The sequence below is a fragment of the Nuphar pumila genome, unplaced genomic scaffold (genome assembly GCF_984573655.1).
Source record: "Nuphar pumila unplaced genomic scaffold, dmNupPumi1.hap1.1 HAP1_SCAFFOLD_270, whole genome shotgun sequence".
Lineage (NCBI taxonomy): Eukaryota > Viridiplantae > Streptophyta > Magnoliopsida > Nymphaeales > Nymphaeaceae > Nuphar > Nuphar pumila.
In genome coordinates, this window is record NW_028323251.1 from 1 (window position 1) to 70,820 (window position 70,820).

Sequence of the window (70,820 nt, forward strand, 5' to 3'; positions counted from 1 at the left end):
CAGTACCTCGCCAGAATGGGTTTCGACCCCCGATTTCGTCCCGAAACTTCATGCATTTTCAGGCATCTGGACGGGGTAACAGACAGGGTCTGGCAAACACTGGTATGATCGAAACTAGAAGTGCCCCGGTTTCCCTACGAGTGGACACCAGAGGTGCTGAACCACCTTGTCATGGTCCAGCGCAGTTTCCCTCAGTGACCCAGCTGTTGGCCAGCTCAGCGAGTTCAGGTGTTATGCGCTCGCGAAGCCAATTACTCGAAGTCGCTGTAGGTATGCCCCCCACTACCTGTGTCATCTTCTGAGGATGCAGACAAGCAAAGACATGTAACATGTGATGTACGTGGCTTTGCCACTTTTTGTTCGTGGCACACGTGGCTCTGCTGAGCTATCCAAACTCCGTCAGTGTCCATACCCAAGACGGCATGACATGGCGCGGAGCAGCAAAGAGGACCTACACGCACAAAAGGAACACCTAGCTGAGTGTCAGACCCCTACGAAACTGATGTGCAGTGGCTGATGCTGGCCACAAGCAACAGCGGTACACACCAGGGGGTGGCTGAGGGGCGTCGCTCTCAACCAGCAGCGCATTGATATCCACCTGAGTGTCTGCCTCGCCTTCAATCCCGTTGTACGAGGTCGGTCGGCTCGCCGGTTCCATGGCATCCGAGGCCTGAGTGCCTGTCCCAACCGGCTGATCGTCGAATTGAGGCTGTATGGTCGCAGTCCGATGGGGTTGGGGTGCGTCTGCCGGGGGGAGAGAGTCGCCAGAGGCGTCTACAGCGGCGCCCGGCGCCTTTTTGTTCAGCACGCGGTTGAAAATCTGGTCCGGGTCGTTCGCCTTGCGGGGGCTTGGGTCCCCCCCCAACGCAACGCTCTCCCCGCTGCCCGCAGCTTGTCGATGTCCATCTTGAGCGACTTGGCCTCGTCAAAGTCCTCGCGGTCCACAGCCGCCTGGAAACGGGAGTATACGATGCATGATTGGCGTTTCAACAACACATATCGGTTTAACAAGTCCATAGATGTCAAGATGCAGCTTGACTGGTGCCAATGCTTTGATGTCTCGAGGCATGACTGTTGCAATTCTGCAAGTTTTACAAACCATGACGCACCACTTTTGATGTCCCAATGAGCATTCGCATTTCTACAGCCGCATTCATTTCTACGAAGTGCATGTGCAGGTGCTCAATCATCAGCAGAGCATCGTCTGACCATGTGAAAGCATTGTTTCGAGCAGCTCTGAAGGCCTAGCACTCGAACCCTGAGAAAGGTGCCTTCAAGCAGCGCAAATGAAGGGAGAAGATATGTGTACCAGCTTGCGAGCTTCGAGTTGTGCGATTTTCTGACCCAGCTGTTTCAGACGCTCAATGCATCCCTTCAGGTGTTTGGCCTCGTCGTAGTTCTCCTGTCTAACAGCATCTTCCTTTTGTAGATGCAACTGCCGGATGCGGGTGGCTGTTTTAGGGTCCACGTGCAGGTCCAGCTGCAAATCCGCCATGGCAGCTTGGGCCATACGAGACTGATGCTGATAAGGGTCATTTGCTGCTTCTCCGCTAGCCAGATAGCCATAACTGTTGGGCAGCATACGTGCATCAGGCTCACCTGCAGGCTGAACTGCCTGAAAGGGTGTTCAAACTATTGTGAAAACCGAAATGAAGCAGCCAAACGTGGCCGTGCCGTTGTGTGGATGTAAAACGTGATGTAGAGCGTATGTGTCGTGAAAAGGTGTTGTTAACGAAATACTTTGGAAATTTGAAAAAGCAATACCCCAGTACATCTTGGAGGGGCCCAACGCAACAAGAACTACGGAAATGCCTCCACAACAAGCCAGCCCATCCGCACGATTATCGCGCAGTCTTGAGCCTGGTGGTATTGGCCGACCCTGACGCATGGCAGCGTATGAGTTGGCACGCACCAATCAAGTTCAGCGCCACCAATCCCGCTTGACTATAGATGTTGAGCTTGTTGACGTGGCAACGGTGAAGCACCAGCCGCACGAGAACGGCGGGATTGTTCTGAAGCGCAACACTTTTGAGTTCTCGCGCCTGGTGCCCAGACCGCTCGTTGCTGTCAAATGACAAGTACCCCAGCCTTGTCTCGATTGCCTTCCTGACATCCGTCTCACCAATAGGAAGAGCCGAGATGAATATTTCTACTCTCTGCGCTATTTTATACTCGTGCGAGAGGAGTTGTATCTGCTGCAAGCGCGACTGATGCTCCAGGTGAAGTATGATCTCCTGAGGGTAAGTGCAGAATCGAGGAGTCTGCCATCCCCGGCTATCGGGCGCGTGTAGCAGAAGTTGTCGTGCAGGGTGGTCTGGGTCCTCTCCTGAGCAGCTGTAGATGCTAAACTTGAGCTTCTGTGGCCCAGCCCCGAACACCATCGCGACGCGCAAAACGATGGTCAGTATCTAGCTACTTCCAGATCAAATTAATTCCACTCGTTACAGATAATGATGCTGTCCATCTTGCAGTTCGCAAGTTCTCGTGTCTTTCGATGCATTCGAGCTAAATGCGCAGCTGCATTTCTGTGACGGATGAACAGCATGCAGCAGCTCAGAGGCTTATTAGCATTCCATACAAGGAGTCCTCTCTCGTAAAGACCCGTGCGCATGAAACTGCTGATTTAAGGTGTGCAGCCTGTGTCACACGCTGTGCATGTTCCAACCCTGTCGCACTGTCACTGTCAGTGTTCTCGAGTGTGCGATAGCTGCATGACTCAGCAGTGCATTTCCCCGCCAAGGCTTGGGCTAAGGTGGCTTGCCCTTATGACAAACTTGAAGACATGTTGAAGGCGTGTGCGTGCGGTGTTTCCTCAGAGCAGCACAACTCTGCTACCAACGGCGCACGTGCAAGCGCTGGCCAGAACAGCAAAGGCATTCACTGTACAATCGCATTTTCTCGTCATGATATACGCATTTCGGTCCATCATCAAAACTGTCGCCAATCCGGTGGTTGTGCGGCAGGCCTCGACTGTCGCTCGTCGCTGCCATGTCTTTGGCACACCAGCTGCGCTGCCACAGGTGTGAATGCTTCTTCCTGACGGCCATATGTGTTTGCATACATAGTTCGTCTTCAGCAGCGTGGACGTCGATGTGCTGCATTTCTTGGTGTGGTGCAGCCTAGTTTGACAATCATTCCGCGATGGTGTGTCCTGCCGGCGGTATCACCTTTGAACTTCGCAGAGACTGGCTCCGCAGCTGCATGTGCTTCTGACATCAGTTGTGATGTTATACTTATTTCCGTGTGTTCAGGTCCAACGGTCTCAGAAACGCGCAGTTGTTGTGCGAGCTGCGCCAGTAGCCTCAGCATCCGAACCACTTCAGGTAAGCTATGATTTCGGCCGGATTTGCAGTCAGGAACTGTTTATGTCCAACAGATACAGCAGTTTGCCTTTCATGTTGGCACACTGGGTGCCTTACTGTCGAAAGGTGATTGAGAGTGCGCCGCATTGATGTTGCATTGCCTCTCGTCAGCATCTTGAGGCCACCAAGAGAGATAACATTGTATGTTTTATTTCAAATGCTTGTAAGATGCAAGTGTTACGGTCGCTGGCATCTTCTTCCCGCACGTCGTGTATGTCCACACTGGCTCTGGCCATTGTGTTCAGCGAGAGGAACTACGCCGACATTTCAAGTGATATGGAAATCTTGAACGCAACACACGTCATTACGTATTCGCTGCGCGCTTTTCTGGCTCGTCTAGCCTTGCGGAAGTCGAATTTCCTCCGTATAACACGCAGATGAAAAGGCATAAATCCACCCGCATGGATCCTACAAAGGTTACACACGCTTGTATGTATGACATGAAGCATTGAGCATCTCACAATAGTCGTAAAGCTATTTAACAAGTTTCACTTGTACTTCAGCTGAGCTTCAGGGTTCCTGTGCGTCCTGGGATCCTGAAGTTGCGGGCTTTGGCACAGAATGTTTGAAAACCAGTTGCAGGCGAGACATCGGATGTTATATGTTGATACGTGTTCATAGAATACCTAAATGCAAAGTGCTGGTGCCCACATGCTCCGGTCAGACGATGTGCAACCCTACGGGCATGTGCAGGTGGAAGAGGAATCGGACGATCAATTTGTGCGATTGACAGTAACTGTTCCTAAAAAGCGCGTTCGAGAGGCATGCGACTCCGTGATTCGCCACCTCCGCAAGGACTACAATATCCCTGGCTTCAGGGACAACACCAAGGTTCCTGTTGACATGATCGTCAAGGCTGCAGGGGGGGAGGACCAGGTGCAGCCGCATATATAGAAGCGTGCTTGACAGCAACAATGGAAGAGGTATGCAGCTTCGCCAAACTGCAACCCATTGACACCACACACAAAAAAGGAATCTGTTTGTGGTTGGACCAGGGGACCCTCTTTCGCCAGTGCAAAAACATATGTCTAGTACAGAAACTGGTTGCCTTATTGTGTAGGTGCTGAACCAAGAAACGGATCCAAACATCATTTTTTGGCACCCTTCTTCAGCATGATTTATCCACAGGAGCAGGTCTGAGCACACGCGTGCGCACATCGCTAGCGACGCTCAAATGTAGTCCAAAGGGCAATTGTCCATGGCTGTTAAGCACTGCAGCCAGTGCTTTGTCGCAATGGGGTACAACCCTCATGTCTGCCCCAAAAAGTCATGCACGTTCAGGCTGGAAACCTGTCAGGTGAAACGCTCACTGCAGCGAGTCATTCGATGCATGTATGCCCTGACCAGCAGCACATCGGACTGCCGCAGCCAACGGAAGGAATGGTCGATTCCTTGGTGGAATGTACCAGAACATGCCATCCTATCACACACGGCCTCGACCGCTATGCGGTCTCAGCTCTCGCAGTATCCTTTTGCTTAGTTTGGCTGGACCACAGCCTGTGAGCTCACTACGTGCCTGTGCCTACATTTTATTACATGCAGGCTTTCGAAGGACGGGCAGAGAAGCTGGTGGACGGCTCGCAAAAGGTGGAGAGCGATCTTGAGTCGCTGATGAAGAGCTTCAGCAAGGACAAGCCTTTCACGTACACGGTGTCTGCTGAGAAGGGCGAGATGGGCGTTGACTTCACCGGGCCCTACACGGGCCTGCAGATCACAGTCGATGAGGTGCTCAGCGAAGAGGGCGAGCGCGAAAAGGTCGAGAGCAGTATCGCACAGTGCGTTTCTCAGCCCCTTGCCAGAACGAGCGATTTTGCGGGTCCGGTTGCCCAAAACTGCATGGGTTTTTTGGGGCAGAAGTGGGGTCGAAAGCCATTTTGGCGAAGCACTGGTATTCCTCCCAGCGGCCTCTCTCAATACGTGATTCGCGACAGACGCAGCGTTTGCACTCACATCAGCGTTTTTTGTGTCAGAGGTCAGGGATGTGGGTTCCAGTCCATGGGCGATAGCTATCATCAGTCCCCTGCATATACAAAAAATGATTGCTGCATATAAATATGCTGGTCATAGCTTGCGTACGCAAGCGTGTCATCCTGTGACCGCCAGGGTCGCCGCTGCACGCACCAAGCGTTCTTGGTATGTGTGCTGTGGCACGAGCCATTGCTGCACGACACTGGCGCTTCGTTTGAACTCCTCATCGCCGACTAACAATGAGCTCTGTTGTGCAATGTTCGACCACCATACACATCCTCAAAACTGCTTGCCTTTCGGGCATCTACAACCACAAGATAAAACATGTGGTCCTCTGATGCAATGCCGAGCAAACGGACGGCGAATATGATTGGCCTGGGCTGTGAAGCGTTTGCGATGACTGGCAGTCATGGTGTGTTGTTGCTGATGCAGGTTCTTGAAGGACAACGGTGGGCAAATGACAGTGGTAACAGACCGAGGCGTGGCCCTTGGAGACATGCTAGTTGCTGAGGTCACCGGTCGCGTCATCGAAACTGACGAGCCGCTCGAGGGCATGCAGGGAACCTCCATGCAGATCGACTGCTCAGACACCGAGAGCTATTTTCCAGGTGCGCTGGTTTGCCGTGAATTGTCATCCAAATTGAAGCTGCAAGGGCGTTGTTGACGGTCGGACTTGGCATAGCGCGTTTGCCCGAAATGGCGGGCATAGAACTGACATCATGGTTGCTTGCTGTGGTTGTTGGAATGGGCACTGTTTCAAAGCTCATCCATCAAGCAGCAGGTAGTTGGGTTGCATAATGGAGTGTGGTGGAGGGGGGGACGGAGAGGCGCGCAATAAGTTTTATTAGGGCTGACTGTTTCGGCATGCCCTACAACCATTAAGATTCCCCTCATAGTTGCCAATGTCCATGTGGATGCGGTTGTGTTGTAAAAAGATACATCATCATAGCCCCACTTCAGACGCTGGCTGAGGGCTGGATTGCAGCACCTGTTGCACTACTGCGTGCGCCACATGAAGGGCTCTCTGCTCACCCTGCGCAAGTTGCATCTGGTACTACCTAAGTACGAAAGGGAATGTTCAGATACTCGAGCCGATCAAAAATTTCAAATTTTAAGGCTCTAACCTTTAGGGCTGTACAGTGGTTTAGGTGTTCTGGGATGAAGCCATGGTGGAGGTGTGATGATGGGGTTTTACGCTTCTTGGTGTGTTTGACATGTTTGCTTGCATGATTCTGGATCCTGGGTGTGGTTGTTCACGCGGTGTGCCAATCGCTTGGGCCGTCAAAACAATGATTCGTCCTTTCCAAGGCAGCCGCTACATGACAGGAGGCAGTACTGCCCACCACGCCGATATTGTGGCGTGCCGGGAATGAAATGTCCACAACATAATACGCTTGCCCTTGCAAAAAATCTATTCGCTCTGAAAGACAAGAAGCCACAACTTGCGTCCATCGTCGTTTGACCCATGCGTTCAGGACGCGAAGCAGTCCAGCGGCAGTTGTGCCGCTGTTCCTGTACCTGACATTGTGTGCGAGCTCTATCCATCCTTGGCAGCCTTTCCCTGTACTCAGGATGATGATGTATGTTTTTAAAACATCACCGCATCCACATGGACATCGGCACCTCCAAGAGCGACTTAATCATCAGTGCTACCGTTAACGTCACCCGTACCAGGATGGTGTTTGCATTTCTGCAGAAGGCTTTCGGTGTTCGCACTCACATGTCCTCCTCTTCTAAAATCACTGAAAGGAAGGAGCTCTCTACGATTGAACCGGGTTGTTCCGTGAGATACTGAGTAGTGTTCTACAAACGCTGTAAACCGAGGTGCTCCTCGAGGGAAGGAGAGCAGAATCGATGACGGTGGTGCTGTCCTTGCAGGGGTCATTGAGAAGCTAGTAGGCATGAAGCTCGGGGAGGAGAGGGTTGCACAGTTCACATTCCCAGCAGTGTGGCAGCCGGAGCACCTGGCGGGCGCAGAGGCAGAGGTAAGGATCAAGGCAAAGGAGATTTTTGATTGGCAGCTGCCCATGCTGACGCTGGAAATCGTTCAGAAGGTTTTTCCAGAGATCGAGAGCCTGGATGAGCTGCGAGAGAAGTTGCGAGAAGCTATCCGATACAGCGCACAGGTGCAGATGATGGTACGGCCGCCTTTCGCCACAATTGGATTCAAATGCCTGAAAATGTGCTTTGCTTTAGGATAGCATTCGGGGTCTCACCTAACAGAACACGTTTTGCAGAATTGTATGATTCCCAAGCAGTTCATGGAGTTGCCAATGTCCATTTGGAAGCGGTAGTGTTGTAAAACGATACTTCATCATATGGCATGGCTCCGGCTGGAGTCAGGAAAGCATAATCAACATCTCACACGGATGTGAGATGGCCCATCTCAGATTTGTGTGCGCACAGGTGTGAGATGAGCAACATCTCACGTCGCATCGTGTGAGACGGTACACCACATTATCATCGAGGAGATGACAGGTCGATGAGATTTGGTCGATTACGCTGATTTGCATCAACGTGAATGTGCAGCTGTTGACCCAACAACTGTGCACCACATGCAACATTCCATTGCACGTCTTCATTCTTCTTGAGTCTGAGAGGTGTAGTTCTAGAGGCACATTTCTGTCAATTTCTACCTATCGAACAAATCTGTCTGCTGCGATTTTTGGTGTGAAGGACAAACACATGTTTGATGTCATCTGCAGGACTCGATACACAACGAGATTGCGGTGAAGCTGCTGGAGATCACGACCCTCAAGATGGTGCCGCAGTCGACGTTCAGGGAGTTCTCTCTGGAGGAGTACGCCAAGCAGCTGCGAGCCGCAATCAACGACGGTGGCCTCGAGCAGGAGCAGCTCGAGATGCTCACAACAGAGGAGTCGGCTAACGCCTGGGTGCAGGGCATGCAGGAGACACTCCTGCAGAAGTTCAATGTGGTGCGGCTCCAAATCAGCGTGGTCCCAGAATATTCTATCAACTTTATTCTATTTCTTCTTGAATCTGGGAATCGAATTCATTCTATTTCTAAAGTAGTACTTGCAGTTGCCAATGCCCGTGTGGGTGCGGTGATGCTGTAAACAGACACATCGTCATCAGCACTATCTATGTCAACGTGCCGGTCTGCCTTTGTACTGGACGTCATCGTGGCTTCAACATCGCGTTTCTCTTCACCTCTCTGCCGAACCCTGCTGACCCAAGACATGACTGCTATTTGGCGCAGTTCAAGGCGTTGAGCATGTGCTATGCGCCAACAAGAAGCTCGGTCTTCAGATGCGACATCCCAGAACATAGCACCCCCCTTTGCTTTTGCTGAATATCGTCCGTCCTTGCTGGCGAAGTCACATGCGATGTTTAGTATCATCGCCTTGGAGGGTCCGAAACATTAAGCAGTTAGTAGCTGCTTGTAGTGGTCAAGGGCATTGCAACCTGACTGGCATATCGGAACGCATGATGACGATACGGGCTAACATGCAACATAACATGGCTCGGAGCCGACACACCGACATGGGAAGCAGCAGTCGCAGCTGAATTTTTTACGGTTGGAGATAGTGACATGTGGTGATGTGCTGGCTTGGAATTTTGTAGGTCATGGCTCTGGAGGAGATTTTCCGTCGGGAAGGGCTGGAGGTGGATGAGGAGATGCTCAGTTCCGCGTTGACTGAAGTGCTGGAGGATGCGCAACAGAACCAGCAAGAAGTGGACGTGGATGCAGTCGAGTCGCAATTGCGAGAGCAGGCAAAGACCCATGCTGCTCTGGCGTTCTTGCAGGAGAATGCGACTGTCACCGTCGTACCAGCTTCGGAGCAAACATCGGAGTAGCTCGACACAGAATGTTTCTGTTTGCACAAAACTCTGCAACCGCTGAATCGAGGGGATTGACAACACTGGTGCCGAAGTCACGGCCGTTTATGTAGCGGAGATGTGTCTGATAGCAATTTTGTCTCGCGTGCATCTCTGAGTGTTCCCTTCAGTTGCGTTGCTACGCCGGTAACTTGGTGTGAGTGTAAATAAATGAATTAATCGGTCATCATGCCATGCCCCCTTGTCGTTGACGAGGGGGGCGTTCCAAGGGGGTTTCGGCCTCATGCCCAGGGATAACCCGTGGAACAGGCGGCAAGTGCTGCTCAAGCGAAACCCATGTCAATGGAGTAGGGTCCTCCTTGCCTGAATGCAGGTGACAGCCGTTGTCATGACGTGTGCACCCCAGCTAGTGGCAAGCACAAGCTGCTAGATGGCGAGGCCGTGATGATGCGGCCCAGGCAACAGCAGACGGCCTGCGTTTCCAGGTGCGAGATCGGCTCTGGCTGTCGCCCAGAAATTGTTCTGTTCGATATGTGAGTGAATACACGAGAGAATCAATTGCATTCAACAAACACACTCCATTCTTCAGGACATCTCCCCCACGATAATGCATTCTTGCTATTAGCATGTTGAACAATCCGCCTTTTGGGGCTGGCGAATTCACTTCATTTTAGCGCATCGCCTGCTTTTCGCGGATGAGCCAGCTGTCAGTTGGTAGCTCATGTGTCGCTGATTGATGCTCCATTGCGCGCAACTGACCAGTCGTGCGCAATGCGGGCAGGTGCAAAGTTGCGACAGCTGCCAGCGAACGGCTTCGAGCGACGAAAGGATACTGCTGTCCGCGCTCAACTTGCGTGTCATACATGCGAATCTGTGACAGCTGTCGGCGGACGGCTCGCGTTTTGCGGAAGGACGAGGCGTTCCCACCGCTGTCAGCGTCTTGTGTCCGTATCAGTTCTACGTGGCCATTTCATATTGCGCATGTGAACAGGAAAATCATGCAGATAGGCAGCTGGTGCACCCGTGCTCCATGCCAGCTCACAAACACGACGTGAATGATTGCTTGAGATGTATTGATCACATGCGTGTTCATGGCTTGAGACTGTGTAAGTTGGGAAATGGCTTGGCAGCATTCGCTCTAGCTGCTTCAGCCAGGTTGAACCAAAGACTCTGGCACAGTTGTACTGACACATGAAATTCACGATGGTGCAGCTCATTGCAAGATAATACCTTGTACAGCACTTGACGAGTGTATCAACGTATGCCTCGTTGATTGCCAGTGGCGTTAATTGCCAGTGGCGACGCGAGCAACACGAGAGAGGCGCATGACCCTATCCAGCCAATCAGTCGCAAATCAGTTGTACACTTGCCTATGAGCGTCCGATCTGTTATGCCTCACAAGGGCCTTTGCGAACGGTGAACGAGTGCACAGTTGGCGGGTATGGATGTCCGAGTCAGGGCGTTCAAAATTCAAACCAGTGTACACGAATTCAAAATCCACGTGGATTCTATCTCAAGTGTTGCCAATACCAATGCCATTGGCAATGGCGCTGTCCCATAAACTTGCGTTGCTCCACACGAATATCATTTGCGGTTGCATGTGAAGGTCATGTGTATCCTTCCGTGAGTGTAAGTGTACCCTGTCAGGCATAATTCCAGAGCGTATTGGTGGAGCGTTCAGCATCGCCGCATCAGTGTGGAACTTATCATCGCATCACTTATCACTGCTTGCAGCTGAGTTTTTCCGAACAACACTTGCGAGGACGATTGAAAATGGTGCGCACACCCGTTGCCCAGGCATTCATTGTCTGTGACACAAACGAGATCGCCATCTTAATTCAAATGATATCATGCAAGTCGAATATGGTTCCTGGGTCATGGTTCTGCGGTACATTAGCCCTGTGCAATGTGTGTGCATTTGAACGCAATTTGAACAGTCAGGTCGCCAATCATCAGTACATCTTTACGACCGCAACTGACTGTTACGAAATTTGCAGCTATCATCCAACATCGTTATTTCAACGTTATGCATGTGTTTCCAGGACCGTGACGAGCTCCCAGATTATGGGCCAGATGCAGACGGCAGGGACGGTGACCTCGAAGATGAGGGAAGCGGAGAGAGCTGTTCGGGGATGACATGGCCCAGTACGTTCTCGAGATGATTCATATGCAGATATCGGTGTATGAAAGAGCAAGGTGTTGGGTATGGCCATTTCTCATCAGGGATGTCATGCACCAACTTCGCAGCACGGACCTCAACCCTTGGTAATTCCGATATGGCATGGTATCTCTGACGCACCAAATATAACCAAGCATCGACTTGCGTAACATTCCTCGGGCTCGTGAGTTTTATGACGACACCGTCTTTGTCAGGGTGCTTTTTGAACCCTGCGACAAATTTGAAGCGCTGCAGTCACCAGCATGGGTTAGGACGTACATGATGGGACACAAACTCCAATGACTTGACAGAAAGTTGTAGCTGGCATCAACCATTCGAGAGACAAGTTGTGGGAGGTCATTGACATCTGCATGCAGGGACTACCGTGCAATGCCCCATTTGGATCGATTCGAGGAGGAGGGCTTGATGAGGAGCCAGAGGAGGGCTCCTTTGGTGAGGAGGCGGATGCTCGAATGGCTGCTGAGCGTGCGCTTGACAAGCGTGACAGGAGGTTGGCCGGGGCCCTACCCGGAGCATTTGACGGTGTGACCCACTCCTGGACAAATCCCCACAATGCATAGGCGCAGCCTCACAATACTGTACAATAGTATGAGAGATAGAAGAGCATCTTCACAATCGCCATCCCAGACCTGGCTATCAGCCCAAATTATCCATCTTGGAGTTGTCTGCTAGTGACGCAATGTGGATTAGCCAGACTTGTTGCACCGAGTCTTGCCAGGCTTGGCCCTAATTTGGGCTCCAGATGCCCGGAATTGCACGAGTTATTAGTACAGAATAAACGGTGCAACCCGATACTGGTGAAACGGTGATGTTACAGCACCTCCCAAAGGTGTTAAGAGGAATCCTTGATGGACTTGATGGGCCAGGTCGACAATCGGAACCATGGGTAACAAGTGTCCAGCAAGACACTTCTCGAGGTGCCAGTGACACCGCTTGTGAAGGTGCTGCACATTATGAACCTGTAAAAAACACAGCACAGCACAGCACAGCACAAGAAGCCATACTTCAACTGGCAATGCTGTCCGGATGATGCAAGAAGGAGGTTGTGCCAAGGGGGTCACTGTGTAACCAGAAATCGGTATGTAGCAATGTGGCAACGATGTGTGTAACATGATGATCAATGTATCCTTTTGCTACACTACCGCATCCACGTGGACATTGGCAACTCCAAGAACTACTTGGAATCAGTGCTAACCGTTACCATCACGTGAGGCAAACATACCTGGCCCAGCCTGACTTACCATAGCCTGACAGAGGTAATTAGGTACTTTGACGGTCTACATAGCTGTGACAATTGATACTATGGCGCGCTCCGTGGCAATGACGACCGCCCATGTGTGTTTCAGACGATGACTCACAGGCGGTGAGTCACGAAGCGGCGAGGAAGCGGCGCATCGAGGCAGCACAGGCTGGCGGCCATGGCGAGCTCTCCTCCTTCGCCACCGGAACAGAGGACGCTGTCCCGATCACGCTGGATGCCGCCAACGTCAAGGGCCCCCTCACCGAGTGGGTGATGCAGGATGCAGTCCGCATCCAGATCGCCCGCTACTTCCGTGCATTCCTTGAGACGTGCGTCGCCTTCTTGTCCTTGGCCTTCTCCTTAACCCCCAACCCCCCCTGATGATGATGTACCTTTTCACATACTACCGCATTCACATGGACATTCGTGTGTCCAATCAGTGCTCTCGTCCGTTATCCTTCAACTGCCGCCCTCCCCCTCTTCCATTCACCCCCCTCTTGTGTTCATCAATCGATGTCTCCTCCTGCAACGTGCCACGCAGTGCGGAGCCGTTTGTCGCCACCAGCGACTATGAGCAGCTCGTACCTTGAAACATGAACTCGTTTTTTGCGCTGTGACTGTGTGGAAAGACTGAAGATCGAAGGCAGTGTCTCTGTTGCGTGGCTATCGTTGGCATGATTACAGCTGCTGTGGTTGTCGCGATCGAAGGTGAGCATGGACCACCTGCAAGCACACCAGGCTTGACATGACATGACCTCGCAATCGCGCACGATTTGTGCCATCCATTGTGCCATCAAGAAACACAGTCACACTCACAGCCGCAGCCAATCAACGCCTGACTCCAACCTCTTCTATCCTCTAAATTTCAATGTCAGGAGGTATCAAGACTGATTCAGACAACATCCAGGAGCGCTTTGCTGTTTCAAAGCGTGCCGAGGTAACAGCACCAAGAGCTGGGCTTGTCCAATAGCAAATTCCAGAACAGGATCTTTCTTCAAGTCTGTGTCACAAAGTGTGACAGCACATGGACATAGACGCAATCATGAAGGTAGGTTTTCTGACTGACCGAAGCATTTCTGTATGCAACATCATCCTCATGTACGATGGGTTTATGCGTCCACATATGTTGACTGAAGTGACAGACGACTGCCTGTCTGAGTTGTCTTCCATGTTCTGCCGAATACGGGCTGCTCCGTGCGGTTGATTGGAAGCCAATGGACTCAGTTCTGGCCCTGAGTGGACTGGAAGCTATGCAGATACGTGGACGAGGGCTCGCACGAGCCGGTCTACCAAAATCGCATCATGGAGATGGTTCGAGCAAACAAGCAGAGCCTGGAAGTGGACTTCATCCAGCTCTCCCGCCACCAGACAGCGCTTGCCATCTGGTGCGTGGATGCGCCCTACGCGATGCTAGACATCTTCAACGAGGAGGCCACCAAGGCCGTTGAGAGCAAGTTCCCCGCGTACATCGCCAATGTGCACGCTCAGATCTTTGTGCGCATGAACGAGCTGCCCGTCATCGAAGAGCTGCGCGACATCAGGTGTGTCCCCTAACATCGTGCTTGCATGCACGCTGCTCATGCTTCATTCCCCCACAAGAACTCCCTGCAGGGATCGGGACGCATTCCCGGGAGGAGACCCCTTCTCCCCCTGTGCCATGCTGTATCAGGTGCATAGTGTCGGAAGTCATCACTTGGTTATATCCGATCGATGCTGCCAAGTCTGGTATGTCAGCTTCGCTGCATCGATAACCACATCGGATACATCCAAGTGGTTATTTCCGACAAAAGATTGGGCATCATGAAGAAACTCACCAAAGCATTATACATGCAGGCAGGCGCACCTCAACACGCTTGTTAAGGTACACGGCGTGGTGACGAGGCGCACGGGCGTCTTCCCGCAGCTTTCGCTCGTCATGTTCAGCTGCGGCGCGTGCGGTGCCAAGATCGGCCCGTACACGCAGACCGGCGAGAAGGAGGTCAAGCCGCTGTCGTGCCCCAGCTGCGAGGCCTCCGGCCCCTTCTTCATGGACATGGAGCAGACGATTTACAGAAACTACCAGAAGATCACGCTGCAAGAGGCCCCTGGCCGTGTCCCCGCCGGCCGCCTCCCCCGCTCCAAGAACGTCATCCTGCTGCACGACCTGATCGACGTGGCGCGCCCGGGTGAGGAGGTCGAGGTGACAGGTGTCTACGTGCACGGCTACGACGCCGCGCTCAACGCACAGGTGTGCACACTGCGCACATCGCTCTCCCACCATGACTCCTCGCGTAGTCGTGTAGACTTCCGCATCAGATAACCATTTCGTATCACAGGCACTGCTCCGCAGGTCTCCTGCCGTGAACTTCCATAATCATGATTCATTCATTTACCATAATCAATGCATGTTTGATGATCATTGAGAGATGATCTTGATGGATCACTGGTTGACCAAGCATGAGCACGCGCATGCGAAACGCTGCAGAGAGTGATGATGGGCTTGTCTGTCCGAACCCCCCCCGGCTGCACTCCCAAAATGCCACCACCGGGCTGGTCTGACAAGTGATGTGCACTTGAGGGGACTCTCTGGACATGCGACTCAAGCAAATACCGATTGTAAGATGAGTTTTTCAAGATCACTCACAGCTGACAGGAGTGTCAGCAGGCCTCCGTGACACGTATGACGTCTCCACGATTCTGTCGTGTCTGCGAGAACATTCCTCTGCATTGAGAAACATTCCCAGTTGAGGTAGCGACACACTTAGCAAGACAGCCGTTACAATCGACTCAGGGATTCTAGCCAGAGCTGTCCACATATATGGCCTCTATCAGAGCCCAAGCACACAAGGTTCGGCACACACAATGAAACTGTCTATCTCAGGATAGCTGGTTTCCAACACTCTGCACCCCACGTTCAGCCCCCTCAGATCGGGTGTGGTTCAGTCGGGCTTCCGGTGTTCAACACGTACTTCGAGGCGAACCTCGTCACGTGCAAGGCCGACGAGTTCTCGCTCGACAAGCTCACCGAGGAGGACGTCTCAGCGATTCGCAACCTCGCGTCGCTGCCCGACATCGGCGACCGCATCATCGACAACATCGCTCCCAGCATCTACGGCCACCGCGACATCAAGGCTTGCATCGCTCTCGCACTCTTCGGCGGTCAGGCCAAGTTTGTCGGCAGCCACCGCCTCAGGTGCGCCCAACTTCACGCTGCGCACGTCTCACCTCACGTCTGACTGCAGGTTTGACTGCGAGTCTGACTGCGACTTTGACTGCAAGTTCCCGTGCCTCACATTGGCTTCTGTGCCACCGATGCAGCTCTGCGGCGATGAGGCCGGGCCAGCACTTGAGGCGGCATCGCACCGTTCCTAGCATCTTGTATCGTAATAAACATGCTATTATGATGATGATGATGATGCATATTTTTACAACACTACCGCATCCACATGGACATTGGCAACTCCAAGAACTACTTGGGAACCAGTGCTACCGTTGCAAGCCTATATACGCTATGACAAGCATATACAAATTATATAGTTGTGCAAACACGCTATGCCGCTCCTGCCGCTGCCATTCACGCCACGTTTGCCGGGCGGTGACTCAAACATGCTTTCCCCCGCGCTCTGCTGCTCACCGTGCTTTCGTCACGTGCAGGGGAGACATCAACGTTCTGCTCATGGGCGACCCCGGAACCGCAAAGTCGCAGTTCCTCAAGTACGTCGAGAAGACGTCCACGCGCGCCGTATACACCACCGGCAAGGGCGCGTCCGCTGTCGGTCTCACGGCGTCGGTGACGAAGGACGCCGTCACCGGTGAGTGGACGCTCGAGGGTGGCGCGCTTGTCCTCGCCGACCGCGGCATTTGCCTCATCGATGAGTTCGACAAAATGAATGAAAACGTATGCCCCCCCCTCCCACCCGCCCTTCCTGATTCATGAGCTCACGACCTCCGCCACCGTGCCTACCGCACGCCTGTTCCTTCTGCAATGCTACCTCCTCTGCTTGTTCCTTGATCGCTAAGGTTCCTGTCAGCATGTTCCCTCGTCTCGGATGTTGCCATTTAGTTAGTTATTAGTTAGTTATTAAAGCTGGTGCACCAGCTTTGTGTTGGCAACACACCACTTCAGGAACACAGTGCCAAGTCATGTCTCACCATGCTTGATTGATTGGCAACAGATTGTCGTTCGTCTCAATTCAATGTTTCAACGTCAGAGGTGCCAACAACTGACAGGGGCATGGAGCTTGTGGGCAGACTCAAGACCGCTCACACGCTTGTTTCTGGCAAGGAGATCGTCGTGTAGAATCGTATCTGACTGTGTCTTGCTTGTGCCCACGTCCTTGCAAGCACATGCAAACCCACACGAACATATCAGTAAGCCAGCTAGATATCTCAAGATGGTCTTGAAGCGTTTGTGATCACCACTCTTCACACGCCGACCCTCTGCACGTTCCGCTGACAATGACGTTTCACATTGGCAGGACCGAGTCTCCATTCACGAAGCCATGGAACAGCAGAGCATCAGCATCAGCAAGGCTGGCATCGTCACCTCCCTGCAAGCGCGGTGCTCCGTCATCGCCGCAGCAAACCCTGACGCCGGCCGCTACGATCCCTCGCGCACGTTTGCCGAAAACGTCCGCACGCTCACCGACCCCATCATCTCGCGCTTCGACTGCCTGTGCGTCGTGAAGGACCAGGCCGACCCGCAACTGGATGAGAGACTGGCTCGGTTCGTCGTGAACTCGCACGCCTGTAGCCACCCAGACCTCGCTGGCGACGAGCTCGACGCGGCGATGGACGAAGCCACTGGAGACGTCTCCGAACAACGGCCCGACACATTCATTGACCAAACCCTCCTGAAGAAGTACATCGCGTACGCGAAGCGAAACTGCCACCCCAAACTGCAGGTGCGTGCCTCCTTCCATGGCAACTAAGCCTGTATGTCTGGTACCAGTAATGTTGTTTTCCTATATCTAACTGTGGATGTGTTTATCCATAAATTGTGCATCCAGCATATGTGTTTGTACAGCCCTAGTGGCATCCGGTCAATGCACCAATGCGGTGCTCTTCTGTACTTGCATCGAACCTTCAAAACATTGAGCTCGGTGTCATGATGCAACTGGTGTGCCCTGGAGGACGCAATATGGGAGGTGCACATACACATGTGGTATCACCGATGAACGTACTATGACGAGTAGAGCTGGTGGCACTCTGGTAACCTTGGGCTCTCCCAGCTTCGTCGTGCGCTTGTGAGGAGAGTTCAGGGCAGGACCGCTGAGGATTTGGCCACCAGAATGTTTTCGACATATAGCAGGAAATCATGCATATATGATGAGGGTCTTTCAAATCAGGGTCAGGCTACAGTATCTTGAGATAAGGCAGGCTGATGAAATCTGCCGGAATCCGTGCCTTGCAAATGCATACCTCAAGTGATGGTCACCAGACATCGTGCAAGTTCTAAAGTTCCCCTCCACTTGCCAGTATTCTTGCAGAGGCGTTGTATCCTAGCAAGGCTAGGGACGAAGCCGTTCAGCAGGTAGTCTGCTCTAAGAGGAAACTGAAAATCTCATTGCATTCTTTGCACCATTTTTTAGTTCCAGTGAAGGCGCTTGGCAAAGCGAGCGCAGGGCAGCTGTTGGACGCTGAATCATGGCCGTCGATTTTAGGCTGGCGCCTTTTCGTTTTCGCTCACGCTGAGTCGTAGGTGAGACGGGTTGTTGCAATTCGCAGGACGCAGATGCGGAGAAGCTGGTGGCTATGTACACAGAGCTGCGACGAGAGGCCGCTGTAACGCATGCCATGCCGGTGGCGGTGCGGCACTTAGAGAGTATGATTCGCATGTCCGAGGCTCACGCTTCCATGCACCTGAGAGATCATGTCAACGACTCCGACATCGACATGGCCATTCGACTCATGCTCGAGTCCTTCCTGCAGGTGCCCTCTCGCGCATACAAATGCTCAATGCTCTATGATGATGTATTCTCACAAATACAACACTTGCGTAAAAATGCAACTCTCTTCTGCATCCACACGGACATTGGCAAATTCAAGAAGTACTCGTGTATGGACGATGATGATGTGCGAGCGGCAGCACGCTCAAGGCAGGCTTGCCTGTCCCGACTGCTGACGTTCATTGAGCTGTTCTGGTTTGAATCTACGTGCTTGGTTGCTTTCCGCCTATGATGACTAGTTCCTGCTCTTATCTGTGTGATGCAGCGATGATGTTGTATCTTCTTACAGCAGTACCTTATCCACAAGGACAAGTACGCTGGCAACTCAAAGTGCTGCTTGGATATCGGGGCTACCATTACCAAGCCGCACAAGCGGAAGGTGGCGCAGCAGCTGCACGGGATCAGCTGAAGCGGGCAAAGTACCAATCCGCTGACCCCAATGGCTACGCCTTCAGCCCGCTGTCGCACGAGACGTTTGACCGCATGGGCGAGCCGGCGGAAATGCTATGTGTATGCTTTGTGACAGTGGCAGGAGCGAGCGCGGGGAGGAGAGCACATCACGGCTATTCATGTCGTTGTTCTACGTACACTGCTGACCGAACAAAGCATTTGTAGTCTGGACACAGATTCCGTTTAGCAATTGGTTGCCGTCCGAAGAGCTCCTTGAGCAAGGGCGGAAGCGGTCACGGTAGCTCGGTGTAAAGACACTCTTTCCCACCCTTTTACATGACATATTCGGCACAGTTGATGGTAATAATCACGCGATTTGCTGAAAAGGGAAGCCTGGGCGTGCAGGCGCAGAAGTACAGCATCCAAAAGCAGCTGCGGCGCAAGTTCCAGCGCTACCTCGCCACGCGTGGGGATTACAACCAGCTGCTGCTGTCGCTCCTGCGAGGCCTGGCGCGCGAGGTGGACCGCATTGCAGGCTTCCGCAACGGCGAGGCTCATGGCGAGAGCGCTTCCATCCTCATCAACAAGTGCGCACCCACCTCCCACCTGACGTGTTGCACGAGACTCTTGAGGTATATGATACCGATGGTGGCCCGACCGCTGACGTTCAATGAGCTGAATTGCTTCGAACAAGGATACTTGGTTGCTCTCGGCCTGAGCTAAGGTTCCTGTTCGTATCGATTATGATCGGCATGCGCTGTCGTTCATGCTCCCGTCTGTGTGATGTATTGATGATGGCAACTCCAAGAACTCCAAGTAGCTCAAGAAATAAATAGATATGGTACGCCGCCACCAGGCCTGTGACAGACTCCAAGGTACCCCACCTAAGATGCCGCTTGAGACCTTGACACGGTGAGCATCAGCCGCACGTTACGGTGCGAGGTTTTCATCCGCTGTATGCACAAGAAAAGGGGGCGGGGACAAGAACGTTCATCAAGAAACGGGCCTCCCATGCATGAGAGTAGGTGTGCTCAGAGCTCTTTAAACCATTGGCCACCCCACCAGGTAAGCGGCACTGCGCAAGGCCAAGCTAGTTGTGTGCGAGGGTAAGCTTGGAGTTGGAGTGATACATGCCAGTGGGATGTCTTCTCTGCACGTGTGCATTCAACAGCCGGACCGAAACGTCGATGGCGTGTGCTTGGTCGCTGCTGACGATGTGCGTACTTGCAGGAAGGTGTTTGAGGACCGAGCAAAGGAGTACAACATACCCGATGTGTCGGCATTCTACGGAAGCCGCAGCTTCACAGACAACCGCTTCTCCATGGACGCCGACGGACACCACATCGCTATGGCGCGGTAAGCAACAAAGAGCTGAACAGCTCAAACAAGCTCGTTGCCCTCGAGGAGGGTGGTATCTAATGATGGAGGCTCATTGCACTGCCACCTCGAGTCACGTCGAGTCACTCGACGAGTGTCTTGCGCACTGGTGGGTGGTGGGTGTGGCCGTGGAGCCCCTGATATCGACAAGTTCTACGATGGTGGTGGTCAGTGTTTCGCCAGGCAGAGTGATTTTTGGGACCAGATGCCTGCAACTACATGAATTTTGGGGACAGAAATGGGGTTTAATTCCGTTCTGTCGAACCACTGGTTGCAGTCAGACCCATGCTCTGAAAGGCTCCTGCTTACTTCAAGGCTTGTAGTGTACACGTGCGCTGCATGCATTCTTGCATCTGCCTGGAGACATCTTGCCGTTCTTGTATTCCTTACCCCCTGCAAATTCGTTGACTGGGCCATCCTTAGCGCCATCCATGTTTTGACTATTAAATGAGTGATCAGCGCATTAATGTGGGACGTGTTTGATATGCTCAGCCTATGGGAATTGCAGCATGTGTCCAGAGCTTATTGGATCTGGCAATAAGCAGTAACTATTGTTCTCGGTATGCTGTCAAGGCATGGCATGTCGTCCGATGTTGGTGACATATGGATGCAACATTCTTTGTGGCTATGTCCTTGCCAACGACCTCGGCCCACACAGGTGTTGGTTCGTGTACACATCTGAGGGCACTGGCTGGTTGAGAACATGCAGCAGTACTCTGTACCCCGATTCTGCAAAGCCAAAGCGTGCACAATTCTCGTCCTCCGGTTCAATCCGTTTTACATGTTGTCGAACAATATCAACAGGAGTCAAAGTCTTGGGGCTGTGAAATCAGTTTTGGGTCATCACATATTGTACCTGAAATACCTATATGTGTGTTCCTGAAAGATTGGCATCTTTTCTCTATCAAACTTGGCGGCGAGTCCAAAAGCGTGAAACTGATTGCCCCTTTGTTGAACTGGTTACGGTATTTGAATGGCTTGCCTCGCCGGACATGCCTTGTTGCAAATGATGTCGCACGTCACGTTGGGGTCACTGGCACCGTCTGCACCAGCATCTAGCCTTCACATCACGAAACGGAGGAGATATCAGAGGCAAGCAGGTCCACTGACCCGCAGGCTAATGACGCAAAATCAGGATCTGGAGGGGCACCACATTCACAATCACCAAGCATACCTCTCCCCAGAACGTGCTGAAGTCCGTCATGATGATTTTCTTTCGTGTGTTCTTGAATTGAGTCGTCCGCAGTTTATTTCTGCTTTGCTTTCCCGCTTCGTTGTAACACAAGCTGAAGTCCGTCAGGCATAAAGTCATGAAGTCATGAAGGCACCTTCACTGCCGTGCACTGCAACAACACAGAACAGCTGCTTCCTGGCCAACGAAGCCGTTTTGTGTCTTTCTTTCTGGTAGCCGCAGTAAACAGAGCAGCATTCTGCAGAGGTTGGATCAGGGCTCTTGTGCCTGAACCTTCAAAAACACAAGTAACTACCACCAGGCCATTCTGTTGTCTCCTCCGTTGTGCGCCTGACCCTGAATGTTACGCATGGCCTCGTTGTTCAGCGTCGTGAGCTTGACGGCCGCCTCATTAATCCGGCGTTGCATAAGCCTCCGTGGTTGCGTCCTTTTGTAAGGGATGCTGCATCCCTCCATTTATCGGCGCGATATCAGCTCTGGCTGTCAACGCCGCCTTTTTGGGCTGCCGTACTTGTTTTGTTTCGTTTAACTGTCACCAGAACATTATCATGGGTAGCCAATAGTCCTATTTGGAATCGTGTGCCCTAGGACATAGTTTTGCTGTGCGTTTTGAAAGCCTCGTGTAATTTGCCGAACGGCATTTCCTTCAATGAAGTTGCTGCGCCCCCAGTATTCCTTCCTGCTCGTCTTTTGGCAGTGTACCTCGCGGTTCGCCCCTTTATCGCAGCATCAAGCTGCATTCATCACACAGGCGCTGGCTTCCGCTTCTCTGACGTCATGAAAACAGGATTCTTCTACTTTGCGCCGTTGTGTCTCATCAACCTCCTGATGCTCATCTGCGTCTGCGCCGGCCTTCTCTTCTTCATGCTACCCGTCTGGTGCCTTTTTTTATCTGACTCGTTTTTGGCAGCGTCTGCATAGAGCACCATCACGAGACAGGCATCTTCAAAGTTGACCGTCTGCCATCTCATTCAGAGGCGCAACAGCCTCTTGTGTGACAGATATGCTTCTTCTGTGCCTGGCGTCCGCCCGCATCCTGTTGTTGGTGTGCGTTGTAATGTATTACAAGCGACAGGCCGGCAAATCTAGGAAAGGCTACCGAAAGACGAACAAAAGCAAAGAAAAAGGAAGACAAAGCACACAGCGACACAAACAAACAACGAAGCAAGTCAGACCTCAACCGGGCCCTCTGCAGGCTCATCACATCCTTTGTAATGTAATCCCTGTTGTGGGTTGCGGTGTTTCATCAGTCGTCCGGCATGGACAGTTTGATGGCTGGGAGTGTGCGATTTCCTGGCAGATGTCAATATAGAAGCCGCCTTCTCTAGGCTGGCGTATCTCTTTTCTGTTGTTACAAGCGACAGGGCTGGCAAAACAGGAAAAAACACAGAAACTAACACTCTGGGCTGGCGTATCTCTTTTCTGTTATTTTCAACATAGAAGTAAATGTTGTAACACATCGCTGGTCACAGGCACCGTCGAACGCCACAGCATCTCCTGCCCGTAGGCCCTACCGTACCCTACGGCCCTTGAAGATTCGCCAACAGCCCTTTCGTTCAAGGCCTCTTGTGTCCTCATGTGATGTCGGAATGCCGCCCAGATTGTGCAATGAGTTGCCCAGCATTGAGAGCTGTCAGGCACATCTGCTCATGCTCCTCTGTCTCTCAGAACTAGCACCAAAGGGAAAACCAAAGCATTTAGCGATGGCGAAAACATAGCGGTCTTACGGTACTGAAGCAGTGATATGGATATCTGCTGAGACAGCGTGATTATAATTGGGGATAAGTGACCCAAATGTTAATAGAGAAATTCGGATGAAACCTACCTATAGGTGTCCCGAACTTGCCTAGTGTGACGCATGACCACTGATTCAGTATGGTAGGTAGGCTTTGCCTTCAAATCCCGTAGGCATGGAGATGGTTCGGCGCAAATAGGTCAGCAAGTCCCATGAGCGAACGCTACAACATTTGGACATTCGCAACAACAGTCAAGCAGCCCCACTGGAAAGTGCGGCAGTCCATCCGCAGGTGCAACGTGGTGAATTGCTTGCATGAAACTGCCCATCATGATCACATAGCAAGCAAACCAGTTACATTTTGGAATCACCCAATATACATGGACGCAATGTGCTCACGGGGCCTGGTGCAGTGTTACAGGGGGATCACAGGGTGTGTATATGCCCGGGAAATTCGGCACACACAAACAACAACACACTTGCATAAGAACATGTGTCGTGGTTATGATGTCGCATTCCGAGACACGTCGCAGGCAATTCAGATCATTGCAAGAGACTGAATATGCATGGCACATATGACCTGCCGTGCTAGACAACACAAAGGCTCCAGCGCACTGGCCTGTGCTGGCCATTTTCTGATGGTCTTCCGCGAGAGCGAAAGCTCTTAGTGCTTCGCTAGGGATCGTGACCCTTAGCTTCTGGATACACACGTACACGCTAACATCTGTGACAAGGTCAATTTGCTAGGAAATCGTCATTGGAACTTACCAAGTTCAAGCCCTCGGCCATGAGTTCTGTGCAGTCAATATTTAAATAAATCTGTGCAGATTAAATAATATCTGTGAAGGGATGAAATGTCCCTGAAAGGGTCCAGCATGACTGATGCAAATGTTGAATCATCTCTGACAAGGAGTAATGTCAAAGTTGGCACCTCAGCTCAAAGCATTCTTCAGTATAGACGTATCTTACGAGTGCTCCGCAGGCATTGGTGAGTGCGAATCACCCTCAATGCACGAGCACCTGAATCCCAAGCACCGGAAAACCAGATGCCTAGCAGCAGCACACCACGCGCTTAGGACAGCCATCGAACTGTTCATTCATGCCAAACACCTGGTGGAAAGCAGCAGCCCAGACGAGCAACATAACAGGGAGAGCCACAAGCAAACCGATACCAACACAAAGAGCACCCAGAATCAGGATGCCAACGGAAGCCAGGTACAGGAGAAGCACGTCACATAAGACGCTGTTGGTGCCCTTGAACGAGATGTGCAGGCTGTCCAAGATGCCTATGTCCTTATGGTACTCGATGTAGACGCTCACCGAGAACGAGAGGGTGATTGCAAGGTACCATCCAGGCACGAGGAAGAAGAGAAGGCCAACACCAACGAGGATGATCGTCAGGAGGTTGATGAGGCACATGGGACCAAAGTAGAAGAAACCTGTCTGGACCAGATCCAGGAAGCGGAAGCCAGGGCCTCCGTGACGCATGCAGTTCGATGCTGCGATGAAGGGGCCAACCGAGAGGAACCCTACGACGACACACACAAGCAGGAATGCCACCCCGGCTGCATCTTTCCACATGGCTGCGACGAGCGCGGCGGCAACGTAGGGCAGCACGATGACGATGAAACTCCATGCGAGATAGGCCCATGGGTGATCGGTGAATAAGCGCCACCCCGCGCTGAGAGCCTCCCCCACGTTCAGCCTTCGTTCGCTTGGCGGGTTCAGCAGGCGATCCTTCACTTTCATTTCTCCGAGATCCTGAAACTCCAGAGAGAAGTCGTCGGACCTGCAGCACAAGGCAATCAATCTCCACGCTTGCCAGAAACCTCCAATGGTGTCAAACTTTGCCACGATTCCCTGATACATGTACGGCGCAGTTGGGACGTTGTCTTGGGGAATGGCTCATAGCCCTGTGGCTTGAACAAGGGATGCCGCGGCATGTTGGATTGCTGGTCCCACAGCTATCAGGCCTCATAATGCCTCATGCAGACGGAGAACTAATCCGTTCTGCTTGTCTCAGGCAAACCATCTTTAAACATCCCTCTTAATCTGCGGTAGTGGTGTAAAACGATACATCATCATCACATCACACCAAGGAAGGGGAAGTGGCCAAGGCCAATCGAGAAATCTATGATGGAATCCGTTGCGTGGAATACAAGTTGGTGAAGTATCCCCTCGAGACAATGGCCACTCCTGCTCCCTCAAGAGAAGCATGAGCATCCGGACTCGGGATACTGATAAAAACCAACGTGGATTGCTTTTACCTGTCCACGTCCATTTTGTCCATGTCCTCAGCCGCAGGTGCGAATTTCGCCATCCTTCAGGAGTTGTTCCTGCACGTGCGATGCCCTGAGAATCCCTGGGAATGCCTGGCAGCCTTAAAAGCGTGCACTTTACTTCGATTGATGGCTTCGGAATATGGGCACACTCACAAGGAAAGTTGCCCAGCGTCATGGAACAGACCTTTTTCTCATATCAAGTGTCACCTAGGAAAGATGCACGTAAATGAACGCTTATCTGGCTTAGACTTTCCTGATTGAGTGGCATTATCTCAATCTTGAACCTCGACATGCATCACCGTGGTTCGAGATGCGTCAGGTAAGTTCCGTGGTTCGACCCCTCCAACAGGATATTCCAACGCAAAAAGCCACGAGGAACGTGCGAGGTGGTGCAATGTAGCAGTAGTGTCCGTCGCTTTCAGGATATATATCTCCATTGACTACATGCTACTACTGTTCATGCAGGTTTGAACTTCCCGTTGCTAGAGAGCATTCGGCTCGTGTCTCGTAGAGCTAGATGCATCCAGGTTTTTGTAGGTGAAATCGCATATTATGACATCTCCGTGCAAGTGCACTGCGTTCACAGTGACAAAAGTGACGAAGACAGATGATTGTGAGATTCCTGTCGTATTGCCACATACTGTTCAGTGGTATTGTTGAGCAGAAATGTAATCGAATGACATCTGATTCACTTTGGAGTTCACTCACTGCACCTGACTTTAAAAACATCGCAACTTGGGTCTACACTCTTTCAAACATAGGATGGCTGCATACCTTCTCTTGATTGATTGGTTTCAGCAATAGCTTCTTTCCGGAAGCTAGGTCGACTGCCCAAACCCCAAGGCTGTGCTAGTATTGCCACAACACGAGCCTTCTCGCCAAGTACACAACAAAGATTTCCACAAGAGTTGGGATGTAACTACCAATGTTCAACACTGCTGTCAGCAGAATACACAAATGATTCAGATCGGGTTAACGTTCCGACTTGAGTCCCGCGAGCTCTCGGAACGATCCACCAACGGCATTACTATACTTCCTTTCTGCACATAGCACTTGTATCTCCGAAGAACCTGATGTCTTCTTGCAGATGCCGAAACGTGCGATGCCTCTACGTTGATGAAAGGTCCCGGTCTATTCAGTCTGTTTTCAGCATGCTGTCAATGCCTTGTCTGATGCACCCACCTGCTCCGATCAGATTTTCAGCTACGTGACAATCTCGAGAGATGAGGGGGGCATTTATTTTCTCAGTGAGATGAGGTTCCTGAGTGCCTTGGCATGACCAGGCAAAGTACACGCACAGGGCACTATTTCATGGAGATAATTGGAGATGATCACTTGAGCCGTTCCAGCAAAAGTGCATAGCCCAGAACCCACCCACCTGACGCCAGATCGTGTGCAGGTGATTCCACCGAACTGTTGATTATGCCTAAAACTGGAGCTCATGGACATGCTCTGGCAAATGGTGGCAAACAATGGTGCTCATTTGTGCCACCATCACATGTACGATGCATTCCATTGTGAGTACCGCGTGGTGACAGGCTGACATGCCACCATGAGTCACGAATTGAAGAGCCGCACAAATGCCAGTCCAGCGCACGTGTCAACTTTGATGTGACGTGCAGGGGGTAGACATGTGGGGTGCTCTACATGCAAGGGCAGTACCGGTGCTGGCCGAAGCGGCTCGGGGGTTTACCTATCGCATGCGCCCCACGCAGGGAAAGAGCATCATCATACATACGCCTGCCACTCACCTACCGTAGTACATGTACATCGAATATATTTGATGGTTGGTGGCAGTGCTGGACAGCTTGACAGTTATAATTCGGGATAACTGACCCGTACATCAGGGTGTCACTCCACTATGATGATGATGAGGCAGCCACTGCGCGTGACAGTGTAGGGGGGCATGAAACCCCTAAGCCTCGGACCTGACCCTGGTCGGCCAGGTGCTCGGCTTTGGGCCTACGAGAGGCGGATACACACGTCCCGTCCGAGACGCAAGCTCTACAGTAGGAACGCCAAATCCCCCGTACGTACCACGTCAGAGAGAGAAAAAAATCTCTGAGGGGTACTGGGCGGAGATGCGCTGCGATCAACACAACTGCTACCTCACTACGCACCGAATGCATACGTAGCAAGTGTTGCGTTGCACGCAAAGACCATGGCTCGTGACTGCCCACAGATGAGCGCGTTGTCATGTCACGTCATACCGGCGAGTTAAAGGTAGTCAGAACTCGAGCAAAATATTAGATACTATATTCTGATTAAATATACCTTTAGGTACCCCAAACTTGCCTAACGTGACGCGTGACCAACCCACCATCACAACTACTACGTTCAGCAGGTTTGTTGGGAAGCGAGAACGCTTGGGGCTGGTGAGGTGAAGCGAGGTGCGGGTTCTGTTTGGGCCAAGTGCAGCCAAAATGGGCGTGCACAACAAGTAGATTCTGGCCGTACATGCTGCACAACCTGCTTTTGACTGGCCACCATTTACCATGGGACACTGACAGCAGCGCTCACAGGATTCTGAGCCATATCCTCACATGTTCAGGCGTTGCATGTGCCATCCACGGGACCCTGTCAAGCTAGGGCTGGTGGCGAGGCTTCCGCAAGCACGCGGCTCGATCCAATTGACATGTACGTAGGCTCTTAGAGTTCCCCTCAAATTCAGCGAGAAGATCACCACCACGTGACACTATGACAGCCCTCACATGGCCACGTCTCGCCCTCCAAAATGGCGTCAAAATGTCTCGAAGCGACTTCAAGAAGCTATGGCGCACCCCTTGCGCAGCGGAGCCATGAGCCTGCTTGAGCCCATGCTGCGAAAGGAATTGTGAGCAGCTGATAATTCAAGAAAGACTAACGTAAGCTCGGACGTGCATGATTTGGTGTTGTGTTGACTTCGTATGGGCGGCTCACACTTGTTTGGGTACTAATGGGTGACAATACCGTTCGAGGCATGCCAGCGTACTCACTGGCGTTTCATTCAAACATTCGCGTAGAGCAAGTGCGAGATGGGACAACGCGAGCCTACCACAGCAGCCAAGCGTGGATCTAGAGCGCCTAGATGACCTTAACATGAACAACTCAAAAACGCACCACAAGCCTTCATTGTGAACACAAATGTGTGGTGTGCTGTCAGCGTGCTGTCCGTTACGCGCAGTTTGTCAACATCTCTCGGTCGCAATTGAAGTCGCAAATGTCCTTGTGGATGCAGCAATGCTTTACACAAAAAACCACATCGTGAGCAACGTCGAAAACCGCAACGAAGGAGTGGCTCACAGGCTCAAGGCCGCTTGCCACCACGCTTGGGTCCACGGCCTGCGCTGCTGGTGCGTGGGGCGCTCCAGCATCGTCCCCTTTTGCCTTGGGGGGGGGGGCACTGAAAGTAATCGGCGTTGGTTTCGACCGCCTGGCCTCCCGCTCACCCTGCGTCTCGCTCGAGGGCAGGTGCCCTTGCGCAGCCTCCCCCCCCTCTTGCTCAGCGCCGTGAGCGGCCGCCCCCGGCACATCCTCGTCATCGTTCCCCTCCACGTCGTCCGGAATCTGGCCTTCCTCATCGCTCACCGCCGCGTTTTCGGCTGCTGCCATCGCGGCGCTGCCGCCCACGCCCTTCCCTGCAGCGCCCTCCTCAGGGTCGGCATCATGCACCTGGTCGTCCACGTCTTCGTACGTCAGGTCCTCGTCAGTGTGGCCGTCGTCGTCTATGGTGGTCACGCCCGCCTCGTCATCGTTGCCCTCCGCGGGCCCTGCGTCCTCGACGCCTTCCATGTCGATCTGCTCCTCCTCTCCGCCGCCGATGAGGTCATCCTCGTCGCCTTCCTGCACATCGCGCGTTTCAATGAGTTGGTGGCAAGGTGTGAGTGATAGGGGAATTTGTCTGGACAGTAACTGGGGGTGTGTACCACAGGGGGGAGGTACCGAACCTGTCTGGACTGTGCCTGGGGTGCGGTGTGAGGGCACAAACACCCCTCCCTCACATCCCAGGTGCAACAGAAACATGGCTTCTCAAAAGATTGACGCACCATTGCGACCTTCCCCTTGGAATGGCGCGTGCCTCATCACGGTGTTTGGAGGAATGTGCCGGGCTGCCGTCTAAGATGCCAGCGAGATTGCGAACAACGCCATGCCAGGCAACCTGTAGTCAAGCATGCAAGGATGTCTGCATTTGACAGCCCTCCTCAGGCACAGCAGCAACAGGGCAGTTTATATCAGAGTTGCGTACCATTGGAACCTCCTCAACCTCCTCCTCTTTCATCGCCTCGTCGCCGTCATCAGCCTCCATCTCCTTGTCATCCTCAACAACAATCACGCTGGAAACGACAGCCGCAGGTGCCTCCGCTGCCGGCTCAATGTCTCCCTCCACCGAGGCCCCTGTATCGCCGTGGGCTGGACTGACAGCCCCTTGCTCCAGCCCCACCATGTGCTGCAAGTGTGGCGGTAGACCTCGGTCCTCTGCCTCTGGGGGCTCGGTGATGATGGGTGCAACCGGGGTCGGGGTGGAAGGGGCCTGCTGAGGCGCCTCTGTTGGGGCCGGCGCAGCGTCTGCGGTGGCCTGGTCTTCAGGCTCTTCTATGATTGGCGTGGGCGTGGGCGCCGGCGCCGGGGCGGAGGCCTGGAGGGTAGGCTCTGGAGAGGGGGGGGTGGTGCGAGCTCGTTTGGCGGGGACCGTCGCGTCCGCGTCTGGGGAGCGCTTGAGGGTGGAGGCGGGCTGCTCGGCAGCGTGCGATGGAGGGGCGGCGCGGGGGGGCAGCGACGTCGGTGCCTCAGCGCTTGCCGCCGTCTCAAGGGCGGCCTCGCCGGAGAGCGCAGGCTCGGCGAGGTCGGGTTGTGCCGGAGCGATGCCTTGCTCCTGCTCGAGTTGCGCGACTCTGGCTTTCAGTTCGCGAATCTCTTCCGCGTTTTTAGCCACCTTCCCTTTGGCCTTCTCGACAAAGTTCAAGGCATTCTTTAGCTTTACATCCTGCAAAGGTTATGGCGCTCTTTAGCTTTATGTCCTGCAACATAGGTTTACGGAATCCAACCACATCAGCACTTCCGCAAGTCAACACCTGCTGCAGAGCAGACATCCAAACATGCTGGCATCCAGCTAAGACAGGCTTACGCAGAACCTCTCGAAAGCGGTCCTATATGAGGGTGTTGCACGATGCTGTGCATCATCTGTCCTCTGGTCAGCCTTATCTTGCGACTGAGAACCTCAGAGAGACTAAAAGCAGATCCTGCAGAAGCCAGCTCATTCCAATGACATACCATGCAAAACGAATTGCAAGGTCGATCATGTGAGGAGAACTGCCGCTGCCGCTGATGATGACGTGTTGATGATGATGTGAACATCATCAACACATCATCATTTGTATGTTGATTGCTCTCGCTATTGCTATGGCCTATGTGGGGTCAATGCTGTCATGTACCGGCGCTCTCTTCAGGTTTTAGCTCGTGCGAGCGGCTGCGCGTTCATGACAGGCTTGCTTGTTCCGACCGCTGATGTTCAATGAGCTTTACCACTTCGAATGTGCTGTCTTGGTTGCTTGTTGACTTTGTCCTGCCATTATCAATGTCATGTAATGATATATTGCTCTAGAACAGTACCACATCCACATGGACATTGGCAACTCCAAGTGCACAGCTGCCGTCAACAAAACTTCAAAGGCTGTGTAACACACCTTCTCAGCAACGTCCTTCCGCTCCGCCAGCTGCTCCGCCTTGACCTTGGCGACGGCGGATTGAGCGCTCGACAGCTCAGCTGTGAGATTAGCCATCGCGGCCTGGGATGCGGAGAGGTCCGAGGAGAGGTTGGCGATCTCGGCATTGGCAGCCACCAGCTTGCCTGCGACTCTGCCAGTCCTTCTGCAGTTTGGCCATCTTCTTCTCTCGGAGCTCCTCCTGCAGCGCCTTGGTCGCTCCTTCCTGGAAGGAGCCGCTGCGGGCGCTGCCACGGCCTTCAGCGCCGCCAGCTCCGCGCTCTCCTGCACCAAGAACGAAGCTTTACTTCTCCAGCAAAACAAAGCAGGGCAACACACCTCAGAGCTACACACACCTCGTTTGGTACAGCCTAGTACACGTAACATTTGCTACAACGGAATGGTTGGTGGCACAGAGGTTGTCCGGTGAATGCTTCTGTCTGTTGTAATGAGTGCTTGATGACTGAAAAGTTCAAAACGGTGGCGATTCCGACACCATATGATCCGTTCGTCCAGTGTATTGCACTCCGTTGTAACAAATGTTACCTGTATGCATCCCGCTGACAGGGCTCCAGACAAGCGGGAAATGAGTGTGCATGGTACCGCATCAGTGCAGGTGACCACGGAATACAGACGCCACTTGAGATGGGGACGAGGGCAGTGGCGATTCCAGGAATGGGCAGGGGCAACACATGCAGCAACTGTCTGCTTCGTAAACCGAAGAACACCATCTTTGCTACTGATCGCCTACGAAACCCTCCCTAGAGAGCAAAGCCTATTTAGCGCTCTCTTCTGGGTTGCTTCCTGTCAGGTGTTGGGCTGCTTTGGGGGCCGATGGCAAGGGCAGTCAGGGCACCACTCATGGGGAGCCAAACCCTGTTGGCGGCGCTGAATCAGCCTCACATCAGCGGGAGTAACTCACATGGGACTCAATCACACTCATGGGGAGCCAATGCCTATCAGCGGGCCCTGAATCAGCCTCAAAACAGGCGAACTAACTCACATGGGACCGAGTCACACCTTTTCAAGAGCCTTGATCTTCAGCGACAGCGAAGATGCAAACCGAGAGGGCAGCTTCACCTCGGCGGGTTTCCAGCCTAGCTGGAGCAGAGCCTTTCTGAACACATCACAGTTCTTTGTGATAACTGCCAGCTTCTTCTCAAGGTCAGCATGGGCGCTCTGCTCCTTAGAGCGGTCCTGCGCAGCCTCCAAGGCAGCCGCCTTGGCATTGAGCTCTACAACCAGTGCTGCGCGCGCCTCGGTGGCCTGTTTCAGCTCCTCCTGCGACTCCTGCGGCATCACCGTGGACGTCAATCCATTGCCCAGGACCGTACAGAGCGTGTTCTCTTCATAGTAATTCTTGTTCTGTCATCAGAATTGATCCGCGCTCGCGACCCTAATCTTTGAAAACCTTGAGCGCACATTTGGTTAGATGTTAAATTTGTAGGGCTGGGCAGGGATGATTTGAGGTTTGTTGGGGTCGCTTGTGCCTCAATCACTGCAACCCAGTCCGGCGCATTGGCAAGGCATATGCCGAGCAGTTTGCACGCGCTTGCAAACTGTAAACGGGTCCTGTCCATAACCCTGTCATCCCTTATTACACCTGTTCTGTGCGCTTAAGGCCTTCTGTGCGTTTGATGTCAAGTGGGCTTTCTGCACAATGCATGCTATGCGCTCTTGCCCCTGACCCCGCAATCCGCGAGACGTAAGTGCTGTATCAAATGATGATCGTGCTGAGTATTATTTCGAACGTGTTCACTTAATTGCTTGGTGACTGTACCACGCCAGTATCCATGTGATGCAATGATGATGTATCAATGAGCTGTATTGTTTCGAACATATCTGCTTGAATGCTTGGCGACTACTTTCTGCCATTGTCAATGTGATGCAATGATGGCGTATCGTTTTGCAACACTACCGCATCCCCCGCATCAAATAAGAGAAAGGATTCCATCAGCCAGGGGACGAGACCTGCAGAACTTGTGAATGACGCACCTTGAGCTTGCGGGTGAGTGTGGCGACCTCAGAGGCGGAACGAGCAGCTTTCTGCTTGGCGGCCTCCAGCTGCTGAACAGCCTCCTGGTGGGTGTCCTTGTCCACGGTCCCGTACTTGTTAATGTACTCCGACGCCTGCTTGCGCCAGCGCTCGGCCGAGGACGTCTGCGCCTCGAGCTGCTGCTGGAGGGTGGAGATCTGGGACTGCAGCACTGCGAAGCGGCGGGAGAGGGAGGAATGCTCGAGGGCGGCTGTCTGCGCGCGCTCCTTCAGGGTTTTACACTCCTGCTCTAGCTGCTTGTTCTCGGCCTGCAAGCCGACGTTGGCGGCACGCACCAGGTTCATCTCCTCGATACCTGCCATCCTTGCCCTGCACCGACGTTGCCAGTGAGGTTATGCTGATGGGTTCTGTCAGCGTGAGGCATGCAATCCAGGGCGTTAGCGACATTAGGGTGCACAATGTCCGGGTGAATGCAGCAATGTTGTAACGTGAGCAGCCTCAAAAGCGAGAACGACAATCAAAGGACGCTTGACCACAGCGGCGATGGCCTGGCACAGCCTGATGGAAACCTGTCTATCACCAGATAGTACTAGGGTTGTCCACAACTGAATGATGCGAGAAACAAGCACATGTATAGGACGGTATGTAAAGAAAGGCTCCACCTTTGCGGTAATGACAAATCTCGTACTACAGTCAGGGCGTGGCTATGCGGCGGTCAGGGCATGGTGATACTGAGGGCAGGGGATGCGGGGGGAGATCGTGCCTGTGCTCTCCCTCAGACATGAGCGAGTCAGCATGCTGCTTCTGGAAAGTGTCGAGGCGAGCGCGGTACTCCGCGGCGGTGGCACGGTACTCGTCGCTTTGGCGCTCGGCTCGCTCGGCCCGGATGGCAGCTACCTGTAGCTGGCTCTCCAGCTTCTGTAGCTCCGTAGCCCGCAGGCTGAGCAGCCGCTTGCACGTCGCCATGTCTGTGCCTGATGCCTCTGCACACATGCACTCCCCTCCACGTCGAATTCTTTCCACGGCAGGTGAGGTCATCATTGCCTCGCAAGCGGGCATCCCTTGGCCTTGATGGACGTGAAGCCGCAGTAGTGGAATGATAGAACCGATCTCATGAGGTGCAGGCGGAACAGAGCTCAGATGTGAAATAGATGAATCACTTTGTCTAATGTGATTCATCTATTTCACGGATAGATGAATCACATCTATCGATGTTGACAATGTTTGGGAGACGCAGTTGCAGGGATGGCGTGAAGACTGGGGGCTAGCGTGATGAGAGACCTTGCTACCAGAAAACCCCACATCATTGCTGCCCATCCCTGGAACGTCCCATAAATTTGCCCTGGATGGCTTGGTGTCGCTGCCAGAGTAAGCAAACATGCATGCCTAGTCATCTGGAAAGTGCAGCAACAAGAACCTATCATAGGCATGGCCACAGGGCCGGGGTCCTTGGGTGACGAGAGCCCAACCGCGCAAGATCAGAGAGGTGCCTTATCCAGGTGACTATCTGCTTTATTCAGTTCCCTAGGGTGATGAGGCTTAGCCCCTGGGGGGAAGGCTAGTAAGGAGCCTTATTCAGGGACTATCTCCCGAGCTACAGTGGAACGATCTATTGATTTGCAACCTATGTAACAAGACCGTTGGCGCACCGGACGTAGACGAGGTGGAGGGGTCCATGAGGCGTTGCTCCAGCTGCCGTTGCAGCTCCTCCTTCTGCTCCTTCATCTCAATGTTGGCAGCGTGCGCCTGGCGCAGATTGTCCAGCGCCTTGGTCATCTCCCGGGTTCGCACGCTGTTGTCTTCCTGCACAGCCCGCTGGAGATCCGCCAGCTCCTTCTCGCGCTGCACGGCACAATATACCATACATCAGCCATGTGGATCTTGGTGTTGCCAATGTCCATGTCGATGCGGTTGTGTCGTAAAAGCATGCATCATCATCACCAGCCAAATACGACCCGTCCAGCAGCCAGATAGTTGGCGGTGGAGGTTTCTTGAGAATCGTCAAGCCCACCGGCTTTGGACCAATCGACCTAAAAGACACTGTCCTCAACACAAACGTCATACTGGCTTACACAAGATGCATGCATGGGTTCCGCTTTGGACCAGTCCACCTAAACAACACCGTTCCAACATAAATGTGATACTTACACAAGATGCATGCATGGAATTATGCATCAAATTCCACAATGACACAGAGTGAGTCAAGCTAAACACAAGCTCTATGTTCACGGAGGCGGCGGGAGACAAACACCATGACATCGTGCAAGCAGTGCTGTCAGCACGCTTAGAAAACAATGGGTGGTCACCATGTCGCAAAGCGCAACAGAACAGTGCTCGCAGTGAAATCTGCTGCTAGTTTGGGAACGTACTTGGCCCAGGGCCTGGTTGGATTCCTCCAGCTTGATGGTCAGCTCCTGAATCCGCTTCACTCGGTCGCCTTGCTGGATGGTGAGCGTGTCCACGTCAACTTGCAGAGCTCTGCACCGCAAGAGCTCTAAGAGAGGAGACAGATATGTGCTGCATTTTAAGGAATTTTGAAAGGAATAAAAAGAAAAACTGTCCATCTAGAATGCCGTGGTGTGTGCGTTCTGTGATAGCATTACCAGACCAAGTTCCCCAAGATAGGCGTAGCCGGGAAGCTGTTGAGGCGGGGAGGGAGCCATCGAGGCTGGCTTTGCCACTAATAGGGTGGAGGGGCATGCCTAGGGTGTACATGTGCAAGGATAGCAAATGACACACGCGAATAACGCGCTCATTGGCAGATTGGTTGAGCAATCGGTTGGTTTTTGTTGCTTTGGTGATGTCACAAGGTGCAGAAGGTCGCTGAGGGATCCCTTTCCAAGAGATTCATCTGGACGACGCATGTGCAGTGTGAGAACGGACAGGCAATGACAATTTGCAAGGTAAACGATGTCTCAACCACACAAGATGTGCCGTGCACATACGGCTGTCCATTGCAGGCAACAACATAAAGTCCCGCATCCATATTCCATCCAACCCCCTGAACACGCCGTGAACCACAACAACACACACTTGACAAATCCAAACGGCAACAGAAAGCACACCTAGCCTCAGCGGTAGCGCGGGCAAGCGCTTCCTGGGAAGCGCGCAGACGCTCCTCGGTGAATGTTGCGTTGTCTTGCGCATGCTTGAGGTGCTGCGCAGCTTCCGCTTGGACGCGCTCCAGCTGCGTTTGGAGGTCGTGCTTCTGGGACGCCATCTGGTTGACCTCCTGCCTCAGCGCTGCCTCACTCTCCTTGAAGCGGTTCATCTGCTCCTGCACAGCGCACCGACACGCGTTTGATTCCCAAGTCCGCAAAGCACTTCACGCTGCGGCTTCCTGTGCCTGAGCAACGATCCTTTCGCGCTTGAAACGCCTCCAGTGACAAGCCTTAGCGCTGAAAGCTCGTCAACAGATAGAACGAAAACAAGGTGTTGCGTTCTATCTGATGCAAATGCAAATGCAAGGGACGGGCTGCTAGAGACGACCTACGTAGAGTGTGGACTTGCCCTCGGGCAAGACGATAACCGCAATGCTCTTTTCGCTGGTGACATCGCGCATTACATGGAGACACCACTGTCACTCTTGACTTGACCACACGCAACGCGCTGCGCTTTCACGTCTCTGACATGCCCTGGCGACTTCCTCCCCAGCACGCTTCGTCAGACTTCTGTCACATCATTACCGAGCTCGCTACAGGCATGAACGTGGAGAAAAGCACTGCCCCACTGGCGACGTCTACGAGACGTGTAACCACACACGCCCCGTCACGAACCCAGCTCAATGCTCGCTGACTCTCGCTCGTGAGAAGCCACATGGCAGCTGAGTTCTGGGCAACGCAAGGGCACCAGGGAGGTGAGAGCCGTCACGAACCAACGTGCAAGATGCGAGATCAAGCTCAGGCGCTAGATCAATGCAATCGTGGGATAGATGCGTGCCTGCTGCTCCTTGATACGCTCCTCTGCAGCAGCAGCGGCGTCGCGGGCCGATTCCTTCTCCTTAGCAAGCAACGCGCGCTGCGCGTCGAGCTCTTCGTCCGCAGCCTTTGAGAGCTCCTTGTAAGTGCGGACATGCGCAGCATTTGCAGCCGCATCGGTCTGCCAAAACTCCATCTCGTTGCGAGCGCTCTTGAGCTGGAGCAGCAGCTCGGCTTCGCGGGAGGCCGCGCCCTCCGCGGTGCTGCTTGAGGGCTGGCCGCTGTCCCCGGTGACCCCGCTCTCCACGGCGTTAGCGAGGCGCTTCTGCAGCGCCCGGACTTCGTTGTCGAGCTCGAGGTTGCGGTCCTCGGCGTCCTTTCGCACGCGCTCCGAAGCCTTGTACTTGGACTCCGTCTGCACAGCGCTCGCACGTGATATACGGCAACATGTGAAGAAGAACATCACAAAACAGATCGCCATCGCAGGAGGGAATAGCGTTATCTGGACGTGTCGCTTCGGAGTCTGTACAATGCGTCGTAGGAAGACTGCATGAGGGGATGGGGTGTTTGGACACGTTGCATGTGAGCTCAGCATCATCGCAAAAGCGGAAGATGCTGCACCAGCAGGAAAGGGAACACAGCTTGAACAACGTGTGCCCAGTCGGTATTGTGTGACCATGGTCATCCACTGCAAAGTGATGATGACGTTTCTTTCTACGACAGTGATTACCGCATCCACATGAACATTCTCAAGTACTACTTGTGAGTGTGACGCATAAAAATGTAAATTTGGGGTCATCATGGGATGAAAACACGCAAAATGAAATCATGAAAGCAAGAACATTGAAAAAATGGAACACGATTGCCACACTAAAGCACGAGAAGCGACAAGCGAGGTCGTACCGAAGCGAGCTGAGCCTCGAGCTCAGAGGTGCGACGCTTGGCCTGCTCGACAGCAACCTCCAGGCGGTTCATCTTCTCCGCCTGCACAGGGTCGTGCAGGAGAGCCTCGACCTGTTCGAGGCGCGCCTTGGCAGACGCGGCATCCCTGCGGACCTCCACGACCTCGTCGCTGCTGGCGCGTAGCGAGCGCTCCAGCTGCTCGATCTGAGCTGAGTGCCGCTCTGCGGCCTGCCGCGCGGCCTCCTCCGCTGCCAGCTGGCGCCCCTCCGCGGCGTGGCGGAGCCGGGTCTCTGTCATGAGGTTCTCCCTGTCGCGCTCGAGCTCAGATGCGAGCTGGTCCCGGCGAATGTTGGCATCCGTGAGCTGAGCGTTGCAACAAGGTTGTCAGTGTTGCTTGCGCTTTCTCTGTGCTTTCAGCAGTCGGTATGGAACATGTGTGCGCTCTGGACCCCCACCCCTTCCCCTAGCGCAAACCGCCGAGATGAGGAGAGCGCTCATTCTGTATAGGTGCAATGAATCCGACAACGTAAGAAGCGTATGGCAATGTACACTCGCTGCCGAATAAAGCCCAGAGGCACAGAGGTATGGAGGTATGATGTGTTCCTCATGGCCAGTTTGGCTAGCGCATAAATTGCTTTGCCCGCAATAAGCGCCAGTCCGTATCACGGGTCAACACACACCTAGAAACACCTCGCAGTCCCTGTAAATGCCTTCCCCTCAACAGCTCAGTTGGATGTGCAGACCCTAGAAATCAAAGTGCAGCACCCCGATCCGCCCGCAGCACGCACACCCCCGGAAACAGATCGCGATGATCTGGGCTCGCAACAACAACACACCTGGAAGCGGAGATCGATGAGCTGGGCGCGCTCGGTTTCGGCGGTGTGCAGCTCACTGGCGAGCTTCTTCTGAGTGTCCATGGCCATGGACTGCCACTCAGTGTTGCGGCGGCGCTCCTCTGCCAGCTGCAGGTTCATGTTCTGATAATCAGCACTCAGCAGGGCCCTCCGCTCCTCTTCCGCCTGGAGCTGCATCTTGCTCAGCCTCGCGTCGTTCATCGCCGCCATCAGCTTCTCCTCTGTCTGACTCAGCTCCTGCAACGGCATGAAAGGGTCGCTGAGTCTTTTCACCGAGTTCGATAACTGAGTCTTCAGCCTAAACACCTACTGGACCTTTCTGGCGCTTGCGAGCGCAAGACTGGCGCGGTTCCTCAGTATGCTGTGGCGTGCTGCATTTGAAATGCAAGGGGGAGCTTTGGCTCTGAGGAGCTCAAAGAGTCGGTTGAGGAGCTTCAGTTGCAGGCTCAAGACATTTTGGATGCGGTGGTGCTGTGGCAAGCTGACTCTTGCCTTCACGGCGAACGCTTCTGTGATACAAGAAACCTGTAAGGCTAAGTACTGCCCTTTCCTAGTATTTCAAACGGTTTTCCCATGTAGTTCTTGGAGTTGCCAACGTCCATGTGGATGCGGTACTGTTGTAAAAAGATACACCATCACCGACCACGCCAGGTCCACGGAAGCAAGCTCTATGCCTACTAGGACATGCCCAAAGGGTAGGACATTTGACGCTGCAATACTGGTTGGGTGGGTGACAAAGCCTTTTCTTTCGGCGAGCATCACGTGCTTGATGCCATCAACTGTGCCGAACATTGAGCGATTTCTTGGGTCAGCAGGGTACCTAGAGCGGCAAAAACAAGAGCTACGGTGGATGATATGAGCGCACCTCTTGCAGCATGGCGCGGAGGCTCTCGTGGTCGGCGCGCATCGCCTGGCACTCGGACGCAAACGCGGCCTTCACGTCCTGGAGGGCGCGCTCGCTGATGGCAGGCGCGGCAGACGCGAGGAGCGCGTTGGCAGCCGCCCCAGAGTTCTCGCTGTGCTGATGACGCATCATGAGTACGTATGAGCGAGTGCGGTTCTCTAAGTCTGCGATCAGCTCTTTAGAGGTCGTCAGCTGCTCCTGCAGGACCTCCACCTGCCGCTTCTGCCGCTCGATCTGCACTCCGACAAGCGTTGCCGTCAACGACGTCCCTGTAACAGTGCTTCGCCAGGCAGTTTGCTTCATGGGTCTGCGGACAATGCATGATTGTCTGGGGCAGAAATGGGGATCTAACCCCATTCTTGCGAAGCACTGCCTTGTGCATGACCTGTGTGTGGACACGCAAGCCAACCGCACTTGACTGTATCTTCTTCTTCTCCTTGTATCCTCGTGTTGTTATTGTTAATTTTAGTGCTCTCATTCTGGGATATTATGAGTTTGATAGCTATCCTCCGCACACCTCCCTGCCATGCGCCGCCGGTAGGGGTCGTTCTCACATTGCGTATGGGTGCAGGTAAGCTCACGCGCGTCGATCGTGATGATGATCGAAATGAAGCAGAATCTTTCGATGCAAGATACAAGGTACGTCCCTGGCAGGGGTCGCATGCATACATACTCATGCTGCACTCGTGTACTCGCAAGCAAACCGGAATTGACTGTGTAAAAAACAGTACCAGAACTAGAACCAGAACACTTTCATCTGCACGCCTAGGCGCTATTCAGACCATGCGACACAGCAGCCTCAGTGTGATCACGCGCCAAGATGTGTTCAGTTCGTGCTTTCTCGTCGACTGCTGATCAGCTGCCCTGTGACCTAACCAAGATCGATGACCCCACCTGCAGCGCCCTGTGCTCTTGTTGCACATCCGAGGTTGGCTGAATGAGAGCGTCCCGCTCACATTTTACGACACCGGCCAGCGATTCGCCAGATCGGGTTTCAACCCCCGTTGTTGTCTCCTCAGGTCATGGTAGCATTGATTCCCAAGTAGTTCTTGGAGTTGCCAATGTCCATGTGGATGCGGTAGTGTTGTAAAAAGATACATCATCATCTAAATATGCATGGTCGGGCATCTGAAACCACAAACCGCAGCCTGGCGAAGCGCTGACGCCAACAGCACACAAGAGTCAAAGACCGCGGGAAGAATACGGAGCAGGTCCAAATATAAACTGAAACGCCAGACACAAATTCTCCCTCATGGCACCCACAACGTTGTACCCGTTGATACACCATCCAAGGTGTGGTGAAATGCTTGCCAACTCAAGACATACGTGTCGAGGCGACCCAGCGGCACGCACCTCAGCACCCAGCCGCTCCTCAACCTCCTGCGTAGCCATCGCCTTGTTGCTGTCAGCGTCAAGCGATAGACTGCGCAGCGCCATCAGCAGGCGGTGGTTCTGCCGCAGGCACTCGTCCATGTCAACGAACTCGGTGAGCTCCTGCGAGATGAGCGTCTGTGCATCTATCTCGCCGCTGTCTGCGAGGTTCTCTGGATATCGCTTGCCGCTGCTTCGCTGCGGTGGCTTGCCCTTCAAGCGCATGTTCTCGTCTACCAAGCACGCCACCTGCGAAGCGGCCGGTATCAGCTGCTGGTGTGCGTGTCACACGTGTGCAACATTCGCTGCGATGCAAAGTGCAGTTGCCGTCGTGTACACACTACTTCCGTGCGCCGGAGCGTAGGGTTGAGCGAGCCTGGCGTCATCACAAAATGCCACAGGTTTCACAATGGCCTGCAACATGGTAGTTCTCTGTAGAATGGTGCACCTACCGTAGCAATACCAAGGAATGGGCGAGCTGTTTGAGAGCGTGGCGTCATATTTGTGTATGTCTCCTATATACGTACCTGAAAATTCAACATGTATTCTCTATGTAAATTCGGCAGCAAGTCCAAAAGCGTGACGGTGACCACTCATTTGTTGGTATTGCGGTGTATCAATAAACCTGCTTAGCATCAGTGTGCATCAGTGAAACTAAGTAGCACGGGAGTACCGGGCATCCTCCCCCGAGATTTGCATCAGGAACGGCTCCTTTCGGATGCAGGCAATGCAAACGCACGGACAATAAACAAGGATGCCGGTCAGCAGAGAGCCTCAGTGCTAGCAACGCTTCAAAACCTCCCAAAAGGTCAAAAGGGTAAAAACCTCCCACATACAAACGCCAATGCTCAGCGCAAGGGGGCCGCAGCTCACCTGGCGGGCCTTGTCCAAGGCGTCACGCTCGGTCAGTGAGAATCGGGCCTCTAGGCTGCGAACTTGCGCCAGGCACTGCTGGAGGCGGCCCTCCAGCGCGCGCTTCTCGTCTGAGTGAGCTGCCAGCTGCGCCTCGGTGCGAGTATAGAGCCGCTTCAGGTTGGCAAACTCCTCGTTCTGCGCCTGCACCTCCACTTGCTTGCGCTCCAACATAATGCTCACGTGGTCCATGTCGTGCTCCTGCGATCCTCCACTCACCAGCTCAATCTATCTTGCATGCGCAGCAAAACCTATCTCGAGATACGTCCCTTGCGGATGGGTCAATGTTCAGATGGTGTACATGCAAGTACGATGGTGAAGAACGTTTTCACAGCACCACCTACACATAATGATATGAATCGTGGTGTGTCACCGCTAAGTAGTGTCACGCGAATATTCGGACTTTGTCCATTGCCCACCGAACTAAGTGTAGGCATAAGAAACCCTGAATACTTGCCATGTCGGACCTGAAAGGCAGGCAAAACAATCTACCATCTTTAGGCAACAGGGACTCCTTAAGACCTGTGACCAGACATAATCGGCCGGGCACATTGTGGGATAGTTGGCTAATGATTGGCGAGGCTCACGGCCCATCGTTCAGTGAGAGGAGGAATGGAAGGCTCGCTGGGAGGTGGGGCTCACATTCTTGCGGGCGATGCGCTGCAGCTGACGGTTCTCCTCCTGCAGCTCCTGGAACTGCATGTAAAGCTTGGTGTACGACATCTCCATGCCAGGGGGGGGCTGCAAGCCCGGCCGAGAGGGGCCAGCCGCCACAAGGGCCTGGCTGGAAGCGCCTCCAATAGCCATACCAGCCTCGTCGGTAGGCGCCAGGCGGGCCGACTTCATGACGGTCTCCAGGTGCGATTTGCTGCGCTGCGCCTCCTCCTCTGCCTCACGCGTCTGCTCTGTGAGCGTCCTCAGTTGGACCTCGCAATCCTGCAAACAATCACGCCATGATCAGTGTTTCGCCGGACCCAGGCATTTTTGGGTCCTGATGCCCAACAATGTACATATTGTCGGGACGCAGATGGGGGTCCAAATCCATACTGGCGAAGCACTGGCCACATTGATGCTGATAACGAGAAGCGAAAGCGTCGAAAGGAATCAAACAGGCCAAGATTCAGCTGCAAGTGGGAAGGCATCGTTTGCAGGGACACCTTGCATGCCAGCTGGTGTGATTGCAGGGCGCACCGCTTTGACCTGCTGGAGTTCCTCCTGCATGACGGGGATCATAGCCTCCAGCTCGCGAGCCCGTTTCTCCAGGAGCTCCTTCTCAGTGGTCAGGAAGCCCTGGATCTGAGTCAGTGCGTACTTCTCGCGCACAGTGTCCCTCCACGATGCTGCTCCACTTCGCTGTCTCCTCCAGCAGCTGTTCCTTGGTTCGGTGCAGAGTTGTGGAGAGCTCCTGGCTGCGGGCTTCTAGCTGAGCGTTTGATGCCTGCACGCGTACCCGTTAACCTTACGATCGGCATATCATTTGCCGCTCCGACGAACATGCCCAACACGAGCATGAATGCAGAAGTTGCAGATGCTGTCAGAGTTGCATGAGAGACAACCAGGGCATGGCGATATGCACTCAAATGCATGGAGACCGAGGAAAAGAATGAGTCATACAAACGTTCAGCTTCGATAACATTTTTTCAAGTTACCGCATAAGAGACGAATTTGATATTTTGCGTCCATGTGATCTAGCCTGGACTGGGCATGAATGCAGAAGAAGCCGGCAGCTTCCTGACGTTTTGGATCGCTTTATGCAACTGGACGTCTTCCTCGGGACTCGCCCAGGCGCAAAAGGCTACCAGCGAGACACACCTTGAGGTGCTGGAGCGACAGTGCAGCATCCCTTGCAGACATCTGTGCCTCGGCGAGCTGCTCCTTGATCGCGGCGTTGGTGGAGTCCTTCTCCTGGCGAAGCTTTTCGAGTCGCTCGGAGCGCTGCTCGAGGGCCTGCTGCAGCCTCGTCACGTCGGCCTGACACATCGTGAGCTCGTGCCGCGCCTGCGCCTCGCTGTCGGCCCTCGTGGCCAGGTCGGCCCTCAATGCGGCGCTCTCCCGTGTTAGCTTGTCCAGGCGCTGAATCATCTCCCGCATCTCCTCGCTGTGTGTGTCCGCCTCCTTCTGCATTCATGCATCTTGCGCTTGAACCAGCGTATAGAATGTCACACTGATTTCGCAGTACCAGCGTAAAGGAGTTCACACTGTTGAGGTTCCTTTCTAGCTTCATTGCAGGGCAGGATGATCGCTCATGGTGCCATCATACGGACACGTGCACAGGTGATGACAAATCTCGAGATAAAATGGATTGGCGCATTGACATGTGCAACTTGATATTCTTGATGATGATGTATGTCGTCGTGACACTGTAAGCATCAACTCTAAAGCAACTTTGTGAGTCAGCTTGGATGTTGGGTGTGAGAATATCGTCGGAGGGTATGGGTATGGTGCTGCTCTGGAACTGCAACTGCTCTCTCCTAATATCTATCTCAAAGTACTATGTACCTCTCTCAAGACTTTGGCATGAATCGGCATCTCAGGTGCGCGTTGCCACAGATCCGACAATTGTGGCTTGATGTCCTATGATGATGTATCTTTTTAGAACACTACCGCATCCACATGGACATTGGCAACCTCAAGAACTACTTGGTAATCAGTGCTACCGTTAGTGCTATTGTTACCATCACCTAAGGCAAGCGTACTTCCGATGGTTTTCTAATGCAACACATGACATATTAGTACTGACCCCCGTTGTGCGACCGGTTGATCATCAGAGACAGGTTGTGAGCAGCTGTACGATTGGTTCCTGCTTCCAAGGCACAGAGGCACAGAACGGCACATGGAGTAGCTGTGCATCAAGTGGGATTCAGCAAGATTGATCCACTGTGTGCGGTCTCTATCAAGACTTGTTGTACGAGGAATATCGCGTGATCAATGCCATCAGCTGTGCCAGGAATTAAGTGATTTCTTGGGTCATCAGAGCACCTAGAGTGGTGACAACAGAAGCTATGGTCTGTACAGTCTGCACCTGGCTAGTATGCAGCTTCACCCAGCACTGCGGATGGAGAGCGCTGAGATGATTAAACGCTGCAGTGCTCAACCCCAGAGTGCTGCGTGGGGCTGCTAAAGATTGGCCAAGTGTACTTGGGTGCTATACACACCTTCCGCTGCTGAAGAAGGTGGTGCAACTGGGCTTTGTCCGCTCCAAGCGCTCTGACTTGGCATTCCAAGGCGCTGATTTTGTCATCCTTGTGCATGACCTCGCTCTTGAGGCTCTGAATCGTCTCCCTAGACTTTGCAAGCGCCTGCACAAGGGACATCCGTATGAATTGATACGCTCCGTATGCCAACTTTGCTAAGGCTATGTTATGTGAGGATTTTTGCTGCAGCATACATAGATGTTGCATGAGTGTAAAGCACATGGAGGAAACACCAACATCTTTGTCGGTGCTCAACAAGCACTTGAGTACACGTTGAGTACTTGCTCTGCCAGAAACTTTTGTTGTGCAGCAGTGAGCCACAACCACGCCGTTCTCGTGTTGTAGCCAATGGAACACCGCTAGTAGTCGACATGTCTGGACCTTGGTTGAGCTGGCACGACTGCATTGAAACACTTCCTCCAATGAAAGATGCTATCACGTAGCAATTAACTCAAAGCATTGACATCAGCGAGTTCATCAAGAGTCACTCGCTGAGACCTGGCTGCATACTGAAGTGGCTGAATTGCTGTTGCAGCTGCTTGTTGGCAGTCAAGTGCCACGATGCTCTCGTTACAATTACATCAATGCGGATATGCCACAATAATTGCACACATTCTCGTTTCTCCCGTCATCACGTGGAAGGGAAGCAATTTTGAAGCCGTTGCCATGATGCTGGCTGTGTGCAAGACCAGCCCTGCAACACTGTGGACTAGGTGGGTTCTAAAAGGAACCGTCGACGCCTCAGCGTCGCCACATCAACATGAAATGTAGGTCGGTTGTCATATTTGTGGATTTGTGTGGCGAGTTGCTCACTCCATGCAGATGTCGTACATGTTTAGAACATAGGGTGCAGAATGCACGTTTGTAAAGCGCCATTGCTCAGGCATGTAGCTGGCGTTACAGATCGAGATCATACCTCATCGCAAGAAGAGTTCTCAGCTCTTAGCCGGTGCACTTCGGTTTGCAACTTGTCGTGAGCACTCGACAAACTTGAAAATTGTGCCTCCAGAACCTGCACGACAATCAGGGGCGATATGGAGATGCTGAGGTGCGGCCATCAAAGTATATAGCTTTCTGATCTGAAGGCTTGACGTCCGACATACCTGGCAAGCTTGCTCGTGACTGATGCTGGCTGCTTCGTTCTGCATAAGGAGCATCCCATCACGTTTCCCATATAACTGCTCAAATTCCCATGTAAACAATGATCTGCAGATTGTATTGGTGCATGACCAATACAGTGACGCACCTGCGCTTCCTTATCAGCCAACTGTTGTTCAAGATACTGAATACGTTCTGTCGGGCTCGTCATGGCTCCAGCCATACTTGCGCCGCTTCAGCGGACGACAGGCAATCACCTTCAATGGGACTTCAATACAATACAGAGCTCATTATGCGCGGGATAACATGAGCTATAACCCATGTGTTGTCCCCACAATCATACCAACACAGGGTGCAGCTCGCGAATGTAGGTACACAGATAAAGTACGCGCGACCTAGCGGAACGTGATTGGTAGCCAATTGTGACAGATACTGGTTTTTCCGAGCCCTCGACCTCATAATGGTCCTTGGCCTGAACTTCAGGCGGCAGCGTTGACGTCGTCAATGACGAGTGCAGTGGTGTGCACATGATTGCCTGAGTCAGGACAACCTGAAAATCGCTATAGCTTGCCATATTCTCCTGGAGCGCTCCGCGAGCACGACCTGTGCTCACTGCTGCATCGGGACCAAACAGATATTGAAATAAGCAGACACTTTAACCTGCACAGTGAACAGCAGCCACGACTGGTTTGAGTATCTCCTGGCGGTACACACCCCCCAGTACACCTTGAGGTGGAACCCACTGGGAAACAGTATGGGGCTCAGTGATGGCGCAAGGTCACGTAGTGTGCCACGCAGGACTTGTTTTCCAGACTCAAGGTTGCAGTCCAGACAGAAAGAAAAGAAAATCAATCGGGAATGACGCCAGGACCACGCCTGCTCATCAGACATGTCACAGCAGTGTCAGACTTAGGGTCTTGCACAAGATCTCGAGTGGCGGTCTAACAGAATGAGATAACACATAACCAACTGCTCCGGGGAGCCTCACATGCAAACACGTGAGCACGATCATGTCGCACAAGTCTGCGGCAAGTGTCCATGCCAGTACGTTTTCACCACACTTCCGGGTCCACATGGATATCAATAAGTCCAATCGCAACATGGGCGTCGTGCCTACTACTCCATCATCCAAGGCAACGCACTGGAACCTACCGTACCGTGGCATGACATTGAAGGTTTGAATCAAAATCACACCCTGCAGGTGGCTGCGTGAAGACGGACCTACCAAGCAAAGCCAATCTTGTAGCAACCAGCATGCGGTCCGATAGCAACCAAGATGTGAGATCTGAAGTCATCAACACCCCAAGCAGAACGGGCACAAAATGAGAACAACATGGGCTCATGCAGACTCCACAAAGCATTGCTTGCATATGAGAGGTATGTCCAACAACTAGTTTGAAACTAATCATGCAGAGCCTCAAAGCAGTGTGCCAGACACAGACGCTAGCTCGTAGCTTACAGCAGCCCCATCAGAGCTTCTCTGAACCCTTGCCCACCTCGACCCATGCGCAGGTACGTAATTGTCGAGGATCAGACTGTCAACACTGAAGACGATGATGTATCGTTGTACAAAACCATCAGATCCACATGGATCATGGCAATGGCAGCCCCAAGTGCTTCAAGGACCACAACATCAAGTCTCTGATTCCCGGACAGAGCTTTAGATACTTGCGCGTGTCTGCCTGCTTCTCCTCATCTCGCACCGCCTTTTGTGCAGCTCGCACTGAAGGAGCGTGGCTTTAACACTGCTCGACCAAGGCGTCCGTGCACACCCAAGACCGGAGCGTGCACTTTGCATACACAATCTGCCAAGGGTCACATGCTCCTTCATAGCTTTTGTACTGCAGCTTCATAGCTTGTATCATGATCATATCCTCGTCACGATACAAGCTTAGAACTGTACGATCGCTCCCCCCAGATGCCCTGCGGCGAGCGTGGTACAGGAAGAGGATGACACAACCCCAGACAAGCTGAGAGTGATGATGATGTATATTTTTACAACACTATCGCATCCACATGGACATCGGCAGCGCTAAGAACTACTAAAGCATCATGACATATTCGGCCTCCCACCAGCAACAGGTGTTTGCCCTTGCATTGTGAAGGGCGCTTGCAGAGAACGAGTGCAGACAGCTCTCTGTATCAGAACATGCTCGAGTATCATTGTCTGGACAACAATTGCGCAGGAGTGCAGGTGTTCGGGGTACCTAGAGGTACATTCCTTCGTTTTTTTCTATCTAATTGTTGGGGTCGATATGCAGAATGGTTTTAAACGCAACGCTGATGGAAGTGTTTATTGTTGGCTGGACGCCTCCCTGCTCATATTGAGCTCTGGTTCAGCTGCGTGCAGACGTTTCCCGTAACGTTAACCCCCTTGCTGCTGAACGATGCCGCCCATGCGACAGCAAGATCGCCAGCTCCTGCATTCCTCGCTTCGTGACCTCAGCAAAATTGGCACTCCGATGCCAGGCAAGGGTGTGTCCTGCCAGTTCTTCGCCTTGATGCGGTTCTTGAACCCCAAGTGCGTTACCGATATTCATGCATTCTCAGGCCTCTCGACCCGGAAATTGCACAGCCTGGCAAAGTGGTACATTCTGCTGTGTGAGGCGCTTAATCCTCGCCCTTATCTGGTGGCAGGCCGCAAGGCAGGAGCATTTTTTGAAGCATGTTGTATCGTATGCGCCCGACGGACTCGTTCTCTGCTGTTGCAAAGTATGACAACATGTAGCTGTGGCCGATGTACGATGCGTGGCTGTCACGATGGATGTTGACCGCCCACTCAAAACGACTGATGTCTGGGTGACCTGCAAATAAAAGCATCTGTCAACGTACCTTCTTGTGACCCGACCGCTCGCAGATTATGGTGGTTTTGCCATACACAGCGCTCATCATTTCTTGTTTGATAGCGCACTTTGTAACCATGTGGCTGGAGCTGCACAAAGTGAAGACGCAAAGTAAAAGCAAGCATTGCGACTTGTTTAATATGCACCAGCAGTTGATTACAACCCAACCCCTACCCCTCCTAACCTCTTAGCCCCTTGTTTCAGCTCTGTCCGAGCGTTGACGCTCGAACCATGAGTGCCACCTGCTCCTAGCATGTGCTGTAAGATGATCCAAGCATGGCATCTCAGTATGTGAGCGATGCATGGCCTCTATCAGATGAAGGGCCCTGAATGTACACCCTTGCCAGTACTTCGCTGTACATATCATGCGCGCTTGGTATTTTGACAAGGCATGTGCACATGATTCTAAAGAGACTCTGCTGCCTCCATAAAACGGTGCTGCCTCTTCGGTGCGCAAGCGTTCCAGGCATTTGTGCAGCCAGTGGTGTCGCACGATGCAATGCACATATCATCAACACATCACCAGCTCGCCAGGTGAAGGAGTCCAAGTAGGGATCATGCTAAGAACTGTCATGGAGAAAGTGACACGTGATGCCACTTTCAGACGCATGGCTTGAAGCTTGGGAGCCGCACCTGTGCCAACGTACTTGGACTGCAAGTGCTCAAGCTGGCTGTTGATATTGAACCTGTCCTGCAGTGTCGCCATGATTGCACGCTACTCAAATGTAACTAACGTTGTAATGACAAGGAATTCTCCGAAATATACTACTTCTTACACGGCCAGCTACAAATGCAGACAGATTGACAGGACAGGGTGTTGCACGCCTTCCTAAACGATCCATCACTGCATGGGAGCTGATGCAGAGAGCAACATGCTTACAGCGAAGCGGTCGCCCACAGCTCGGCTGCAGCCTCAGGCTGAGACTCAGTCTCGCAGTGTCTGATATCTCGGAAGATAGGCACGGCTATGAAAGCTTGGCAAGCACATTTTGCAACAATCGTGTCTGCATCGTGACCAACCATCTCGCATGCCTCAAGTGTTCAACAAAGTGCGTGACCTGACCTGCTCGCGTGCGTTTATAGCTGAAGAGAATACTGAACTGGGCAATTGTTTCCAGCAAGACCAAGCGTATCGGACGCTACGCGTAGTTTCCATATGAATGATTGAATTCATGTCAGTGGTGAAATTCTTCTCGGCTCCGACGCATCCGTCTGGCGTAGTCGGCCGTTCGCTCGACAGGGTTCTCATGAAACGTGCACGAATGCGCGTCAATAGGCCAGCAGCGTCGTCGTAAGTGCCCTCGTTTCTTTCTGGCAGGGATCAATTTCCATTGCTCTTCCGATAGTTAAGGAAACACGCATTTACGGGCACTGTTGAGCCAACGTAATAGGACTAACGAACACGGGCGGGCTGTGAACAGCGGAACGGTGGATGCAGGCGCGTCTCTGGCGACGCCATAGCCGACGTCATCTCTGAGCGCACCACTCTCGTGGTAGATGGCATCCAAGGCGTCGGCTCTTCTGGCTGGTCGTCGCAGAAGATCTACAGCACTCGAACTGGCGAGAAGTTCTTCGTCAAGACCGCTCAAGGGCTCTCAGCGAAGGACATGTTTCAGGGTGAGGCGCTCGGTCTCACAGCAATGCTAGACACGCACACGATTCGCGTTCCGCGAGTCGTCGCCGTCGGCGATCTCGGCAGCGGGAGCTACATCGTGATGGAGCACCTCTCTTTGAGTGGCGCCGTGAAACAGGCTGAACTGGGAAAGCAGCTAGCGCTAATGCACAAAGCTCAGCCGCAGGTACGTCCTCGCATCAGGGCTTTGACTGGTATCTGATCTGCAACAGGACATTGGCGCTTTCACCTATGATCAGGTCGAGGCATCTGTGCATAGTCGATTGCTGACTTCGTGCCGTGTACATTGGCGCACTTCAGCCTGACAACTGCTGTTTGCACCGAAGCTTGAGCTGGCAGCTTCGTTTGATTGGACGAAGACAATACGATTTACCTGTCACACTCCAGAACTGACTTGAGTAGTATCATGCCCCAGAACCCCAAAGCGCAAGCTGGCCACTTTGGCTTTGATGTCAACAACACCATTGGCGGGACGCCGCAGCCCAACGAATGGAATAGCGACTGGGTCTCTTTTTTTCGGGAGAAACGGCTGATGCACCAAGTGGAGCTGACCCGAGACGCACAGCTCAAGCGCTTAGCTCAGCCCATTGCAGACAACCTCGAGGTGCGGGCTGGAGAGTTTCCATTGTGTCCCGTCCATGCAGCGATAGCCGGTCACAAGCTTTGTCAGGTGTTGGGAGAAGGTCATGTCGAGGTTACCCACTGGGTGATATGCAGGGTTGAAGGAGAATCAGACACCGGCCTTGGCGTTAAGGTGTCTGGTTCTCCTTCACCCCTGCATATCACACACCTCAGCAAGTCAGGCTTCAGGCATGACACTTGCATTTGCGCAAGCGTCCCTCCCTAACCCTCGCTCCTGCGCAAAGGAAGGCTTGAGGCAACTGCATAAATCTTGCAGGGTGCGGAGGGGCCGTCGGATGTTTTTGGATTTAGTTTGACAACAAAGCTGCCATGGATGCTGCGTTGTGGGCCAGTGTTTCAGCGCACCATGTCGTTTTTTGGGTCCAGATGCCCGACAATGCATGGATTTTTGGCACAGGGCATGGCGGTCGAAACCCATGCTGGCGAAGTACTGTTGTGGGCAGTATCCAATGATGCAGTGACGCCGTATGCTTCTGTCGGTACTGACTTCATCGACTGGGAGAGTAACAACCCGGCAGGTATCGATGTTTCTTTGCACTACCATAACAACACCAACAAATAGCGGATTTTTTGGGAACGCAAAATCATTTTTGGGTGTTTTTCCTCTACAAGTACCTGAAAGTTCAACATATTTTTTATATTCGAATTTGGCGGCGAGTCCAATAGCAAGACCGTGACCGCCCGTTTTTTGGTATAGTAACGGTAGTGCCTTGCTGGCATGCAGAGCCTGTTTGAGGGCATCGACGTACGGCCGAGTGTGCTGCACGGAGACCTTTGGAGCGGTAACATTGCAAGCGTGGGTGGGCAGCCCGCAATTTTCGACCCCGCTACCTACTTCGGCCATTCCGAAGCTGAGTTCGGCATGTCGTGGTGTGCGGGCTTCGGGCGGGCCTTCTACGACGCCTACTTCGAGATCCTGCCCAAGCAGGCAGGCTTTGAGAAGCGCCGAGACCTGTACATGCTGTACCACTACCTCAACCATTACAACCTGTTTGGCAGCGGGTACATGAGCCAGTGCAGGCGGATTCTGGAACAGCTGGCGAAGAGTTTATGATGTTTGATGGCTGTTTGGCTGTCTGGCGGCGGGCGTATATCATAATAGTTTATTTACTTTTATGGCTGTTTGGCCAGTTGGCAAGTTGTCTGTCTTGCTGCCGACTGGGCATGCTGTTGCTTTGCAGAAACGATCTGCTGTATACCCATGCTTCATCACGTATTGCGTGATGAAGGCCAACCTTGAGGTCCGATCACTTGAAAGTTCCTGATTTTCTTCCAAAACACAAATCATGTGCCGTCGCGTGGGGTTGCGTGCATTGTGTGTAAACACGAGTATTGGCCAAGAGCGTGCTCAAGCCTCTGCTGGGGGCGAGATGCTCTGGTCAGGTGAGCCTGAGCTTACGCATGCATGCATGTGGGCCCAGAGTACAATGCCATGCAACGCTTTCCCGCCCGTCGTCGCTGCTAGGACATGTGGCACATTCAGGGAGCGCAGATGAGATCCTGGGAGCCCTTGAATGATGTGGGGATTCCCTGTAGACACCACTGGTTTCCCTTATCTATGCCCACGTCACGTGCAGGAATTGTAGCATAATGGACATCAATGATGCCCACGTCACATGCAGGAATTTTAGCACAATGGACATCAATGAAGCACTGCCTCACAAGTGTCTCCAGATGGTACTTGAAGCCTTGTGGTAGTGTTGTGAACGATACATCATCATCAACCCCTAATCTGGAAGATCTCAATCTTCCACGAGCATGGAGGTTCCGAATGTTGCTGGTATTCTGAATCCAGGGTTGGTGAGCACGTAACTGCGAGATCAGCGTTGACACTGGAACGCTTGCACAAGAGACTTTGCATGATAAAGCCAGCGATCGGCGCTAAAATGCAACGTCACCGCCGATTCAATCATGTCTGGTGATTAAATAAGCTGACTGATGGCTACCCGAGGAAAACAGAAAAGCGCAAAAGTGACTGACACTTGGGTTGAGCCGAGAATTGAACTCGGGACCTCTCGCACCCTAAGCGAGAATCATACCACTAGACCACACAACCTATGTGACCCCACAACGTGATGTTGTGATGGACCTCGGATGGCATAGTCCATGACAAGATATTATATCAATTAATGCTTTACGTTCCCGATGGTTGCATCGTCACAGAATGAAATTCCCCACCACATTTTCATACCCAACACTGTGGTATAGACACCATTGTTGGTTTCAGGACGCGAGAACATGATCCACATATAAAAAACTACAAACACTACCTACTCATCAATGATACCATGATTAGAGGCTCCATGTCACAGCAAGCACCACGAGATGATGCGCATTCGTACGCCATAACCTACGGCATAGGCACCGTTCACGAATGTAGATTGCTGGTACTATCACGTTCGCTATCGCGTCAGTTGTCATTGTCTACGCGATGCGAGAAACGTCTGGTGCACAAATTGTCTCACAGGACGTGGCAGGCCTACGGCATCGAGCCAAGACGAGAGCAAATACTGTATCAGGGCGATCTGACGAAAAGTAACAGTGACATCACCATACATGCTGATTGTTTGCGGCAGTGCTGTAAACAAGACTATTGTAAGCGCTCGAGCTCAGCGCTCACTGCCCATCCAAGGATGGAAGTACAAAAACAGGCAACTCTCAAATTGCGTAGTGGAGTGCATGAATGGGTTTGACTTGGTTTTGTTGAACGTTCCACTCGCATATGTGTTTGCTGTGAAGCAGGGACAGCACCTGACTATCTGTTGTGCACAAGTCGAGCTGTATAGGGTGCGGTATTCGCAAGCATGCAACATCTGACTATAGTGATGCGCGTGACGAGGAGATGCCAGTGTCTTCATGGAGATTTATTTGAGAAAGTGCTGAATATGGATGCCCTACTCAGCATAGGAACTTCATGAACGTGGCCTGCCCTTGGAGTGTGCCCACATTCCAGCAAATGGGCCACGAACCGCAACATGAGTTGAAAAGCGACTTGACGACACCTACATTCTCGTGTAATAAACTCAGGAGGATTGCTCCACCTTGGGCTGGATGCATGTAAAGCATCATGGGAGATGCAGGGGAATGGAAGACGTTCGTTGCGTTGCTGCCAGTGCCATCGCATTCCAAGGTTGGTCGGCAATTTGAAAACACGTACGGCACAGTAGCCTTTGTGAGAAATCATCTCACGAAGGAAGGTAAGGGGCTTGTTCCGATGAGGTCAGTTCGCGTCGCAACTTGCAGTCAGTTGCAGCAAGTTGACGAGTGACCCTGTACTGTAGCATTCTCACGATGCATTACAAGGGCTCAGCAATACGAGATGTCCAAGAAGAACGCCAAGCCGAAGGTGTGCGCATCACGTCAACATGCATACAATTGCTTCAGTGCTCTGCTTGCGACCCAGACCAGCTGCTCAGGGAAGTGGAGGCGAAGAATTGATGATTGGCCTGGCACACATGTCTCTGTTAATGCAGGCTGTCAAGCAAGCTGAGGAAGCACGTTCTTATCAGAGTGATATGAAACGTAGAGGCAAGGAAAGGAGATCAGATGCGTGGGGAGAACATGTACGCTGCTTGAAGCTGTAAAGTAATGCGTCTGGACTTCCAGGACATGGTAGTGTCCATGGTTGGCCTTAGGCACGAGGGTATTGTCCCTACTTGGTCATTCCAACCTGATTTGGGATGGAAATACAGGCCAGACTACAGCATGAAGGTGCTCAACGGTGTCGTTTCCTGCCAAAAATCATACACTAACATCGAGCCGGCGGATTTTACCTGTATCAGTTTCAAGCTTATGATTAAAAATTGTCAGCCATGAGTATATGCGCCACGTTTGGACTCTGGCGTCTGATACTATCATTGGAAACGTCTTTGATGCGCAAGCTCGTGCCGATGACAAGGCACAGCGGGGCGCAGCAATGACCAGGACACAAGGTTACAGGCAGCCAGGGGCCTCAAGCATGGTTGTAGATGTCGCGCGGACGCGCGCGCGCGTTTGGGTCAAGTTTCGTGAGCGTTGAAGGCGATTGCGTTAATAGTAAAAGAACTGTGCGACTTTGTCGTGGACTGCTTCGCGTAAATTGTTGCCGAACAACTCATCACAGGCATCCTTGGCCGTGTTCTCCGCAGGTTTCTGGGGAGCAGCAGCAACAGCAGCGTACTTAGCTTTGATTTCAGATGGGACGTCTATGCATGCAGAGATTCCGGATCTTGGGGATGTGTCCTATATGGCCTTTAGCACGCGAGGTTTTCTGCTTGAACGTCTTCTCGCAATGCACACAAGTCGCTGAGTAATGCCCTCCGGCATCAACACTGTGAACAATAAACTCTTCCCAGATGGGGTCTTTGCTGATCAGCACAGGCGCGAATGAACTTGCTTTCGAGGTTTCAGTGTCCGTCCTAGGCCGCTTGCCACTGCCACTGGCACGAGATGTGGTCAAAAAGCCCTCCATTTAGAATGTATATTTACACAGGGGACTTATTTGCTTTGCTTTATATTCTCACGCACGCAAATTGTGCCTGCTTCCCGACTAAAGTAGTTTTTATCGACTTTTGAAATTCAAATGCAACTTTTTGGCGCCAGGACGTTGCCTTTCGGCGCGAACGGCCCTCCGCGCGACGCGTGGGCGCGTTCGGCCTCTACGCGCGCGCGGCGCGTATTTTGGGTCCGCGCGTCGCGCGCTCACAACCATGGCCTCAAGCACAATGCGCTACTCAAACTTCTGCAAATGGGCATTCGCTCTCAACGTGCACTTATCAGGCGACATAGGGCACCAAGGTGATGAATCATTGGACAGCACTAAAGGAGGCAATGCAGCTGAATCCTACGAAGGAGGAAAACATACTCTGCCAGCAAGTTGCTCCGTCACAGTGATTAGCGAGGCGGTTGTCAGCACAGACGATGTCTCTCCTTCCAGCAATTCAGTAAGCCTGTCGATTGACAGTCGGCTCCTGCTGTGGATTCAGACGCATATGAGTCGCCATTGCCTGACGATGGCAGCACATATCATGCGCGTTCTTGTCACCGATGAAGCCATGTGCCGGCTTTTGCCTCTAGTAGTATGGATCAAACCACAAACAGGCATGTTCATGATATTCAGTATCTCGACAACCGAGCTGCTGAACGGCAGCATCAAGTGGGCGACACAGCGTCCTCGTCCGTTCTGGTTCGTGCCGGGTGTCCAAAGCCTTGGAGACCACCTTGAAAGGGACTACAGCTTTCCCAGCGGCCATGCACAGATCGCAGCAACGTTCCTTGCATACCTAGAGCTCAAGATCACTCACAACGCCGTTGGTCTTGAAATCGGCACCTTCTTCATGCTCCTTAAAAACGGGCTTTTCTCGCGTGTATCTTGGAGCGAACTTCCCTAGCTGTGTGGCTGTCGGCTGGGCACTGGAATTCGCGCTCCCGTGTGCAATCAACGCCATCGGCGATTTCTCATGGTTCCTCGAGGACGCTAGCGATGCGGCGCGTGCCGCAATTTCACTCGCGTTCCTGGCATTCTGGTTGATGATGCTCTCTGGCATTCGTCATGTCAGACCCACCGATGGCAAGCGTCTTGCGCAGTGGTCAAACCATTTGCGCAGCCATGTAGAGCCGAAGAATAACGAGTTTGAGCCTGATGCCACTTCCCTGCGGCGATGTGAGTGCCCACTCTGCACCTTGGCTGGAGGCATGGTGGGCACGATCATTGATTACCGAAGCACCTCATGGGTGGATTTACTTCCTGCTTGAGGAGTGCACGTAGCGGCATGATGCTCGTACGCTTTCCCTGCGAGCGCTGCAGGGGAACGCAGGGATTGTCGTTCTGGTGGCGGTGTTTGCTATGTCAAGGTTTTGTGGGCGCCGTTCTGCGGCGGCTCTCCTGCTGCTGCTTCTTCTCCCTGTCGCTTTGGGCCGTTGCTGGCAATCCTTGGCTGGCGAAGTTGTGGGGTGGTGAATGTGCTCTGCCGATTGTACACTAGAATTGCCGGCAGCGTCCCACAACCATAGTTGCCGCAACTCGGCGTAATGTCGAAAAAGGAGTTCTGAGGATCCTCGAGTTGGTTTTCGAGCCTGAGTTCATATTTGAGAGCAGTTGAAGTAGATTCAGCCCCCAGTAATCCCAATGAGAAGAACTCCAACCCAAAATAACAAATTGTCCCGTCGTAAGGGACCTGCGTTGCCTAAAAGGACTGGTAAGCCCAGATGCGATTGTCAGTGATGCTTTCTGATGGATCGTTTTGTTGTCCGCAAGGACGAAGACGGTGCTGGTGGTAGTGGACATCAGGGTTATCTTTGAGTGATTTTATTGTGTAAGATTTCATCGCCGTGAACTTGACATCGATTCAACATGTGCCATATTATGTTGCTTCACCTGGTGCTAGCCCCTTGGTTTGCTTAACCTCGTTTGCATTGGACTTCAATGAACCGTTATCAGGGCATTACCTTCAAAACACTGCAGCGGAAGCAAGGGCTTCGCCCCCGCACCCTCAAGACGTACGTTCGGGCCCGCATCCTCAAAGCGGTACGAATCCACTCGGTTTGTCTGACTGGGAATCATGAGAGTCTCAGTCACGGCAAGCGTGGTCATTGGCGATTGCGCATGTGAAAGAAGCAGATCCTGACGCAGATTGGCGCGGGCGTATCACGCCTGTGTCGAGTTGAATGCTGTCGACTTTGAGATTTATCTCATAAAATTATACATGAGACTTTTCAACCTCCATTCCAAAGAATTTCTTCACTGGCTCATGAAATAGAGGGGGCAAGCATGAGCTTGGGCAACGCAAGAGCACACTCTGTCTGTTGCGGTATCGGTACCGATCGGTTGGTACGTTACTACGGCCGACAGTGTCATCGCAAACAACCACTATTTCGTATGGCGTCATCACGCAGCACTTTTCTGTGCTCACGGCTCTTCGGAGACGGCATCTACGTATCAATCAACACGTGATATGTTCTTGTCTCCATGGTCACGCTCTGCATCTCCCAGACACGTTTGCTGAATGCTTTGAAGATTTAACAATGGGACGAAACAGGGACGGATTTCCTCTGCAGGTAACTTTATCTTCCACACCGCCAATGAAGCTTTCAGGTTCTAGCCTTGCATTGGTCCGCACAGACTTTGCCGCACCTATTGTCCGCATGCTGCAGGTCTTAGGGTTGCCTTCGCCTAGTCCGTGTAATAGTCCGTTGGGGTTGCTTCAAGTAGAAACTCCCCAAGGTTCTTTCTATGCATAAGAAGAGGATGTATGCGTGCTGTTTGTTAGACATACTTTGAGCTTCTGTACGAGTCAGCCCAGCCAGTTTGAACACTTATCTCAAGATAGTTCAAACGAACTTTGGCCACAAGCATGCAGCTGCAGGCTGCCTGGGCCAGGTGGCCGGTTTAATAGCCGAAGATAGCGTAACTCATTTGGCAAGGTGTTCAGGGAACGGAAAAGCACGATGACAAGAGCAGACAAGCTGAAAAAAATACGAACCAGGCGTCGAATGGAACATCAACAGGTGTGACGCGCTCGGAAGTCGTGGAACGACAATCAGACTTGTGCGTCAGTTGCCACTTGCCATTTTAATGTGTCCTGCTTCCTTTCGTTCGACATGCTCGTCAAGAAGATGAGTTCGAGTGAATGGCGCCATCAACGAGTGTAAACAAACTCTCTAGTGCTGCTTGCCTGACTTACGACTACGTCCAATTCCTTGTTGACAACTATACGCTCGCGTTAGATCTACTCTAGAGCTTCACGGCACAAAGTTGCTATGCTATTTTTGAAGTGGAAGGTAGTCGATCGGTGAGGGCTGTGCAATTGCCATTGTCCATACCATGTGTTGTAAACAGATGCATCATGCAGGGGGCTTCAGGGAGTCAAGCGCTACATTGCAGCACGCTCCCGCTCACTCCTTTCTGCCGGACATCCATCCGGCTGCCAGAGCACACACACGACAAGCACGGCGACAGAGTGTACTTTCCATCAAGCAGATGATGATGGAGTCTTGTTCGCCTGGGGAACCTCACTCAGCGCCTTGCATGCAGTCGCTGCTCAGCGAGGAAACGAGATGTTCCCTTGCACGCGTAGAAAGTCAGCCGAAGCTGGGTGGAAGGTTCGACAGCTGTCCTTGAATGCTTTGCAGCCCCGCATTCTTTCTGCTCACCCGATGCGTGCTGCAGGCTGAGGCCATTGTTGTGCTGCATGAACAAATGGGCGTACATTACATGTAAAAAAACACCCAAACTAGTCCATGTAGAGCATGCCATAAATTTTCAACTCAGACCGACAGATGCCACGACTTGCCCATGCCCTACAAAGTTTGATTGCTGGGGGACAGCACACACACTAGTGTAGTCTCTGATGCATGGCAGCCGTGGCAGGAACAGGCTGGTACACAAACCGCCAGAAACATTTGCACGGGCAATGTACGATATGCTCGTGCAAGCGAGGGTTGTGCAACCCTCGCAAACTGACCTCCCCAGTGAGCACATTCCCTCAGTACTCCCCATCTTACCACGCATGAAAGCACAACATCCACCTCTACCTGCTAGTCAATTGTGGAGAGAAGGATTTGCATGGTTAAGCACCCAGGCAGTATGGAACTCAAAAGTTCATGTCGTGAAGACACGTCAACATGCCACCACACCAACATCCACGCCCTTGCCAAATCATCGGTTTTTATATAACCCAGTGACTACCACAGAGAACACTTGACACTCACTATATATGTCTGGTGATTTTGCATCCCTAGGGCCGACTTGCATGACTGGACAGCCAGCTGTAAGGTGCCCCCAATTTCGCCATTTTCCTTGTTTGGTCCATGCCCAACATACCTTCACCTCCGAATCCAACCGGATTGTTGTATAGGAGCTAAATGTGACCTGTGCCCTAAAAAAAAATTACGTTTGAAACCGGCAGCACCCTCGTGTGCTGAAATACATACAGCTTCAAAAGGTCATGGACAACGTCAACATGGAGGTATCTTTGTGCTCACGCTTCATTGATGATGATGTATCTATTTTACAACACTACCGCATCCGCATGGACATTGGCAACTCCAATTCCTCAATCAAATCGCATAAGCGAAGAATTTCGTCACACACTGTTGTAACACTTTCCCTCACTCATGCAAATCATGTTTTGTTTGGGCCGCTTTGTTGTCGTTTCAATTGCGAGCAGAGGCAAAACCAGTGCATGCGTTTTGTTGATATGGTCTACAGAACGTATGTGACGCGCTATCATAAACTCCAGTGTCAGAAGTGTGAGACTGGTGCAGACAGTCATCAGTGTCAGTGTCTCGGCAGTGCATGGCTCGCAAAATTTGAAAGCTGGATGCAATTAACCAAGGCGCTGTTGTTGGGTCAACTGCAACTTTTGCAAGCGTCCAAACATCTTCATGCACTCCAAAGGCTGTGTGCATGCAGGGACCTACTGTTCGACGACGTGCCACGTATGCGTGCAAAATCCCTCGTGGGCATGATGAAGCTGTGTGAAGAGCCCAGCACGGAGAGTTATGTGGGGGTCAAGGATCCCCTGCGGCATCAGTTCGCTGGTGAGGCAGCACGCGTGATGTGGGAGAACACGCTGACTGACCTGCAGTCCGGCCCATCTCTCATGAGATGTGCCAGCAAGGCACAGAGAGCTGTGCACCTGCAGACCTTATTGGAGGGTCATGATGTCAATGAGAGCCTGGAAAAGCATGATCGTGACAAGACCATGAAAGAGAAAATCGCACTCGAGCTACGCATACGTCAAGGTGCTAAGCCGCCAGGAAGTATTGCGACCATGCAGGATGCGCACGTCGTACACATTCTTGACGACCAAAGTGGCGAGAAATATCTGCCCCCTGACGCCGTTTCCCAGCACCTCATGACCCGTCAGGAAAAGGAAGCTGCACGCCTGGCACGTACCGGCGGCCGTCCCGGAAGGCAGCGCAAAGTATCGACACTTATGCTAGCAGATTGAGAAAGTTCGTATGTTGTGCGTGCTTCTATTTGTCAGTGTCCGAAGACATGCCGGTGCTAACCTACCGCCGTTGCGCGTTCGACGGCTTGTTGATTTGGTGGGTGCCGTTTATGTTGCGTCCATGTACGCTGCACTATGTGATCGTGCCTTGCATACCATGAGGCATGATACAACCTGCGGCAGGAAAATGTGATAAATAATGCTCGCATCAGAATGGCCGGCACAAGGATGGTCGAGTTTCACTTAGTTATGTGGTTCATCAACAGCAGATTTAGAGAAAAAATCTGATAAATCAAAAATCGTAGTGCACGTGGATCAGCTGTAGGAGCAACATGCGGTGCAAGCCGAGCACTCTTTTTGATTCATCCATTCCGTGATCGGCGGCAACTGGCGCAATTTTACATGCTGTGAACACAGGACTGAAAGTGCTTGGTAAAGGGCCTTGCATAGCGGAGTGTGTGCAGCTGGCTGATGTAGCATATATGCGCATATGAACTGTTCCAAGTAAGTGTTTGGCTTTTTGGTACAGCTTCAGTTATGGCAAATCTTTGGCTCTGTATTATCACATATGCACACTGTGCAGGTTGCAAATCACTCTGGCAGCAGCAGTCCGCTTGGCTGGAATGTTGTCTTGTAACCGTGGTTGTCACTGTGGCCACTCATCCACGCAATCTGTCAAGCAGTCGCAAAATCATCACCAGCTGGTGTGACGGATATGCTGAAAAAGGCAACCTGCATGCAAATGTATATGTGAGAGAACAAGGGAGAACGAACAGAACAGCAACGAAACGAGCATTCTGCTTTGGTAATTAGCCTCGTGGACAGCCGTGGGGCCACATTGGGCCGATCAGGAAAGGCAAGGTTGCCGCATCTGCTCAATTGCACAGCAACGTCACGGCACAAATTTTGTCCCCTCACGCAAGTACCGGGAGGAGAGCTCACGGTACCCAGATCGCCTTTCACCCATGACAACACTGGCCGCTGCCTAAGCCTCGATGCGATCCAAACGCCACCTCATGGCGCAAGTATCGCTCATCCTGCGTGATTTCAGAGTTCCAACTGACGTGAATACGGTACTTCGCTGCGTGTTAGGGATGCCATGTCTGGCCAGCCTCCCAACGGGGCGAGGGTGAACTCTCTCTTGCACATGGATGTTTGGAGCCACCCCTGCTCCGCGCATATCGGCTGGCGCCACTGGAACGCCGCGAGCTGGACACGCAGGTCGAGAAGCTCAGTTCGCGCGGTTGGATACGCCTTATCCCGTGGTAGCTCATCACGGTGGGCTTCCCCGAGCGGCTTTCTTTTGCGATCAATCCGGAAGGCGGTCTTCGCATGTGCGTCGATGATGGAATGTGAGAAATGTGCATCTCTGGGCGAGACGGTCAAAGTTTGTCTCACAACCACAACTCGGGCGACTTATTTGTTGCCATTCTTCGGACCCTAGCCGGCCACCGTCACATCAGCTGTCGGTGAATATGCTACTGACGTTCCACCCGCCCAGTGAGTTACCGCCTGCCTGGACGAAGCCAACGGAGCCTCTGCGGAGATTGTTATGTAGTCTCGAAGCACCATGCTAACTGCTATTCGATGTAAGCTTTCGTGCGTGCAACCTTGCCAAGGTCCTTGGAAAATGGTTGTCGATTAGAAACAGCAATACCTTTTGCGACCATGTTTGCGTGTCAATGAGGTGACAACGAATCAGATCATGCTGCATGTTTCCTCTGGGGCTTCCAGTTTCTGTGGAGCAAGCATTAGTCGTAGATGGAGGTGCTGTAAACGAGCAAGTAAGGTGCGTCGTTTCGCCCATTGCCGAATGTTGGCGCAGGCTCTTGACCCCGCGTGGACGTGAAAATTACATGTGAAAGTACTTTTGCTCTCGCCTGTGCTCCTCGTGATAGAGCTCGGCCTCCATCGGCATAGCCTTGGGTGGTGCAATACCGCGAACGCGCGAAGTTGTAAAGAGACAATGCACAGCACGCTCCCTGAGTTAAACGATTTGTGAATGTCAACTGTTTGTTAGAAGCATGCTGCCCAGTGCCCACATGATGTGGTCCCTGGTGACTAGCGATACCCTGGCAGTACCAAATAGTGCTGTACTGTCAAATGCAAGTTGCTGAACACTTTGACGATGCCTGGCATCGGAGCCACTCACAAATGCGCTGTATGCCTCTTGAATGTCTATTTCTTCTGCTGCTGAGTCGTCAGAGGAAGTTGCTTCCCATTCTAGAATATTATTGACCGCAATGTGCTGCCTGTTCCTGGAGATCGAGACGGGGTTTGTGTCAAGTTTGTTAACATGCAGAGACGTCACATGGTTGAGTAAACTTGCATTTGCAGGGACCACTCCGTGTCCTGGCTCGCAACATAGTGCTCTTCACCAAAGCAGAAGCAGCAAGGTGCGCTCAAACCATGTCAGCAGTCGTGAGGGTTGGTCAAACTCAATCAACCCTGTTAATGGCAATATCATTTGTCTGCAGGGCTGGCATTGCTTTGGCGCCAACAGATAGCAGAGCCCAGCACATCCGTGATCAGCTCAAGAGTCAGAATGGAGACCTCATACGCATCGGGGTGGTGAATGGCCTGAAGGTAAGCGCTTGCGGACCGTTGTGAGAGTCATAATAAAGACCCATACATGATGCACTGTTTACTGCAATGACCGAATTGTTGGTATGATGAGCCTGCACAGCCCGTCCCGATCATTTTGCATGATGGGCCTCTCGTGTAAATTCTCTCGTGTAAATCCATCAAAGCGCAAACGGTCAGACTCTTATCTTGGCACAGTGCATTGCCAGAAGTTGGACTCGTTCTGGACCTAGCCAAACTGCATCGCACATGTTTTTCCTGTCGCAAGCAACTTTTGTTATAGAACGAGAACATAATATATGCTAATATACCCAAAAAGACCGTTGTTGACAAACAGGGGAGACAGAGAGCCACAAACACACATGAAATGGACGGTCAGACCTGTGTTTGCTGCCACAGCGTGACTTGCAGTCAGGCTGACACCATGTTGGCCGCACCCGTAACATTGACGAAGCTAGAAGTGTGACGGAAACAGAAGCGCCGGCCCATCACATCGGACACATCGACATCAAGCGTTTTCCGCCAAGCGTTTATCACATCGCACACATTGACGTCAAGCGTTTGTCAGTGGGGTATAAAGTGAGCGCATGTTCAGGGTACCGCGCTTGTCAAGGAGGTGAGTGCCGAGACGGTGCGGCTGCTTTGGAACACATGGCAGCAGCCGCAGGCGCCTCCACCGATCACACTGCTGCTGGCAATGCCCCGCCCCAAAGTGCTGCGGCGGCTGTGGAGCAGTCTGGCAGAGGTGGGGGTCTCAGAGGTGATTGTGACACGCGCGCACAAGGTGGAGACCGGCTACGATAACTCCAAATCGCTCCGGAAGGAAGTCGTGCTCGCCGAGTGCTTGAGGGGGCTGGAGCAGGCTGGGGATACCATCCTTCCCAGCATCCTGTACTCAACGTCCCTCAACCAGGCGCTCCAGCACTTTGGCCCGGACTCCGATGGCATTCCATCGGTGCTGAATGCTGACAGGGTGAGGCGCTTTTGCGTTGTGATGGTGATACTGTTTTCTCCTCCGACGCCCCTCCATCCATGGCGAGATCGGAGCTTTATCTTTCGTGTGCTGTCTCCTGTTTGTCATGCTCTGTAGGTTCGTTGCGCCATGTGCGTGTACATGTACACCCCCCCAGTAGACCCATGCATGCGTCCCTTAGCAAGGCACTTGGGTCGAGCACAGATCGGGAATGCGTAGCGGACTGCGTGCTTAGCTGTCGATGGGGCATTCAGTCGGCACATGTTCCGGTGGCTTATGCCGACGGACGCAACTGCAGGATAGCAACGAAGTAGAGCCAGGCACAGCATCGACGCCGTTCCAGCCAATGCTGGTAGCGTCAGTGCCACGATGGAAGCACAGCAGGACGAACGCGGGCGCCGCAGCAGCAAACGGCAACGGAAAGGGGAACGGCCAGGCCCCGAAGGAGCTGCAGCCGCCTAAGACGCTCGCATTCATAACGCAGTGCCTCAATGTGCGGCGCACAAGCGAGGAGGAGCGCTTTCGAGGCAGCATGGTGGGCTCGGAAGGCCTCCCGACACTGTCGGGCCAGATTCACGCCACGTCGACGACAGCTGCACAGCCGTCGACTTCTGATCGTGGCAACGGCAGCAGCTTCACGCCGGTGAGCAGGATGCTTTTCGAGCAGCTGGAGGCCTGCATTGCCGAACAGCGGGTCGTGCCGCTCAAGCTCGTTGCGCACCCCTCGGTGCGGCCCTTCCCATGGCTTGCTTTGTTCACCTCTCGAGGTATCATGCAGACCCAAGAAATCACTGATTGTTTAGCATTGTTGATGGCATTATTCACGTGTTATTCACCAAAACGTTAAGCCGTGGCCCTTCCTGCCGTGCTCTGCCGCTCACAACATGCCTTTTTTGGTGTACAACGAGCTCTGCTGCACTCCTTGCACTGATATGGGGCAGCCGACGACGAGGGGCCTGCCTGGTGGGTGTCGCTTGTTATCTGTCGCGACCTGCGTGCTGTCCTGATGACTGGCACACGCGATTGCTGGCCCCCTTCTGCACAGAAGCACTCAAGCATCTGCTGAACGATCTCGTTGTTGGCACCCTTCGAGCCGTTGCCGACAAATATTGTCTTGCAATGCTAGTGCAGTTGATGTTGCGCTCCGTCTGTCGAAGTATGTGAGTCACGTGACTCATGACTACCGCAGGCGGCCACTCTCGTCTCCGACGCCGTCATGCACTACAAACGGCTCATGAATAGAGCAGGATACTCGGTGTGGAAGCTCGACGAGTTGCCGCACCAAAAGGTGGCTGCCGTGAAGCGCACGCACGGCAACGTTAACTCTTTCGACCGCTACTACGGCAGCCGAGCAGAGCACATGAGCTTGCCGGAGCCTGGAGGCATGGATGAGTTCCTTCATCCTGGCCCCAGCGAGACCGCCGAGATAACGCTTGAGGGTAGCATGGACGTGGGCACGACCGCTGTCGACACCACGTTCTGGGGTGAGGGGCAGGTGATCATCGCCGTGGGGCCTGAGGGCGGCTGGACGGACTGGGAGCTTCAGGAGATGCAGCATGCAGGGTTCATTCCTGTTGGCATGGGACCACGGACGCTATCATCGACCAACGCCGTGGTCTCGCTGCTCGCCGTCATCCAGGAGGCCATGCGGTCACGATGACATGCGATCAATGCCACTCATTACTACTGATGCACCCTGGGCAGCCTTGTGATGTCATTCTGCATGTCTGCTTACTTATGGATGGTCCCTGCTTGCTGCAATCTTCTCCTGTGTGTCTGGTCTCTCGTTTTCTGAAATTGCGAACACATCAGCCCGTTGGCCTCGAGCTCTGTGACGTCTTGCACATGTAAGCTGTGTTTGAAAAGCAATTTATGCCCTGAAGACACACTATAGCCTAGCTAGCGGGCATCGAATGACTTCATACAATTTGGTGTACCTTTGTTTTGCAGCCAGGCCTACTGTTTAAGCAGGTGCACCAATGTTGAGTTTCATTACCATTTGGTTATATGTCTGCTGGGAAGGCATTATGCACCAGGCGGTATGTGGGTCCCAAGAATTGCATCAGCCAGAAAACTGCTTCCGGCAATTGCTGATAGTCGATGAAATTGACGGCGGAATCGATGGCGCGATGTTCACATTGCAGGATAGACCGTATCGAATGTCTATTCCTCCACACTTGCCAGACATCCCTCGCCCACCCATTGTTTGATTGCAACCTACATCTTGCATTACGTCGACAGGCTTGGCAAGCCGCTTGCTTGGATAATATCGGTGAGGCTCTTTGATATTACTCAAGCACTCCCCACAGGGTCGACGCCGGACCCAAGCGGGTCGAGGCCGCCATGCACCGGTCCATGGCCCGATACGCTTGATCGATGTAATTGTCGACAAACTACCGCATGTGCAAGAGCTACAGGACGTACACACGTATAAGGGATGATGCTGTACATGATCACACTGCCAACTCCAAGGGCTACTTGGAAATCAGTGCTACCACATCCATCACCCAGGCACTGCCTGTCGGAATGGGCCATATGCTGTGCACTGGGGCTTGTGAGGCAGTGTTCCCTGTACGCCGTGCGTGAGCCTTGATGAACAGTATAATGCTATGCAGTGCTTCCGACACATGTGTTCAAGGCCAAGCAGTCACCGAACAAAATGAGATCATTCCTACTAGTAGTTATGCGGGGAACACCCATGCATGCCCTTTTCGCTGCCAACGGCAACCTTTCGCCAGGGGTACCCCATAAATTGAGTCATCAACAACACAAAACAAACAATCAAGCAATTTTTTATGTTACATATCCACCATGGCACAACACAAACTGCATCATGAAGACTTGCCTCTAGCTCATTCTTTCGACTCCACAAAAGCGATTTGTCTGCACAGGGAACGTGCACATGCAGGAATCTTTGGAAGTTTGTCTGCCAACATCGTTTATTCCTCTACCAGATGCTCCATGGCGAAAGCTACTAGACGGACTGGGTCATTCAGCTCTTCTTCCCAGCACACGCAACAAAGGAAACTCAAAGCTTTCGGCAAAACTACAATTTTCTCTTCCTATGCCAACAATTTCCCTTTCTATGGGTATCAATGGACGGTCCGGGGGTGGTGCCCTAGAGTTGACCCTTGTACTATCTACAGCGCGGGATGGGGGAGATGCGAGGATGGTGGAGACTCTAGAACAAAGCTTCTTTAGCCACAGACTTGAAGCGCTTGCAAGCCAACAAGAACGCTCCGTAGGTGTCACGGTCCCAAACTGGCCAAAGCATCGACCTCCCGAGAACTTTCCCGAGAAGTTCTTCGTTAAGGTGCAGCAGCATCACCGGTCCTGCCTGCACATGCCTCAACCATCACAGGTGACAAGCATCGACAAGAAGAACCGCCAGATTCTAGTGACAACCGAACCTGCGCAAGCTTTGCCCTCGAGCACAGTCCTGGCCGGTAGGCTTGGTGTGACCAAGCTGTGCATGACAGAGGGGTTGGCATCTGCAGCATTAGCCCGGCACTTTGTGTGCTGATTCCCTTGAGAGAGCAGTTCCTTGTTGAACATTCCTTGGCTATGAGCTTGTTCTCCCCATGCACCATACATTACTGAAGGAAATGATGGGAAGTGGTGACCGACACAGCAAGCTATGATGAGTGCATCGGAGAGGTCCATCACAGCGTCCGAGAGTTCCGTTCAGCTGAGATGCAAAGTCACTTTATTTCATCCACCTCTGCTCTAAGTGTTTCAAATAGTTTTTCTAAACGCCCCCCTCTCTAAGCACTTCTGCAGCCTGCAAATGGTATCATGGCAGGGTGACGTCATTGTCAAGGCGATTGCATGATGCCCGTATCGATCAGCGTTTTGCTTCCACCTTTAATGAAAGGCCTCATTTGGCTTCGCGCTGAGATAGCGCCCCCCGGGAAATGAAATGATGCTGATGAGTCCTTTTTGCCACTGCACCCTTAAAGCCATCGGCAACTCCAAGCGCTACTTGCGAAACTTGAACAGAAAAAGCAGTAGTTAAAACAGTCCACCTCCACTATGTGCATCCAGTATCGAGCTGTGTTGCTCAACACATTCTCAACTGTCCCAGTTCTGGAATCAAGCACTCCCACAATGCCAAAGTTCCGTTGCCATAGAGATTCAAATGAGAGATACCTGGTTGGCGTGCACACGCCCGTAAACTGCGAGAGCCTCCTCTTCGGCCAGTCTTCCATGCTCTTCGGCTTCAGGCCGTCGATCCACTCTGCGCCTTGCTCGTTTTGCAACGGGCTGTACCTCATCCATCTCCGCTGATTTGGCACTTTTCTTGCCATTGCGTCCCGGTGTGGGCGCGCTTTCCCGATGGCGCCGCTTCTTGTCTTGCTTCCCTGGCTTATTTTTCTGGCAGCCTTCGGGGTCACGCTTCCTGCTCTGTTTCTTACGCTTCATGTGACCGCTCTCCTGGTCCTTGTTATCTGGCATCAGGCACTGCACGTTTCACAAGATATGTTGCACGAGCTTACAGGGATGTGTTTGGACGCCCGACAACGGATCGCACAGACCATTTCCCATGAAGTGAGATTGAGTGCATTCATCAGGGCTACTCCTGCCATTAACAGGATCGAAGCATAGGATAACAGGTCGGAACGAATGTGATCAGAAAGGCACCTTTCTCAGCCAGCCAAGACAGTGCATGGGACTTAGCTGAGACTCAGTGTCCTCAGCCTGAGTACATCCAGCATGGTGACCGGCACCGCTCTCCTAGTATTGTTGACAACTGAAATGCGGCTTTAGGCTCATCGTGTTCAACAGCCAGACAGTGTGGCAGTGAACAGCACCTCAGCCACAACTCTAGGCCTGAGCTTCAACTACGACCACTTCCCTGAAAATATCACGCCCGCCACCCCTTGAAACTTTTCTTGACTTGTTTCGGTCTTTTCCTGCAGGCCCGTCACATGGTGGCGGGGAAAAAACCTTAAGGACGCGCCAGACGAAAATCCAAGATCGACCTCGTCGGAGCTCTCGAAAGCATGTCAGGCTAGGATTGCCTGGGAGTGCTCTTCGTAGACGGGTCCTTGTATTTTAGCTTATTTCCAGAAGCACAACTTCGAGCTTCTCTGTTTCGCTAGCAGCTAGGCGCCTTTGTGCTTTCTTTGGCGCCCGCCCGCCCCCCCCGTAGGTTGTGGTGTCTTTTCAGTCGGCCTCTTGTCTTTTCTGCGTCAGCTTTCGCCGCCTGAGGCCTCCTTTGCTGTGCTTTTCTTTGTCACGCGTGGAGAGCGTGGCTGCCAGCGCGCCAGCGCCGCTGCCAGCCCACCTACCCCGCCGTAACAATTCCCTTGGGCTTCTATGCCGCGTGTAAACGACACGCCTGTGTGGATTGGTACTTGGAAATGTTACCACGTGTCTCAGCCTCAGCCAAAATCACCATGATACAAGACAATGCTGCACAGCCAGGCAACTCTCACATGATGTGACCCTGTACCGGGCACGCTTATCGAACAGCACATGATGTGACCCCTGCAAAGCTACACTAACAGACAGTGTTTGTCAGTGTGCCCATGGAGCTCAGGAAGCATAAATGCTTGACTCCTTGGCTGAATGAAGATAGCAACACTGTAGCCAGGTCATGCGATGCCCAAATGTTGTCTTGCATTCTTACCCACCTGCCACCCCACAACAGCCATGGCAGGGTGGAATTGGACGCACCTCGGCTCAAACTCTGTGCTGGAAGTTCAACCATATTTTTTTTTCTGAAAGTCATAGCATCACCTCTGCCACCCTTTCAAACACGATAAGAGTTCTGCTCCTCAAACTATTGGTGGATAAGGGTGACACCACGTGACTTGGCCTCAGCATGTATGATGAATTATCATTGTTGATGTATCATTTTACAGCGCTACAGCATGGATATTTGCAACTCCAAGAACTACCTGGGAATCAGTGCTGCCCGATCATCGT

The 70,820-nt window shown here is 52.7% G+C and overlaps 3 protein-coding genes, 1 non-coding gene and 1 pseudogene across 4 annotated transcripts; 3 read left to right on the plus strand and 2 right to left on the minus strand.

The window, feature by feature from the left end:
* Window positions 1-6,026: 6,026 nt before the first annotated feature.
* LOC149810594 (trigger factor-like protein TIG, Chloroplastic) lies at window positions 6,027-9,149 on the plus strand. Its single transcript, XM_089994175.1, has 4 exons — window positions 6,027-6,111; window positions 7,155-7,468; window positions 8,036-8,395; window positions 8,916-9,149. The coding sequence occupies exons 1-4, from the start codon at window positions 6,027-6,029 to the stop codon at window positions 9,147-9,149; spliced, it is 993 nt and encodes a 330-aa protein (XP_089850301.1).
* Window positions 9,150-13,852: 4,703 nt separating this feature from the next.
* On the plus strand, window positions 13,853-20,227 carry LOC149810595 (DNA replication licensing factor MCM2-like). Its single transcript, XM_089994176.1, has 8 exons — window positions 13,853-14,091; window positions 14,384-14,777; window positions 15,457-15,722; window positions 16,184-16,427; window positions 17,008-17,433; window positions 18,257-18,460; window positions 19,273-19,454; window positions 20,098-20,227. The coding sequence occupies exons 1-8, from the start codon at window positions 13,853-13,855 to the stop codon at window positions 20,225-20,227; spliced, it is 2,085 nt and encodes a 694-aa protein (XP_089850302.1).
* A 28,666-nt stretch (window positions 20,228-48,893) lies between these two features.
* LOC149810596 (uncharacterized protein At4g14342 pseudogene) lies at window positions 48,894-49,832 on the minus strand (annotated as a pseudogene).
* A 142-nt stretch (window positions 49,833-49,974) lies between these two features.
* On the plus strand, window positions 49,975-52,666 carry LOC149810597 (protein-ribulosamine 3-kinase, chloroplastic-like). Its single transcript, XM_089994177.1, has 5 exons — window positions 49,975-50,064; window positions 50,548-50,925; window positions 51,175-51,363; window positions 52,126-52,447; window positions 52,533-52,666. Exons 1-5 carry the CDS (start codon window positions 49,975-49,977, stop codon window positions 52,664-52,666), a joined length of 1,113 nt encoding a protein of 370 aa, XP_089850303.1.
* A 719-nt stretch (window positions 52,667-53,385) lies between these two features.
* TRNAP-AGG (transfer RNA proline (anticodon AGG)) lies at window positions 53,386-53,457 on the minus strand. Its single transcript has one exon. It is a non-coding gene; the product is annotated as a tRNA-Pro (tRNA).
* Between the last annotated feature and the right edge of the window lie 17,363 nt (window positions 53,458-70,820).

Bases quoted from the DNA above. Each gene is read 5' to 3' on its own strand.
- LOC149810594 (XM_089994175.1), top strand. From the start codon at position 6,027: ATGGCGGGCATAGAACTGACATCATGGTTGCTTGCTGTGGTTGTTGGA. The intron at 6,112-7,154 runs GTAGTTGGGTTG...CTGTAAACCGAG, and splicing joins GCTCATCCATCAAGCAGCAG to GTGCTCCTCGAGGGAAGGAG. The intron at 8,396-8,915 runs GTGATGCTGTAA...GGAATTTTGTAG, and splicing joins CCAATGCCCGTGTGGGTGCG to GTCATGGCTCTGGAGGAGAT.
- LOC149810595 (XM_089994176.1), top strand. From the start codon at position 13,853: ATGGAGATGGTTCGAGCAAACAAGCAGAGCCTGGAAGTGGACTTCATC. The intron at 18,461-19,272 runs GTGCCCTCTCGC...CTGGGCGTGCAG, and splicing joins TGCTCGAGTCCTTCCTGCAG to GCGCAGAAGTACAGCATCCA. The intron at 19,455-20,097 runs GTGCGCACCCAC...GCGTACTTGCAG, and splicing joins GCTTCCATCCTCATCAACAA to GAAGGTGTTTGAGGACCGAG.
- LOC149810597 (XM_089994177.1), top strand. From the start codon at position 49,975: ATGGGAGCTGATGCAGAGAGCAACATGCTTACAGCGAAGCGGTCGCCC. The intron at 50,065-50,547 runs GTCTGATATCTC...GGCTGTGAACAG, and splicing joins CTGAGACTCAGTCTCGCAGT to CGGAACGGTGGATGCAGGCG. The intron at 52,448-52,532 runs GTTTATGATGTT...CTGTTTGGCCAG, and splicing joins TCTGGAACAGCTGGCGAAGA to TTGGCAAGTTGTCTGTCTTG.